The 72,089-nt window shown below is 41.6% G+C and overlaps 1 protein-coding gene across 3 annotated transcripts; it reads right to left on the bottom strand.

Annotated features, from left to right (window-relative positions):
• Positions 1–17,626: 17,626 nt before the first annotated feature.
• LOC100347451 (zinc finger protein 420) lies at positions 17,627–61,169 on the bottom strand. 3 transcript variants are annotated; one of them, XM_051829754.2, is made up of 7 exons: positions 60,901–61,169; positions 60,134–60,288; positions 57,601–57,634; positions 27,103–27,160; positions 25,313–25,439; positions 24,978–25,070; positions 17,627–22,730 (listed from the first exon to the last, which is right to left on the bottom strand). In XM_051829754.2, exons 5-7 carry the CDS (start codon positions 25,437–25,439, stop codon positions 20,863–20,865), a joined length of 2,088 nt encoding a protein of 695 aa, XP_051685714.1. In that variant the 5' UTR covers positions 27,103–27,160; positions 57,601–57,634; positions 60,134–60,288; positions 60,901–61,169; the 3' UTR covers positions 17,627–20,862. The 3 variants fall into 3 exon arrangements, with proteins under 3 accessions (XP_051685714.1, XP_051685715.1, XP_008249486.1); XM_051829755.2 differs by lacking the exon at positions 57,601–57,634 and having other exon boundaries at positions 60,111–60,288; XM_008251264.4 differs by lacking the exon at positions 57,601–57,634.
• Positions 61,170–72,089: the final 10,920 nt, after the last annotated feature.

The following is a 72,089-nucleotide window of genomic DNA, read 5'->3' as shown; positions in this document are numbered from 1 at the left end:
GCCTCAATGATCGGGGGTAGCCTGGTCTCTCTCAATAGCATCTGGTGGGCTGGCAGAGGATTGGTCTAAGCTGACTGTAGATGTTGGGTTATTGGAGGGTTTGCTGGTACAAACTCAAATGGAGTTGGGAGGCATTGAGCCTGAGAAGGTATAATTTCTTGTGGGCAGATCAGAGGATTGGTGGGTGTATGACAGCCCTGCCAGTACAGCAATGGATACTGAAATCTGAAAAGATGGCCACAGGACTTTATTCTCCACTGTGTTGCCCTGGAAAATCTTTGATGAGGATTTTGGCAAAGTCAGAATGAGAATTCTTGCATCCCAGAGCAAAAGAGGCCAAACCCAGCATGGCCTTGTCTGAAGGATGGACAGCCATGAGTTGATGTAGGGAAATTGATCTTGTTGTCCTAGATGCTTCATAAGCACTTGCAGACTACTTGAGCTATAGCGACACCTGTTCCTTCTGAGAACCAGTCAGTGTTGAAAGTGGGCCATTGAAACCTACAGAAATGTGGATAATGTGGGTCCTAAGTGTATTCTGGGTAAGCTTGAGTCCATAATCCTTTCCAAGACACTTTTTGAAATTTTTGAGCATGTTGTACACACAGTGGTCTTAGAAGGAGACCCACCCACTATGTAACCACCCTATGAAGGGAGACATAAGGCAAACAAATGAGAGGTGTCCCCAATAGAGACCAATCGGATGCCTGTCTGACCATTCCCTCCCTGTGAGGGCTAGACCCATCTTGAAATCTAAAATAAAGATTTTTAGGGAGTGATCAAGTCCCCCTTCTGCCTGCAGGGGCAGGCCTGTCTCAGACTCTCGTCTCCAGGGACTCTTAGATTGTCCGATGTTCCCAAATCTGATTGTCCCAAGCCTCGGGGTCCAAATTAGCTGTAGCAGTGATCCTCACCATTAGGAGGACTCCCACCCTGAAAGTCTTGGGAATGGTACTTAGTCATCCATCCAGCAGTGGTCACCTCTTACCCATTTGTTTCCTAAAACAATGGCACAAGGGGCTAGCATGGTCAGCTACCCAGTCAGGGAACCAGGTATTACAGACAATAGACAAAGGAAACCAAGCCACCCTTGAGACTTTTGGGAGGAAAGACACGCAGTTTATTATGTATGTGGATTTGACAGGACTCCTGTCACAAGTGTTAAGCCCTGACTCCCTAGCTCTCCTTTGCTTTTATACACACAGATCAGGAAATTACAGTAACAGGGTTATTTCATGAGGCACCTAAACATATAGAGATACCCATCTCAAGCATGTAGCTGGGCTTTCTGCAAAGCAGCCTTCTCTGGGAATTGCTGACACGTGTATGATTGAACAGCCAAGCAAAAAATGTTCCTAAAAATCCCCAAGCAGACAGTCCTTCTTGTCTGAGCTGAAAGGGAGGGGACCGGGGGCTGCAGCCTTAAGAATGGACATTATACCCAGTAAATGCTAACACTGTCAGAAAAAAAAATTAAAAACCTGTTATCACAATAAGCATTAGCAAGACACAACCCGTGTGGTCCAACGACATTGATGTTTGAGAAATGCAGCAACCTGCACCTAGCATTGACATGAGTGCTCCCACATATGTTCAAAATGGGGATATGCTATTCCCTCCCCTGACAATTGTCTGGGGGGTGTAGGTACTGGAGGCAGAGTTACGTAGTAAGACATAATTTTGTAAGGGATGTAATCCACCAGTTGTTATGGAATATGAACTGTCTTTAGTGTGCCCTAGGGAAATGGTGAGGTTTCATTATGTCTGTGTCCATGTGAAGGGGCCTGTTTCCCCATGAGTAAGGCAGATAGTGTGTGTGGAGGTAATGGCTGGTCCTCATGGTAAAGACCAGCAAATAAGGCCAAGCACTGGAGCCAGGCCTGTTTTGAGTTGTGGTCCATGCCATCCGCAAATTTTTGTGATCTGTCCATCTCTAAAATGTCTGTAACTACAGGTGATGTCAGCCTGTGGGTTGAAAAGGTATTACCTCGCATATATGTGATGACTCCCACTGAACAGGAGGGGAAATTCAACATGCTTACAGAGACACAGTGACAAGTCCAGGGTTGTGGAATTTATAAGTGTGGGAGCTGAGTGAGAGTTGTGACTTTTACCTGCTAAGCTTCAGAGGCTGGGAATTTGGAGCTGAGTTGGCTGTTCTAGCTCACAGGGTGGTTGTGAACACCTGGAAGGTCCTGTCTTGGGCCATCCTTCCTCACCTCCATCACCCTGCTTGTTTCCCATGTTTAGCTGTACTTTGATTTTTATGAACATCTGTATACAGCGCACAAAGGAATCCACCAATTCATTCCTTTGTTGCAGGGATTCCTGGGCCCAGATTTTGCCAATTAGGATAGAAAGTTGATGTGGGAGGGGCAGTTTTCATGTAGAGACTGGGTGAGCACAGAGATTCTGCAGGTGTCCTGTGGTCAGGAGGTTGGAGGAAGGTGATGTTAGATGCTCATGTCTGTTGTTTAGTGCCCTGGCTCTGCTATTATAAAGTCCCACAAACTGGGTAATTTGGCACAGCAAATCCTGTCACAGTGTAGAGGCCACAAGTCCACAACTAAGGTGTCAGAAGGGCCAGGTACTCTCCCAAAGATGTAGGATGGGGTCCTTCCTTCTTTCTACTTCTGGTGTCTGCTGGAAACCTGTAGAATTAGTTCCTTGTCTTCTAGATGCACAACTCTGGACTTGCCCTCTACCCTCACAAAGCTGCTTCTATGGGTCTGTCCAGTTCTCCCTGCTTTCTTTTAAATAGCAGTCCTTAGGCCATGATATCAAAGACCATACTCTTTTGAAGGTCACAATTCAACCCCTACTATGTGTATTGGGCATGATACATCTCCCAAAAGTCAGGTATTCAGATACCCCCGAGGGTACAAGGATGTGGCAGGAACTAAGCCCCCTGCTAGGTAGTGTGGGCTGTGGGAGGTTGAGGGGCTTAATCTCCTGGCTTGACCATCATGGAGCCCAAAGGACCTCCCATGCAGATACCCGGAGCTGCAATGAGCTGCTATGCACAAAGTTTTCACCATGAGGTTGCCAGGAGTTGAAGACACCTAACAGTAAACAGGACAGGAGCACAGTCATTTCATGGGTGACACACAAGAAAAAAAAAAAACAGGTGAAACTGCAGCATGGAGATGGGGTGGCAACTTGGCACTGGGCAGCCATAGGAGGAGGGTAGCTCATCAAAAAAAATGACATGGATGGCACAGAGCAGGTGTCAGATGAATGAACGGAAAGGAAGGCACACATGGAGAAGAAGAACAAAGGAGGCAGGCAGTTGCCACCTTCCCCGTCCCCCGCCCAGGGTCAAGTGTTTGTACTCTGGCTTGTGCTTGGCCTGCAAGCTGAGCTGGCCCCTTTAAACCTTTACAGGGTCCCTGCAGTTTATTACACCTTCAGGTTCCAGACCACACTCCTATTACTGCAAAGTGGCCCCACGTCCTTGGTTGGGTGCACACAAAAGGGATTGGTGGGGACAGGGAGTTGTCTGTGCAGTGGGTGGCCCTTGAGAGAGAGATCCTGCCCAAAAGGGTTCTGCGTCTAAGCCCACTGTACTGCACCTGGCAGGGGTCTGGCAGGGTCCTCTTAGACACCCAGTGGTGGGTGTCTAAGTCCTCCTACTAGGCATGAGGAGCTGGGTGGTCCCTCAGGCAATGGGCTCATGAGTACCTTATGAAATGGGGTGGAGGCCAGTGCCATGGCTCAATAAGCTAATCCTCCGCCTGTGGCGCTGGCACACGGGGTTCTAGTCCCTGTCGGGGCACCAGATTCTGTCCCGGTTGCTCCTCTTCCAGGCCAGCTCTCTGCTGTGGCCCGGGAAGGCAGTGGAGGATGGCCCAGGTCCTTGGGCCCTGCACCCACATGGGAGACCAGGATAAGCACCTGGCTCCTGGCTTCGGATCAGTGCAGCGTGCCGGCCACAGAGCGCTGGCCACAGCGGCCATTGGGGGGTGAACCAACGGAAAGGGAAGTCCTTTCTCTCTGTCTCTCTCTCTCACTGTCCACCCTGCCTGTCAAAAAAAAAAAAAAAGAAGAAGAAAGAAAGAAAGAGATAAAGAAAAAGAAATTGGATCGAGTGCCCAGCAATTGAGGACACCTGTTATTTTCACCTTCACTCCCAGCACTTCTAATTCCATAAGACTTCTTCTACTACCTCAGCCAATGAGCTCCTGGGAGTGATCCTGAGAATGCCTGGCCCATGCTGAGTGCCTGGTCCATGTCGCTCATCCTCACTCCTCTGTCAGGGGAGATGGTATGGAAAATTCATCAGCAGGGGATAGAACAGGCTAGGAGCTTAGGCATCTGGAAGCTCTGCCATCAGTGCCATGCTTGGTCGCCATTGCACATGGCGGTTCTCCTGAAGCCACTCCTAAGCCTTGGTCCAAGGTTGGGGACTAGGAGTGTCGTATTGAGACTCAGCCCCCATCCATGCTTTTCCTATGCGTGCCCTTGTGCTGCACAGTCTGGCACCACTGCCATGATTCCTTATGGTTGTTTATAGGTGGGTAAACTGAGGCCTTGGAAGGGAGACCCGCCCAACCTTGGTAGTGGCAGTTCTGGCAGGGGCACATTGCAGTGTGCAAGATGAGCCTGGGAAGGGCCAGCTGATGAGACTTGGGTCAAATTCCTTGCAACTATAGTAAACTTCCATTGGTCAGGGCTGGGCTGAATGGGGCTGGGCAGAACAACTCTGGATGCCCTGGAGGTAGTGGTTAAAAAGAGGGACTGGAGACATAAACAGAGCTAATGAGCTTGCTTTCTTATCCCTTTAACGGAGGCTTTGGACTCTGGCCTCTGCCTCTGCTCAAGTTATGGATTTTTTTTGACAGGCAGAGTGGACAGTGAGAGAGAGAAACAGAGAGAAAGGTCTTCCTTTGCTGTTGGTTCACCCTCCAATGGCCACCGCGGCCGGCACGCTGTGGCCAGTGCACCACGCTGACCTGATGGCAGGAGCCAGGTGCTTCTCTTGGTCTCCCATGGGTGCAGGGCCCAAGCACTTGGGCCATCTTCCACTGCACTCCCTGGCCACAGCAGAGAGCTGGCCTGGAAGAGGGGCAACCGGGACAGAATCTGGCACCCCAACTGGGACTAGAACCTGGTGTGCAAGCGCCGCAAGGCGGAGGATTATCCTATTGAGCCATGGCGCTGGCTAAGTTATGGATTTTAAGCCTCAAAAGGTCTTAGATGGGGTGGACCCTTGTTGGGGTAGAAGGTGAGCTTATGGACCCCGTGTCTCTACCTGAGTTAGCTAAGCTGGAACAAGGAGGTACAGAGGAGATGACAGAGTGAGCACTGTGACATCTACCTAGAAATGTTGAGCTACAGAAAAGGGGAGAGTTCCTATGGCAACCAGCAGTCCCCCAAAACACTTGGTGCAAGGAAGGTACAGGGCTAGGAACTGTGTGTGGACCTTGGTTTGCTGCTATTCTGCTCATGGTTAGTGAGACAAGAACCCACCCCTGAGGCAAAACCCAGGAGTCCCTGCTCCCTGGATCCTTCCTGAAAGAAACTAGAGTTTACACCCCTCCCCAGCACCCCACCCTGCTAGATACCTATCATCAGACCAGTCCCCTAGCGCTGGAGGCCATTTCCTGAATAACTCAGTGACAGTTGGAAGTAGTAGAATGACAGGGAATACCAGGTGAGAAGGCCCTACAGGTAGACCAGTGTCAGCCATGCTACCTGGTGCCATCCCTCACTGCAGCCACAGGCTCCCTGGGCCTGGACAATGAGGGAAGAGCAGGATAGGGTGGCTTGGGATGGGAGAAAACCTGGAACAATAGAGTGTGGTTCTGCCCAACTGTGAGAATAAGCAGCATATGACCCAAGCTTCTGGCTTCAAGTTTCCCCATTTGAAAATCATTTACCCCTGCCTATGTGTTTGCGACTCCAAGCATAAATATTGCCCTGTGGATTATGTCACTTACTAGGGTCTTGGGGCAGGAGGGTGAGGGTCAGGACCAGATGTTAGGTCCTTAGGTAAGGCAGGTGGTTTTGTGTGAATCCCAGATCTGCCCTGCTTCCTGAGTGTCCCCTTTGGGGACATTAAACCCCTCTAAGTCTCACTGTGCCCTCTGTGAGTTCCTGTATGGGCTACCTTAGTTTGTGGACACTGACCCTATGCCCTCAGCTGGTGACAGAGGACAGCTGGATGACAGATATCATTTGGGAAGGGTGAGGTGATGGAGCCCCTGAATATACAGGGAAGAGCGCAGATAGAGCCAGGCCCCCAGTTGGTGAGGGTGGAGGCCCTGGTACTCTCAGATGTTCCTTCTAGGAATGGAATAAAGTGGGATGTTGGCCAACCCTCCCCTCAGGAGGTGTTTTGAGGTGTTCTCCTGGGGAACCAGAGTCTGATCTGACCTTGATCCTTTACTCACTCTGTGAACTTGGCCATACCCTCACCCCCAGAGCCACATTTGCACCTGGTGTCTAACAGAGAGGGGTATGTCCACCTCCAAATTTCAGAAAGGCTCCCTCTGCCCTTTGCTGGGCTCATGTGTTCATATGAGGGGTGGCATCAAGGGTCTGATTGATCCTGATTCCACAACTTGACTCTAATCAGCACCTCCTATTTGGGCTGGGTGGGCAATGAGGATGTGATGAGGGTGACACAAAAGTTGTGCACTATGGTCCCCAGCACTGTGCACCATGTGGATCCCGACCACATTCATGCTGGATGCCTCACTGAGCATGCAGGTGCTTGGGGTGAGACCCCACCCTCAGCTGACCAGGGAGGTACAAAGGTACAAGGGAAAAGCCTCCAATAATCACTGTTTGGGCACTGACACCAAGGATACCTGCATCCCTACCCTTGGCACTAAGTTGTTCTCCTGGTCATTCCTAAGAGGAGTTGTGTATCCCATTCTAAGACTGGAGAGTATTGGGGCCTTCCCTCCTTCTGGGTGTTGATCCAGAATGATTCTCCTAGAGAGGATCCAGGTACCTTTCTAGAGGCCACCTGAGATGCCACATATGCCCATCAGGCCTTAGTGTGTGAAGGCAGTGCCTGTGCAGTGGAAAGAAAGGATTTTTGGCTGATAAGTGGCCCTGAGTCTGGAAACGCCCCTGCCTTTCTCACCTCAGCCTTCACTGGGGCTTCATCATGACCTCAGGTGTCTATCACAGGAGACTGGCTGGGGGGATGGTGTTGCAACCTTTATCTGTAAAGGTGTCAAGCTCAAGTTGGGAGAGTGACTGTGGGGCAAGGATTGACATTTGCATCCTTGGGGTTGTAGTGCCTGGGAAGTCTGAGCTACCTAGACATCAAGGGAGAGAAGGAAGTCTGGAGATGGATGGGGTGGGAGCCCTAGCTTGGCATTATGGGACTCCAGTAGGTTCTATAACTTCTCCATGCCTCCACAAACCATTCAGGGAGCCCTGTCTCGAATCCCTTCTTCCCTGAGGCTAAATTCTAGGTCTCTGACCTCCAATTGGTCAGGGTTTTAGTTTAAGGGTGAGGCAGCCCACCTGGCTTGAGACCTTGACTGGATTTCAACTTCTAAGACCCCTGTTCTCTGACACATCTTCCGCACTAGGATATTCATAGCCTTTTGTGTGCTCTTAGGAACTTGACAATAGAAACCAAATTCACACTCAGCTGAAGCAGTATGGTTCACTACTGGCATGGGTGAGGGGTAGGGAGAATGTATTAGCAGGGTCTCCTTCCTCCTGAAATCTTCCAGTAACAGTTCTGGGTGAGCAGCTCGTGTGCTAACACTGTTCTATATTCCATGTGCCTGTGCACCTGCAAGGAGGTCTCCATGGAGCTGACTTGCCTTTCCCAGGCCGGGGTCTGCATAAACAGCAGCACTAGAACTGGTGGGATGCTCTAGTACAAATTGCAAACTGGGAAGCAGAGGACAGATTGGCTAGCACTGACAAAACTAAAGTCTTTCACTCTACATGATAAAAACTTGGAGATGAATTCTCTCCTCTCACAGAGGGAGTCAGACTCTAGGGTAGTGGCAGGGAAGCAGCCAGACTGGAAAGACTTCCACTGCTCAACAGCAAGGGCATCAGTAGCTTCTGATACCACCTCTATCAGCATCAGTTGGAAAGGGATAAAAAGGCCCACAGGCCTGAGAGAAGGTGACCAGGGCCACTGCCACCTCAGTCCTGCAGAACCCCACAGGACAGAAGAGCCTGGGCAAGCCTACGGTTCTTCTGGCATTGGAGAAAATAAGCAGAGAATAGCACCAGCTGCAGTGAAATGTAAACTCCATGAGGGCAGGGGATTGGGAATCATGCTTTCCTGGTTCACTGCTGTGCTTTCAATACCTATGACACTGCAGGACAAAGAGAGGAGAGTCAACACTCATCTGCTGAAATAAAGAAATGAGCCATGGGGCTGGTGCTGAGGGATAGTGGGTGAAGCCGCTGCTTGTGGAGTTGGCATCTCATATGGGTGCTGCTTCAAGTCCCGGCTGCTCCACTTCCGATCCATCTCTCTGCTGTGGCCTGAGAAGGTAGTGGAGGATGGCCCAAGTGTGTGGACCTCTGCACCTGCATATGGGACCTGGAGGAAGCTACTGATTCCTAGCTTTGGTTTGGCCCTGATCTGGCCATTGCAGCCATCTGAGTAGTGGACCAGAGGTTGGAGGACCTCTCTCTCTCTGCCTCTGTCTCTCTGTAACTCTGCTTTTCAAATAAATGAATAAATCTTAAAAAAAAAAGTAAAAGAAAAGAAATGAGCCAGTAGGGTACCAAGGGCATTTACGCAGGACTGGTGCCAGCCTCTCTCTAGCCCAGACCTTAGAGAAGAGGAAGGCCACAATAGGTTCCAGAACACATAGGGAGGACCCTATTATCCAATGACTGGCAATCAGTATTAAACAATGAGGGAAACTGAGACAGGCTGATCAGCCAAGGGAAATTCTCATGTCAGATTAAGCACTCACATGTTCATTCAAAAGACATGCTGGACAACTAACAAAGGGAGATGGTCCAAGAAAAGAATAGATGAGTAAGTGGGAGCATAATGCACTAAGATACTTCACAGCCACAAAATGCTAAACTACTGAGACATGCAACATACATTAATCTCCCATGTGTTACATTATATAAAATAATTCAGACATAAAAAAGTACCTGGTATTCACATTAAAGCCAATGGCAGGGAAAACTAAGCCAAAGTAAGAGAAATCAGATCCATGGCTACCTAGTGGAGATGGCAAGATGGCTGGAAGACATTTTGACTGAGAAGAGGAACAGTGAATTTTCTGGGATGCTGGAAAGATTCTGATCTTGATCTGGGTAGTGGCTCCACAGGTGTGTGCTTGTATAAAAAATTTATCAAAATACACAAGCAACATTGTATATTTTATGAGCCTTACTATGCCTAAATCATGCTCAATTTAAAAAAATATGAAAACATTGATTCTAAAGAACCACACAATGTAAAAATAGTGACCTAAAAACATCTCACACAAAGGAAAATACTTTTAGGGGCAACAGCAATTCCTTCTTGGGGCTTAGTTGTCAAGATTCTCCTGCCTACACTCTTGACTTACAGGACAGATGGACCCAAGCAAATAGCTAAATCTTGGAAACATGAAGAATGTTCAAAATGCAAATGTGCATCTGCAGCTCAAGTCCTTGGCTTAGGTGGCTGTGCCTGGTGAGAGGCTGCATGCAATGTCTACCCCATGCCAGGTGAGCTCCTACATAAGCAGAGAAGGTTCACAGTCCAGCAATAGCTCTATCCAGTTCTGAAGCAGCATATCAGATTCTGCCACAGACCATACAACCAGACTTCCAGAGACTGTCCTGCAGAGACACAGACACACGATCCAATCTGTCTTTGTCACAAACCGGGAAGAGGACACAGGCATAAGATTCAACCTTCCTCACAAGCCAGAGACAGGTGAGCCAGCACAACACTAGGCTAAGGCAAAGGTCTCAGTGCATGCAGCACCCTACCAGCAAGAAAGAGGTGATTGGACTCTGATAGGTAGTCAAGGAGAGCTTTATCAGATGTGGGGTTCAGAACATAGACAGGAAAGCTTGCTTCTAAGAAGAACCATTCAGTCACCAGTCTTGTAGCAGGCCAAAGTGTGAGGTCTTCACTGCCTTAAGCTCTCAGAGTCTAAGCAGTCATGAAGAAGGTACCTTTGACTTTATTCACTGTTTTAACTGGGCACAATACCCACTCAACTGTTCCTATAATCACAACATGAATTAGACCATATGATGCCTTCCTGAGGGTGAGGAGATGAAGCTGCCACTGGAACCTCACCCTACAAATACTCTGAATAGGGTAAACCAGAGGCTCTCTCTTCCAGGGAGGAGCTGTGCTTGCTGACCACACCACAGAGCTTCACTCCCATTGCCTATGCAGGCACCAGGTCCTTCCAAAGGGCTACCACAAACTGGAGTTCTCAGGAAAGGAGGAAGGGTGAGATGCCTGTTGGCTTGCAGCTCCAGGACCCTATGGGAAAATGTGATGGGAATGAAGGATGGGAGTCAGGAGCCTACTCTGGCTCCACTTGAAGCCTTCCATCTTCTAGCCTGCAGACAAAAAATGGATAATGCCACACCAATTTTATAAAGCAAGGCTCCAGATGAGGGCAAGAGGGGGCTTTCCTATGTTTGTGAATAGGCTGGCCACAGGGACAACTTAGCTCCCAGGAGAAGGAGCAGGAGGGTATGTTACTCCTCTTAGATCAACTCAGTGCAAAGGACTGTCATGCTAATGAGGCCACTCCATCTCGGTGTGTCTGGCTGCACAGCATGACTGCCTCAGAGGTAATTCTTTCAGTAACGCATGCCTGGCTCTGCATGGGGCTTCAACCCACAATGAATGGCACTCTCATTACAGGTAAGCCTGTGATGTTGTAATCAGATGAGGGCCAGTATTCATTTCCTCTGTCTAGTTCTGGGGGACAGGAGGGAGGGAGAAGCAGCGGGGATTTATATTATGTGGCTTATATCAGCTGCTTTTAAAACATGACTCCATCGCTCGAGTTGTCTTCTTGGGGCTAACCCCCTGCTCCTGTACTGTGATAAGGGCTCTGGGGAAACTTCAGGGAGGGCGAATTTCAGGCTTTTGTCCTCACTGAGCTTAAACCACAACTCTAAGGCCCAGTATTTCTATTCAACCTCTAAACTTCCTCCCCTACTCTAGACACTGTGCACTGGTAGCCTGGGCTGAATCTGAGCCAATCTTTTGCATAAGGAGGCTCTGTGGCCAGCGGGCTGATACAGTAGTTTTATAGCTGTAGGACTGAGCCTGTCCTTACCTTTATGTGGCTCTTGTGCTTTCTGAACCAAGCATTACCACCACATTTCACATCGAAGGAGTCTACACTTGGGCTTGAACCAGTAACTATTGTCTTGATCAGATCCAATCCCACTCTGGCATAGGGAATTTCAGTTCTCAGACCATGCTACACTAGGGAAAAGGTATGTATAAGCCTAATGCAAAAACAATCTGAAAATCACATCACTATGGAGATCTGTTAAGCTGAGTCCACTCTTCATGGTGGGGAGATAGTGGGCAACACTATTCTTCCCTGCACCACTTCCTGGATTAATATCTCTTGGATCATAGGAGACTGAGCAGAGAGAATTGGAACTTCTAGGTAAAAGTCAAAACTTGGGCATTCAGTTGTCCAAATATCCCATGTACTCTACACAGACCTAGACAAAAAGACCACATTGCACCCTGGTAGTCCCTCAGGTGGTTGTAATCATGCAATGAGCATTCATACTAATAGAAAACACATAGGGTCCTACAAACTTCAGATATAATACTTGATAAACTTGACTTTCAATTGTGCTTATGCATGGGAGAAAATCATACTTGAGATTCTGCTCTCTTTCTGTTATTCACTAACAAAGCTGGCTCAACAATCAGAATATTTCTCTGCAAGCCTGCAGCACCCCTAGGGAGGCCAGAGCACATGTCTATCACCTGCATTCACTCCCTATCATCCATGCTTCATCCTGGCTCATGTGAGGACCATTTATCTACCCTTCCTTCTGTACACGGAAAGAAAGGTAGTTCAGTTTCACTTTGTGAAGCCCTATTTAGCCATGTGTCTAAACCATGCACACTGAATTACAGTGGGGGGAGGGGGAGAAACACTTGCAGTGACAGATAATTATCACAGAAAATGACAACCCAGTACTGGCAGGGAGTTCTGACTCTAGCATATCCCTTCAGCATATGGCTAAAGATAACATGGTTCAGTACTGGGACCAAGTGGCAGAACCATAGGCAAAGGTCAAGGCTCTTAGGAGCTTAGTGACATGAGGAGACACCCCATGTTCTTTCACACAGAAACCTAGGAGAGATGTCCAAAGTAACGTTCTCTGTGGTTTCCTTAAAAAAAAAAATGACCTAACATCCATTAGTTTATAAACCAGCAAGGAGAGGCACTGAGGTAGACCCAAATCATTCCCCCACAGTGTCCCCAGACCAACCATGTCCCCATATTGAAATAAGAGTCCAGACTTCCACAAATATCAGAACATGACCCAATAGTCAAGGGTGTCAAAGGACATCTTGAGGATAATGGAATGCAGCAAGGACATTCCCACAAGATCACATGTCCATGGGTCAAACAAGCAGATGATCAGACAACACCACAGTTTAAGTGTGTGGCTTCTAGAATCAGAAGGCTTGGGTTCAGATCCCTCCCTGCCAGTTTTCTCATTTGTTAAAAAGGGTTATAAAAGGACTTATTCCATATTATTGTGGTGAAGGTTAAGTATCATAATGAGTGTAAATGGCACAGCAGGGTTCATGATATGTAATGAGTACTCAATGAACATTAACCATCTTTACTCTCTGATGTTAACTCTTACAAAGGAGTCCTAGATTTTAGTCCTAGAGGCAAAGACTCTTAGAGGTAGCACATTATGCTGCTTCGAGGATGAAGCATCTCCTTCCCAGGCCATGTCTCCCAGCCCCCACCCTGGAAGGCCCAAAGCACAATGCTGACAGTGAGAATCAGAGGCTTCATGTCAGTGGTGCCTGAGTCTTCAAATTCTTCATATTGAGACTGGCAGAGCAAGATCTATGATTTCTTGTTGTGTCCTTTTGGCCTGTAAATTGAATAACTATGCTCCTTACCAATGCTCGTGTGAATCCTCTGCCATTCTTTCTAAGCAAGGATGTGATAGAAGCACTCCACTGCTTAGTGGTCATTTATTCCACATATATCCATTGAGGAACTATTGCATTTAGAGCCTTGCCCCATAGGTAAAATGGTGCTTGCAATTTAGTGAGAGAGAGAGAGAGACTATAGGCAACTAAAATACAATTTCACATATGACAAAGCACATATGCTCTAGGAAAACAAAGGAAGGGACCTGGAGAAAGATGTTAAGATGATCTGTTAGAAATTGGCCAGCTGAAGCATATGGCTGGGACAGCAGGAAATTTAGAGAGTATTGAGAAGTTAAAGTAGGCTGGCAAGCAATAAGATTGAGAGTCCCAATAGACAAGGAGGGTTATACCTTGAGGACAAGGGCAAGCCTTGAAGTGTGTGACATAATCAACAACTAAAGGGAGGCACTAGAGGTAGCAAGACTGAAGTCAAAGGGACAGATATAAATTTTTGTATTCATTCAAAAACATGACAAAATGTATGGGCAGAGGGGAATGAGTTAGAGAAACCTCTGGGAGGCAGAGTCACTAGTATTGGACAACTGATTAGCTATGGCTAGGAAAAGGATGACTCTCAGGTTTCTGACAGAGCAACTGAGTGGATGGGACCAGTCATTACTTGATAGGATGTTGGGGACAGGCAGTAGGCAGACAGACAATGTCTGAGTCTGTAGATATCTAGGTAGAGGTATAGAATAGTAGCTGGATGTTCAGGTGTGGAGTTCAGGGGACACAAAGAGTAGGTATCTTTTCTTTGTGGAGAGCTCTGCTGCCGTATCAGTTTCCACTTCTCCAATAAAAGTGAGCAGACATTAGCATATAGAGGATGGTCAAATCTCTGGAAAAGCAGGGATTGCCCTGGGAAGTGCAAATGTGTGAAATGAAAACACAGCAAAGAAAGAGATGAAAGAAATATCAAGAAATATTAACATTTATGGAACAAAACACCTAGAATGGCACTGGAGGGTCATGATTATCCTTTAGGGCTGTGGCAGATGGCAGATGGCAGATGGCAGGGGAAGCAACCAAGAAAGAAAAGAAAGAAAAAAGGGAAGGTACAACACAAGGTAAGAGAACGAATTCAAGAAGAACAAAGTCAGTTCTGTGTATTAGTACTAAGGATCCAGCCCTTCAGCCATCTGCCACAGCCCTAAAGGATAATCATGACCCTCCAGTGCCATTCTAGATGTTTTGTTCTACCACTGAATACTACAACTAAGACAACAATAGCATCACACTCTATCATCAAGGCCACTTGACTGCAGCCCTGACTGAACCCACAGTAAGTGCTACAGAATTCTTTTGCAACTTACTTAAGGAATACAAACTTCAGGCATTTCATAAATACAACTTAGTAATGCTTCCCCTCATAACCATCCTCTTACCCACACTCCCACCATTATTCTTCCTCGCTTTCCTATTACCATTCTTATTTTGACTAAAATCTATTTTCAATTAACTTAATATACATATGATTAACTCTATATTAAGTAAAAAGTTCAACAAATAGTATAAAAAAAGAAAACAGTTCCATATGCCTTGAGGCATTCCCTGAAATCAGGCCCTCCACTAGTCCACAAAGACTTAACCCAAAGATAAAAGCGACCACAGTGAAAAAAAAATGCCCCAACTAACCCCCCCCCAAAAGGAGAGAGAAGGAAGTGAATCAGTAAAATTAGAGATGAAAAATGAAATGTAACAACAGACATCACATAAATAAAAAGAATCCTCACAAATTACTACAAAGAGCTGTATGCCAAAAAACTGGGGAACCTAGAAGAAATGGATAGATTCCTGGACACATATAACCTACCTAAATTGAGCCATGAAGACATAGAAAATCTAAACAGACTAATTACTAAGACAGAAACTTAGTAATAATAATAATAAAAAAAACCTCTTCCTCAGCAGTCGAGACTAGGGCAGTTCAATGTCATTGTATCTCAAAATGTCAATTTCACTTCTATAGATTATCTTTTAGATGTTCTATCAGTTATCACAAATCAGGGAGAACATATGATATGTGTCACTTGGGGCCTGGCTTATTTCACTAAATGTGTTTTCTAGTTTCATCCATTTTGTTGCAAATGGCAGGACTTCACTTTTTTTTTTTTTACTGCTATGTAATTTTCCATGGTGTGTATATACCATAATTTCTTCATCCAGTCTTCAGTTCATTGACAAATCTATGACCTGATACCATCAAATTTTGGGCAAAAGACTTAAATAGGCAATTTTTAAAAGACTATTTATTTACTTGAGAGGTAATGTTACCAGACAGTGATATGGAGTGACAGAGAGAGAGGTCTTCCATTCACTGGTTCACTCCCCAAATGGCTGCAATGGCCAGAGCTGAACCAATCCAAAGCCAGGAGCCAGGAACTTCCTCCAGGTCTCCCATGAGGGTGCAGGGGTCCAAGCACTTGGGCCATCTTCTACTGCTTTCCCAGGCAATAGCAGAGAGCTAGATCAGAAGAGGAGCAACTGGGACTCAAACCGACACCCATATGGATAGAGGTACTGCAGGTGGAGGATTAACCTACTATGCGACAGCACTGGCCCCAAAAAGGCATTTTTCAAAAGAGGAAATTTAAGTAACCAATAGACACATGGGAAAATGCTCAGAATCACTAGCCATCAGGGAAATACGAGTCAAAACCACAATGAGGTTTCATCACACCCCCATTAGAATGGCTTTCATACAGAAATCAACAACAAATGCTGGCAGGGATATGGAGAAAAATGTACACTAATCCACCTTTGGTGGGAATGTAAACTCATATAACCACTGTAGAATACAGTTTGGAGATACCTCAGAAATCTGAATTTAGACCTGCCATATAACCCAGCCATCCTGCTCCTGGGAATTTAACCAAGGGAAATGACATCAGCATTTGAGAGTGATCTGTATCCCCATTTAAATTGCGACTCAGTGGTCAATTAGGTAATCTAGAAGAGTGAAATTTACACTTTGGGATGTGATCATTTTTAGGAGCTCCTTGATGGTTGGACAATTTTTTTTTATTCTTCACACTATTTGTTGAACCCTTTATTTAGTGTAGGGTTAATCTTATAAACTGAAAATGATCTTTTTAAAAATAAGTACGGGTATATGTCAGGAGGAAGAAAAGTGTGGGGATGGGCTGGAGGGAGGGCAAGTTAGAAAATATCACTACATTCCTGAATCTGTACATATGAAGTACATGAAGTTTATATACTTCAAAATTTTTTTAAAAACAGAAACTTATTTATCTCTTTTTTATTATAATCATAAATTATTTTATGCACATAGAGATTAGAGTAGGGCATAAGCCTACACTGGTATTGAGGCCACTCAAATATCCTAAATGTTCTAGTCTAAAACTCATGGGAAGATATAAAGGGTTAAATTGTAGTACACATTTTTAAATGATTATTCAATATCTAGTCTATGGATTTATTGTCATTCATTGCCATTTATGAAAATCCAGGGTTGAACCCAACCAAAGTGTCTTCTCTCTTGGGTCCTCACTGCTGAGCCACTGTATACCTGCCTATAAGGCAGACACAAAAGAAACCATGGACAGATCCTTTACCCTAAGTGGAATAAGAATAGATTACAATCTAGCGTTTCTAATTTTGAAGGCAGAGACCCTCAGAAGCAGAAAAAGAACTGCTATTTACTGGTCTAATTCTTAAAGGCTCACAACAGCTGGACCAGGATAGCTTAAGACCAGAAGGCAAAAACCCAATCTGCTTTTCCCATTTGAATGGCAAGATCCAGATATTTAAACTATCATTTGCTACCTCCCAATATGTGCATTATCAGAAAGCTAGAATCAGAGATGATATCAAATATAGGTTTTCAGACTGGGGTGTGGACATCTCAAGTGCATGAATAAGCACTGTATCAAAGACCTTTCTGCAAATCAACTAACTTTAAACCTGAATCCATAATATAATGCTTGTCCACAGTGTTCTATCCCCTCAGTCTTGCAACCACCTGTGTTCCTACTGAGTAGCTATATGTATGACCTGTTCTTAATTGCCAGGTACTTTTTGCTATAACAAACCTACCAAGCTCTTTCATTCATCTGGATTGAGTATGCCAGCCTCTCTTAAAGCTCACTCAAGTTAACAGGGAAGTTAACAGGGTTAATAAAAAGATCAGACACAATATCCAGTGATACACAATGACTTCAGATTCCAAATCTCAAATTAGCCAACAGAAATTTATTGGCTCTATAGAATTCAAAGTGATATGGAGGCCAGCTGGCTCACATTAGCCACTGACTCAGCAGAAATTCATAAAGGAAAACAAGATTCCAATCTGGTAAATGTACCTGTTGCAAGAGATTATGCCATCATCAGTTAGCAATGTAATCAGTGCCTCACTCAACAGAACCCATAATTCATGTAGGAATCAAACACCAAAACTAAAATTCAGAGGAATTAGGGGATTTCTAAAAATAACTGCCCTGTCACTCAGGATTATTTTTAAATAAAATATATGCCAATGAGTTTTAGAAGAAAGGAATTTATTTAGTAATTACAAACATTGGAAAAGCAGAAAGAACACTCCATCTAGACTTAAAAAATGGCTCTTAAAGGCACACCACATTCCAATAATGATAAGGTAATAATTGCTCAACTCCATGAAATTGTCAACAGATACACCATGCATTTTCTATTAAATTTCTGATTGAGATTTGATTTGATGAACACTTGTAACAAGCCAAGGGGACTTGAACAAAGACAATGTGCTATTGCCAACAGGTAGTAATGGAGGTGGAAGGAATGACTTGCAGGATTGTCCTCTGGATGGGAAATAAAAGAACTATTGCAGCTAGATGATCATCACAGCATTTCTAGTCCAGTCGCTATGGAACCTGGATAAACTGTTCATCCTGAGTATATCCTGAGGTCTGAGATGAATGTAAATGTAAATGAGATGATGAAAATCCAAAAAGGTCTGTGAAAACTGGGAAGGGATGAAAACATACATTTTCAACAAACTGAGAGTCTGGTAGAAGTAAGGAGTAATACAACCAAAAAGATTATAACAAAATAAATCATTGTAAAGTTACATTAACACAAAAGTGTACTACATTTGAGTCACCACTTCTGTTGCAATGGGTACCACCCAGATTTCATTCCAAGTTCTTGTCTCTGGGCAAGAAGGAAGTGAAGGAAGAAAAGTAGGAAAAGGGGATAATGAATGAAAGATTTTAAAAGGGATTGTATGCTCATTAATAAAGAAAAATTCAGGAGATGAGTGTTACAACTCATGGGATTTTTTAAATTTTTTTTTTTTTTTTTTACAGAGTTACAGTGAAAGAGAGACAGAAAGATCTTCTTTCCATTGGTTCACCCCCCAAAGGGCCACTATAACCAGAACTATGCTGATCTGAAGCCAGGAGCCAGGTGCTTCCTGCTGGTCTCCTATGCAGGGGCAGGGGCCCAAGGACTTGGGCCATCCTCCACTGCCTTCCCAGGCCACAACAGAGAGCTGGACTGGAAGAGGAGCAACTAGGACCAGAAGCCGGGGCCCATCTGGGATTCTGTGGCTGCAGGCAGAGGATTAACCAAGTGAGCCACGGCGCTGGCCCCAACTCATAGGATTTGAGGTAGTCTATGGAACGAGAATAATGTGCTGGACAACACCTATTTGAATATTCAAATTGATCTCACATAGTGTACTCTAATCCAGATAGTGTACTCTTAACACAGATGAGCTGGAAATCCTCATGAGTATATAGATCACCATAAGCTCATTCCCTTTAGCTAGACACAACACCCACCATCCACTGCTGGAGTACAGTATTATGGCTGGAATATATGCTAATTGACATGCCTGTGGTTACATCACCAGTATGCACAATAATGTGGAGAAAGAACACTGGGTGGACAAAATTGCTATACAACAAATAACTTTGTAATTGATGAAGATGGGATACCAAATAACTGCTGTACTAACTGTTGTAATTTTTGGATATTTCTTTGCAAAATTTATATATGTAAGTACAGTTCATATACTTGGTCCCACTCACAATAATGGGAAACCAAAAACATAGGTTGTGTAAAGGAAGAACGGTTAACAAGACTCTGTCACAATTCATCATGTGAATTGTCTAATACTTCCTGAGGTGTGATTCCACCAAGAGTTCTTCCAGACACATTATATTTAAGGGACTTCTCTAATCTTGTTAAATTTTGCAAAAGTTCACCTTACAATAAAGGTTTTTCCAACCACATTACAATGACAGGATTTTTCCTAAGTGTGAGCTTTCAGTTACCCACTGAGATGACTTATGATACAAAAACTTTTCGATGAATACATGTTTTCTAAGTTCTGAGTCTCTTCATGTGAGCTGATGACTGATTTATGGAAGAGGAATTTCATGTTCATTAAATTGATTTATTTTCTTTATGAATTCCCTGGCATCTGCTGATGTCTAATTGCTGACTAAAGGTTTTCTCAAATTTACTGCATTTGAAGGATATAAGCTATTGTGAATTCTGTATCTATGCAGGCCTTAATTACAGGAAAATACTTTTCCACATTCATTACAATCTTAAGAAACGCATTATGTGAATTCTTTGATGACTGATTTCTGACAAATGGCTTTTTTTCACATTATAATATTTATAACCTTTCTCCCTTCCATGGGTCCCTGTTGTTTGGGGTATGATTTCAAGGGAACGGCTTTGTCACACTAAGTACACTGATTTTGGGAAAAAGCACTTCACATTCATTATATTCTTAAACTCTCTTCCTTGTTTGACTCCCATAATGTGTTGAGGCACTGTTTTTGACAAAAGGCTTTCCAACATTCATTACATTCATAACACTTCTGCCTTGTGAATTTTCTGATGTTACAAGGAGCTTTCCAATACTCATTACATTCATAAGGTTTCTCTGCCATATGAATTCTTTGATTTCTTATAAGCTCTGATTTCTGGATAAAGGCTTTTCCACATGCATTACATTCAAAGGGTTTTTTTCAAATATGAATTTGATTATCTCAAATGAGGGTTAAATTATGGCTGAAGGTGTTCCAAATCATTACATTTATAATGTTTATTCTTATGTTTGATAATGATTTGCACCAAGAGTTGTCCACATTTGTTCAATTCAAAACATTCTCCCCTGTGTGAATTTTGATGTTTGCTGAGATTTAATTTGCACAAAGAGGCTTTTCCAGTCTTTACATAAATGAGGTTTCTCCCCTGTATGAATTCTCTGATGTATGTTGTGTATCATTGCCACAGGCTTTGCCACAGTTGTTATATTCATGAAGTCTATCTCCTGTGTGAATTCTCTGGTGTCTTATGAGGTGTGATTTATAGCAAAAGGTGTTTCAACAGTCATTACATTCATAAGGTTTCACTGCTGTGTGAATTGTGTGATGTTTGATGAGGTCTGACTTAAGGCCAAAGGCTTTCCTATAGTTATTACATTCATAAGGTTTCTCCCCAGTGTGAATTCTTTGATGCATTCTGAGTTGTGAATTATGGGCAAAGGCCACAGTCATTACATTCATAAGGTTTCTCCCTGTGTAAACTGATGTTTGCTGAGGTCTGATTTGCCCAAAAGGGCTTTTATGATGTTTCTCCCCTGTGTGAATTCTCTGATCCATTCTGAGTTGTGACTTGTGGTGCAAGGTTTTTCCAGTCGCTACATTCATAATGTTTCTATTTTGTGTGAATTCTGTTTTCTGAGATCTGATTTGCACAAAACATCTTTTCCATAGCATTCATAAGATTTCTCCTCTGTGTGAAGTCTGATGTTTAATGAGGACTGACTTATGGCCAAAGGATTTTCCGCAGTCACTACATTCATAAGGTTTCTCCCCTGTGTGCATTCTCTGATGTCTAATGAGTTTTGATTTATAAAAAAAGATTTTTCCACAGTCACTGCATTCATAAAGTTTCTCCCCCATGTGAATTCTCTGATGTTTGGTGAACTCTGATTTATGGCCAAAAGCTTTTCCACATTCATTACATTCATAAGGTTTGTCCCCTGTGTGAATTCTCTGATGTTTGTTGAGGTCTGATTTGCTATAAAAGGCTTTCCCACATTCATTACATTCATAGGGTTTCTCCCCAGTGTGAATTCTCTGATGTTGAATGAGGACTGACTTATGGCCAAAGGCTTTTCCACACTCAGCACATTCGTAAGGTTTCTCCCCTGTATGAATTCTCTGGTGCTTCTTGAGGTCTGATTTGGAAAAAAAGGCTTTTCTACAGTCATTACATTCATGAGGTTTCTCCCCTGTGTGAATTCTCTGGTGTTTGTTGAGGTCTGATTTGCACAAAAAGGCTTTTCCGCAGTCATTACATTCATGAGATTTCTCCCCTGCGTGAATTCTCTGATGTTGAATGAGGCCTGACTTATGGCCAAAGGCTTTTCCACAGACACCACATTCATAAGGTTTCTCCCCTGTGTGCATTCTCTGATGTTTTATGAGATGTGATTTATACCAAAAGGCTTTTCCACAGACATTACATTCATGAGGTTTCTCCTCAGTGTGAATTCTCTGATGTCTAATGAGTTGTGCTGTATAATAAAAGGCTTTTCCACAGTCATTGCATTCATAAGGCTTCTCCCCCATGTGAATTCTCTGATGTTTGGTAAGGTCTGATTTATGGCCAAAAGCTTTTCCACATTCATCACATTCATAAGGTTTCTCCCCTGTGTGAATTCTCTGATGTTGGCTGAGATATGATTTGCAAAAAAAGGCTTTCCCACAGTCATTACATACATAAGGTTTTTCCCCTGTGTGAATTTTCTGATGTTTAATGAGGACTGACTTATGGCCAAAGGCTTTTCCACAGTCACTACATTCATAAGGTTTCTCTCCTGTGTGAATTCTCTGATGTCTAATGAGTCGTGATTTACAGTAAAAGGCTTTTCCACAGTCATTACATTCATGAGATTTCTCCCCAGTGTGAATTCTCTGATGTTTATTGAGACCTGACTTATGTCCAAAGGCTTTTCCACAGTCACCACATTCATAAGGTTTCTCTCCTGTGTGAATTCTCTGATGTATTATGAGATGTGATTTATACCAAAAGGCTCTTCCACAGACATTACATTCATGAGCTTTCTCCTCTGTGTGAATTCTCTGATGTCTAATGAGTTGTGATTTATGGTAAAAGGTTTTTTGACAATCATTGCATTCATAAGATTTCTCCTCCAGGTGAATTCTCTGATGTTTAATGAGGTCTACATTATGGTGAAAAACATCTCCACAGTCATTATTTTCAGCAATTTTCTCCCTTATGTGAATTTTCTGATGTGTTATAGGGTATGATTGCTGGAAAAAGGCTTTTCCATACTCATTACATTCATGAGGCATCTTCCAAGTGTGAATTTTCTGATGTCTAATGAGATTTGAATTCTGATAAGTGGTTTCTCCACATTCATTATACACATTCATTCCTGAATAGTTTCCCTTTTGCATAATCAGTCTTGGAATAGGGCTAGAAGTTAAATTAGGTTGTTTTCTTAATTCAACTCCCTTGGGAGCAAATGTCTTCTTATTTTTCATAACATCCTGATTCAGATTTTTGTCCCGACTTTCCTGGTTGGTCCCAATCAGGTCATCCCTTTTCATGGCAACTGTAATGAGAAAAACAAACAAACAAACAAACAAAAAACACTATGTTGGTGCTGGCACTGTTGTGTAGGTTAATCCTCTGCCTGTGGCACAGGCATCCCATATGGGCACCGGTTCTAGTCCCAGATGTGCCTCTTCCAATCCAGCTCTCTGCTATGGCCTTCAAAAGCAGGAGAAGATGCCCCAAGCACTTGGGACCCTGCAGCCATGTGGGAGACCTGGAAGAACTCCTGGCTCCTGGCTTTAGATCAGCTTGGCTCAGGGCACTGCACCATACATTGTGGGAATGAACCAGCAGATGGAAGACCTTTCTCCCTGTCTCTCCCTCTCACTGTCTGTAACTCTAACACTCAAATAAATACAATCTTTTTAAAAAAATAACCATTTCATTGAATCACATATAAATGTTTCTCTTGGCATATTCATGTGATGGGAATGAAGTTACTTCTTACCTAGTGGCATAAGATTTTAACAAAATCAGTACTTATTTATAAGCATTATATGATTTTTCTCATAATTAAATTGTACCAACAGATTCTCCAATGTTCAATCATGATCCTGTTTATTACTTGAATTTTTTTCAAGTACGTAGAATGGCTTTTGTGGTAAGATGTGTTAAATCACTGTTTAGGATGCCTGCATCTCAAAACAACGCCAGTTTGAGCCCTGGCTACTCTGCTTCCAATATAGGTGTCTGCTTATGTCACCTGGGAGGCAGCAAATGATGGTTCATGTGTTTTGGATCCTGAGATACACCAGAGAAGGCATTCACTCATTGCCTAACAACCAGTTTTTTCCCTGTCCCTTTTTTTCATTTAATTTTCATTAAAAATTGTATGTTTTGTGCATCTCTGATATTTCAACCATAAATATTGGAAAGTTTTACTGGATCATTTATTTGCAGATAAAGAATGATATGTGTCTGTACTCTAAAATCTTTTTCCTTAATGTGATCCTGTTTAATCTATGGTTGTCTTATGTTCAGTCTTCCCAGGGAAACAGCATTGGTAGGATATTCAAATAAAAAATTCTGCTTTTATCTGCACTCTATGACAGCTTCCCAATATTCACAGGGAAATCTAACATCTTCAGTGTCTCAGAACTACAACAGATACAAAAACATCCCAACATACCATCTTGGGTATACACTCCCAATCAGTTTAAAGCATTTGTTTTTGCAACACAGGGTATGTTCAGCTTCTTTGAAAAGTGTTTTCTATGTCATCCTTATATCATCAGTGCTGGTTATCTCCTCTCAATTCATTCTATAAACATTTTTTTGTGATAATTTGAGTTTCTGAAGGCTTTTGATCAGTTTTCCCTTATTTTCACAGAAAACTTCATTTCCTATGCATTTCTTATCTTTTTGTTTTTGTTGTTATTTCAACAACACTAAAATAATTCATACTTCAAATTCAAAGAAATCTAAGCACTTCTACAAAAAACCACAATGTTACTTGATCTTGGGACTCAGAATCCCAGACTTTCTTGGTGGTTCTAGGATCACTTATTTTCATGTTCTTATAAGTTCATGCTTAGTTTCATGATTTTTTAAACAATTATTTATTTGAAAGGTAGAGTTACAGAAAGAAGTAGACAGAGAAAGAGAGAGAAGTCTTTCATCTGCTGGTTTGCACCCCAAATAGCCACAATAACCAAGGCTGGGTCAGGCAGAAGCCAGGAGCCAAGAGTTTCTTCTAGGTCTCCCATGCGGGTGCAGTCTCGATGACTTGGACCATCCTCCACTGATTTCCCAGGCACATTAGCAGAGAGCTGGATGGAAAGAGGAGCAGTTGGTACTTGAACCAGTGCCCATATGGGATGCTGGCAATGCAGGGTGGGGCTGGCCAAAACCATGAGTGGGAACACAAATTAAACGATGAGTAAGAAACAAGTTTCTATAAATTGTTCAACTAACTAGCACTGAATGAACTAATAGGTGCATGAAGGAAAAGGTATGAAAGTGTAGAGAAGGAAAAGATAATTTGAGGAATGTATCTAACTTAGAAAAACACCTTAGTAACGTGATAAAAGGATTGGAATTTTTTTTTAAATCAAAGAATACCTTCAACAAGAACAAAAGAGTTAGATAGATCCTGGTATCCCTAGATATCTAGAATGCTTGCATCTAATGCACAAAACCAGTTGTCATCAGGAGTAAAATTTGGAAAAAATCCATGGAAAGAACACCACAGCATCTACTGCTCTTTTTCTGCCTTGGCCTCCCTGCCCATTATGTGCAGACTGACCTGGAAAACTCTGATTCAGGAATTCTTCCACCATCCATGGCTCTGCTCCTTGCTCCAACTTGAAGATCAAGTCAGGTTTGGTCATGCAGTGCCCTATTAATGGAAACAATGTAAGACTTTATGAAATCACTATCTTGGGTTATTTAAAGGACTACAGCCTCATCCACGTGCTATGCAACAAATGTACCAATTTGAATCCTTTCCAAGATGGCAGACAATCAGCTTATTCATGGGCTCAAATTCTATACCTGCCAATCAATAAACTATAAAGTGTTCATTTATTTGTCAAGCACCAAGAAAATATTACCACTGAGCATATGATGGGTGTCACTCACCCAAGGAGAACAGGCTGCTGTAGGTCTCCAGCATCACATCCCTGTACAGGGTTTTCTGAGCTTGGTTCATGTTCTGCCATTCCTCCCAGGTAAAGTACACAGCAAGGTCTTCAAATGCTATCATCATCTGTAATAGAACACTTCTGGTCAACGTATCAACTCTGTCACAAAACAAACACTGCCCGTTTTGTATCTTCTATGTGAGTGTGAAGGAAGAAGGAAGGATGTGATTTCATGTTAGATCTGTTGAACATTTGGAAAGCCACAGAAGCATTCAACAAGAAGTAAAATCTATGGTCTAAAGGATATGAAAAATGCCCAAGCTAGAGAGAAATAGAAGTTCCAGGTCACAAGGGGCCACATCTGTTGAGGGGGCTTAAAGAAGGACAATATTGACTCTTGAATGAGCAATGTTAAGGACAAGATTGTAGAAGTACTCAGGGAAGAACACAAGAAACCATCAGTGAAGCAATGATGGGAATGAACAGAGAAGAATTTCCAGGAAAACAGGCACAATCACTTGAAATATGGCAAAGAAAAAATATTTTAAATGAGATGGCAGGGTTTTAGCTCAGTGTTTATGATGCCAGCTAAGATACCCTACTTCTACCACAGATTGCCTAGGTTGGATTTCCAGTGCCAGCTCCAGCTAAGGCAGACCTGGAGAAGTGATGCTGATGCCACCAATAAGAGAAACCTAGACTTCATTCCTGACTCTGGGCTTCAATCCTGCCCACTTATGCTTGGTATGCTTATTTGGGAATTAATAACTGCATGGGAGCTGTCTCTCTGAGTTCATCAACTTCTTTCACTATCATGCTCATATATTTTTAAATAAAAGAGAAGATTCAAGTAAGACAAAGAATGAAAAATAGCTTTTGGCTTTGTCTATGAATACTCAATTGATAAAAATTTGAAGAACTGAAATAACATTACACCAAATTAAAGTTAAAACAATGGAATTATTTACCCAAAACCAGAACCTGGGAAAGTCTGCAGTACAATCTGCATTTGTGACTGAGAGAAATGCCTACAGATTTAAGAACTTGCAATAGGCACCAGCATTATGGTGCAGCAGGTTAAGACTCCATGCACATTGCTGGCATTCTGTGTGAACAGAGGATTTGAATCCTTGCTGCTCCACTTCCATTCTAGCTCAACCCTAATATGCCATTTGGGGAATGAACCAGTATGTATAAGATATCTCTTTCTGTCTCCATGTCTCTCCAAATCTCTGTAATTTTGCCTTTCAAATAAATAAGTAAACCTTAAAAAAATAAAAGAACCTGCAGTAGATTCTTTTCCCCACACATTCCTGATCCTAACCCTGAATCAAGTTCAGCTCCACAAAACTATTAAGGACTACATTACTCTAACAATTCAAAAACAAACTTAGCTGATTTGTGTTTTAGTACTAGACAAGTCTTAACCTTGTAGAATGCTAAGCGTTTATTTCAGGGTAGCACTAAAACACTGCTCACTGCATCATGTATATGACAATACTATTTCAAATATCATGACCCCAAAAATTTAGCATACTGTACTCTAAGTTTCAACTCAAAACATGTAACAAATATATATTTTGCCATGGCAACAGAAAGACAAGAACAAACTGCATTACCTTGGATGAGAGCAATGTTTCATAATCATGCCAAACTTATCATTCATCGTGTTTCTGTATATTCCCTGAAAATATATTTTTGTCTATTCTTCCAGTTCAATTAATAAACTATTACAAATATAAAAGGAAAACTGGCAACAAGCTGGAGAATAATCAAGAAACCACTTACAGGTAATGTATTAATTTTCTCTGCTCTTGGAAATATGTGGAGGTGCCCAGACTCATACCTGGAAGAGAAGATGAATAGAAGGGATTAAAAGAAATCTTTTCTGGTTTGCTGCTACATTGAAGTATGAAAGAAAAAAAGAATATGATAATAATGAAAAAAAGTAATAAATAATATATTAACCGAGAAAACATCAGCTTCACTATGGAAGAATAAACCTTTAAACATGGAAATATATAGGAAAGGCACCAGAGATTAAAAAAAAAAAAAGTTATCACTGGTTTAAGAAAGCAGTGTCGGGCCGGCGCCACGGCTCACTAGGCTAATCCTCTGCCTTGCGACGCCGGCACACTGGGTTCTAGTCCCAGTCGGGGAGCCGGATTCTGTCCCAGTTGCCCCTCTTCCAGGCCAGCTCTCTGCTGTGGCCAGGGAGTGCAGTGGAGGATGGCCCAAGTCCTTGGGCCCTGCACCCCATGGGAGACCAGGATAAGTACCTGGCTCCTGCCATCGGATCAGCGCGGTGCGCCGGCCACAGCGCCGGCCTCGGTGGCCATTGGATGGTGAACCAACGGCAAAAGGAAGACCTTTCTCTCTCTCTCTCTCTCTCACTGTCCACTCTGCCTGTCAAAAAAATTAAAAAAAATAAAAAATAAAAAGAAAGCATTGTCTACAAATATGTAAAATGATAACAGTAAAAAAAATAAAAATTTAAGGGTGATTGTTCAAATAAATGAGACTATCAAAGAGATAAACATTATGTTGCCACTAAAATTTATACTAAAGTAAGTTATTTTGGATTCACTATTTCTCTCTTAATGCAAAGTACCACATAGGATTCCATATTTGTATGTACACTTAGAACACTTATTTTTTTAGACCTGAATTCTATAGAAAGTATGTGACTTTGGCCAGCGCCGCAGCTCAACAGGCTAATCCTCCACCTGCAGCACTGGCACACCAGGTTCTAGTCCCGGTTGGGGCACAGGATTCTAGCCCAGTTGTCCCTCTTCCAGACCAGCTCTCTGCTGTGGCCCAGGAGTGCAGTGGAGGATGGCCCAAGTCCTTTGGCCCTGCACCCACATGGGAGACCAAGAGAAGCACCTGGCTCCTGGCTTTGGATCAGCGCGGTACGCTGGCTGCAGCACGCCGGCCACAGTGGCCATTGGGGGGTGAACCAACGGCAAAGGAAGACCTTTCTCTCTGTCTCTCTCTCTCACTGTCCACTCTGCCTGTCAAAAATAAATAAATAAATAAAATAAAAAAGAAAGTATGTGACTTATAGTTTCACATTCTTGGACAAAATTGCACTGGAACAACAAAAAAAAAAAAAAATATATATATATATATATATATATATATATAAAATGTATATTTAATATAGTACACTTTTCAAGTAATGATTCCAAATAGCACCATTCCCTGTATCCATCCCTTCACACAAGACCCTGGATTTCACTTGCTTTACCACATGAGGTATTAGTAAATGTGACAGAAATGTAAAATATGTAGTATGTAAAGTATTTCCCTTCTCAGATATTCCTTATTTGACACAGTTATCTTCTAGAAAACCATGGCGTCTGCCTGTTGAAGAAATAGAATCTAGCCAAAACTTGCCACAAATCACCAGACATTTAAGTGAAGCCATCTCTAAGGCATGGCCTAAATCAGTGCATCAGATGACTAATCCCTCATTTCTGATCCCAGACTGATCATAAGAACTGCCCCGCTGAGCCTATCCTATAATACTGAGTCAGAATTACAAATCAAATGGCTATTTGTTAAGCCATTGTGCTTTATGATTTGTCCTACATCAAATGCTGATACATACTGGTGAGTAAGGGAGAAGCTTGAATTATATGCAAAATACAATTAACACAACTTCAAAATCTCATGTAGAAGTTTCCATAAAATAGGGCCAGCATTGTCCCATAGCATGCAAAGCTGCCACCTGCAATGAAAGCACCCCATATAGGTACTGGTTCATGTTCTGTTTTTGATCCAGCTGCTGCTAGTAAATGCTACCAATGTGGGAGACCCAGATAAAGCTCTTGGATCCTGATTTCAGCCTGTTCCAGCCCTGACCATTACAGCCATATGGGGAGTTAACCAGCATATGGAAAGATCACTCTGTGTCTCTCCCTCTCTATATGTATATTTTCAAATCTCCAATTTCTTGATGTAGGCACCTATTGCTATAAACTTCCTCTTAACACTGCTTTTGCTATATCCCATAAGTTTTGATATGTTGTGTTGTCATGTTCATTTCTTTCCAGAAATTTATTCAGAGTTACACAGAGAAGGAGAGGCAGAGAGGGAGACAGAGAGGTCTTCCATCCACTGGTTCACTCTCTAGTTGGCCGCAATGGCCAGAACTGTGCAGATCTGAAGCCAAGAGCCAGGAGCTTCTCCCAGGTCTCCCACATGGGCGCAGGAGTCCAAGGACTTGAGACATCTGCTGCTGCTTTCCCAGGGCACAGCAAAGAGACCGATCAGAAGTGGGACAGCTAATACTTGAAGCAGCACCCACACGGCATGCCGGCACTGCAGGTGGTAGCTTCACCTGCTATGCCACAGGGCTGGCCCCATGGTAAATCTTTTTTTCTTTCAGAAAGGAATCTTGTTCTGATCTGTTGATACACTTTTAGCTCACCTCACCTTCTCAAAGGAGACCAGTGCCAGGGTGCTTGCCCCAGTGGGTATAATATTCATCCACACTGCTATAAGAACCACACTAAGTATCTCTGCTGTCCTTGGTGTAAGCCCAAATTTCACAGCAATGACCCTCTCGAGGGAATCAGGGTGCCCTGAGCATGTAGAGCCTTCCACATTACTGCCCAAAGTCCCAGCCACATCCTGAGCCCTCCCACACACCCAGTGTTTTCACAGTCTCAGCACACAAGCCTTTCACAGTCACAATCACCCAGCCCCTTGTCAATTCTCCCAGCCAGAATCAGGAATCCCTGCATGACTGATTGCTGGGTGCACAGACACCAGCTGGATCAACAGTTATATATGTCCAAAATGTCACTGGCCATCTACTGGTTTGTTACAGGATGCTGGTTTAAGGGTGGTCAGTAAGTGAAATGAGCCCCCCCCCCCCCGCTTTTTTTCCTCTGTAGTTTGGTAGTACACTGGCCCCCACAAGGCTCCAAGCTGGATTCCCACTAGGCTCTTCCTGCAGCTTTATTGCCAGTGGCTTAGGCTGTTGCAGACTGGTCTTACCTCACTCCAGAGCTGGTGCTCAATATTCTTTGCATACACAATGTCATGGGGGAGAAAGAACTTTTAAGATTAGTCCCATTCTCAAAAGCTCCAAAAAGAATGAAATACATTGGAATAAATTTAACCAAGATGTTAAAAATCTCTATGATGCAAATTATAAAACATTCACAAAAGAAATAGAAGATATTAAAAAATGCAAAAATCTTCCAAGTTCATAGATTGGAAGAATCAACATCATCAAAATGCCCATACTACCAAAAGCAATTTACAGATTCGGTGCAATCCCAATCAAAATATCAATGACATTCTTTGCAGATCTAGAAAAAATGATGCTAAAATTGATATGGAAACACAATAGACCCTGAATAGCTAAAACAATATTATACAACAAAAACAAAGCCAGATGCATCGCAATACCTGATTTGAAGACATACTAAAGGGCAGTTGTAATCAAAATAACGTGGTACTGGCACAAAAACAGATGTGTAGACCAATGGAACACAACAGAAACTCCAGAAATCAATCTATGCATCTACAACCAACTTGTCCTTGACAAAGGAGCTAAAATCAGTCCCTGGAGCAAGGACAGTCTCTCTACCAAACAGTACTGGGGAATCTGGGTCATGTGCATAAGTATGAAACTGGACTCCTACCTTATACCTTACACAAATCCACTAAAAATGGATCAAAGACCTAAATCTACAACTTGATACCAACAAATCACGAGAGAACATTGGGGAAACTATGCAAGACACTGGCATAGGCAAAGACTTCTTAGAAAAGACCTCAGAAGCACAGGCACTCAGAACCAAAATGAACAAATGGGATTACATCAACCTCAGAAGCAAAGTAAAGAGGCAACTGATAGAATGGGATAAAATATTTGTAAAGTACACACCTGATGAAGGGTTAATATCCAGAATCTATAAAGAGCTCAAGAAATTTAACAAACAGTACAGTTATGAAATAGGCAAAGTATCCGAACACGCATTTTTCAAGAGAGAAAATTCAAATGGCCAACAGACACTTGCGAAAATGCTTAGGATCACTAGCCATCAGGAAAATGAAATCAAAACCACAATAAGGTTTCACCTCATTCCAGTTAGAATGGCTCTTGTACAGAAATCAACAAATGACAAACGCTGGAGAGGATGTATGGAAAAAGGTACACTGATCCACTGTTGATACAAATGTAAACTGATGCAACCACTGTGGAACACAGTATGGAGATACATCTGAAATCTGAATATAAACCTACCAAATGATCCAGCCATCTCAGTCCTTGGAATTTACCCAAACCAACAAGAAATCAGTATATGAAAGAGTTAACTGTACCCCCATGTTCACTGCAGCACAATTCACAATGGCAAAGATATAGAATCAACATAGATGTCCATCAACTGTTGACTGGATAAAGAAATTATGGCATATATACACTATGGAGAATCACTCAGCTGTTAAAAAAATGAAATCCTGTCTTTTGCAATGAAATGGATGCAACTGGAAATCATTATGCTGAGTGAAATAAGCCAGTCCCAAAAAGACAGATATCATATATTTCTCCTGATCTGAGGTAACAATATAATGCCTGAAATGTAATGTATTGGAATGAAATAGAAATTTTGAGAATCGATGATTGTTTATAGCCCAAGTATATTGACTTCTGCCAACCACGTGGGAGAACCAGATGAAGCTCCTTGCTTCATCCTGGCCCACTCTATGCATAGCAGACATTTTGGGGAGTGAACCAACAGATGGAAGATCACTGACTGTAAAAATATGCTTTTCAATGAATAAATATTTTTAAAGATTTATTTATTTATTTGAAAGGCAGAGTTACACAGAGATATCATCCATCCTCTGTTTCACTCCCAAATAGCTGCAATGGCAAAGCTAAGCCAATTTGAAGCCAGGATCCAGGAGTTTCTTCTGGGACTCCCACATGGGTAGAGAAGCTCAAGGCCTTGAGCCATCTTCTGCATGGATCTTACATTTAGGTGAAAGGAACTCAAGAATTTGAGCCATCATCCACTGCTTCCCAGGGATATTAAACAAGAAACTGAGTTGGAAGTACAGCAACCAAAACTCAGATTAGCACTGCAATACAGAATGTAGGCATCAGATGTGATGGCTAACAGAATGGAAAAACCTAGATGAAATCAACAGATTCCTGGACACATACAGTAAACCAAAAATGACTCATGAAGACACACAGAAAACCTAAACAAACCAAAAACCAAGGCAGAGACTAAATCAGCAACACACACCCTCCTAAAAAGCCCAGAACCAGATAGCTTCACTGCTGAATTCTACCAAACTTTTGATGAAATAATTCTAATTCTCATCAAGCTATTCAAAATAATTGAAAGGGAAGGATACTTCCAAAGTCCTTCTATTAGGCCAGCATCACCTTAATTCCTAAACCAATAAAGATACAATAGAGAAAAGAGAACTATAGAGCTCTGATAAACAGAGATGCAAAAATCCTCAACAAAATACTAGCTAATAAAATCCAACAACATATCAGGAAGATCATTCACCAGATCAAGTGAGATTTATCCCTGGTATCTAGGTATGGTTTAATATATGCAAATCAATAAATGTGATATATCACAGTAACAAAATGAAGAATAAAAACCACATGATTATCTCAATAGATGCAAAGGAAGCATTTGATAAAATACAACATGCTTCATTATAAAAACCTTAAGCCAATTAGGTTTAGAAGGAACATTCCTTAACACAATCAAGGCAATATATGACAAATCTACAACCAACATCCTATTTAGTGGGAAAACTTGGAAGGATTTCCACTAAGATATCAAACTAGATGAAGTTCCTCATTCTCTCTTTTTATTTTTTGACATGCAGAGTGAATAGTGAGAGAGATAGAGACAGAGAGAAAGGTCTTCCTTTACCGTTGATTCACCCTCCAAAGGCTGCTGCAGCCGGTGCGCTGCGCCGATCCAAAGCCAGGAGCCAGGTACTTCTCCTGGTCCCCCATGCAGGTACAGGGTCCAAGGACTTGGGCCATCCTCCACTGCCTTCCCGGGCCACACAGAGAGCTGGCTTGGAAGAGGGGCAACCAGGCCAGAATCCGGTACCCCGACTGGGACTAGAACCCGGTGTGCCGGCGCCGCAGGTGGAGGATTAGCCTATTGAGCCGCAGTGCCGGCCTAAGTTGCTCACTCTCATCACTGCTATTCAATATAGTTCTAAAAGTTTTAGCCACAGCAATAATACAAGAAAAATAAATCAAAGGAATACAAATTAAAAAGGAGAAAGTGTAATAATCCCTGTTTGCAGATGACATGATCATGATCCTCTATATTGGGAAACCAAAAGACTCCACTAAGAGACTACTGAAACTCAAAAGAGTTTGGTAAAGTTGCAAGATATAAAAATCAACATACAAAAATCAGTAACCTTTATATACAGAAAAAAACGCCATGGCTGAGAAAGAACTTATCAGATCTGTACCATTCACAATAGATACAAAATTCTGTATGACTTTGGAATAAATTTTACAAGGCTGTGAAAGATCTCTATAAGCAAAATTACAAGTCATTAAAGAAATATAATACATACAAAAAGGAAAAACTTACACGTTCATAAATTGGACGAACTAATATCATTAAAATGCCTGTGCTACCTAAAGCAATATTTTTAATTTTTAATTTAATTTTTAAAAATTAATTTATTTGAGAAGCAGAGTTAGAAACAGAGAGAGGGAGAGACAGAGAGAGATGTCTTCCATCCTGACATTCCCCAAATGGCTGGAGCTGGGATGATCTGAACTCAGGAGCCAAGAGCTTCCTCCAGGTCTCCCATATGGGTGCAGGGGCCCAAGCACTTGGCCCATCTTCCACTGCCTTCCCAGGCCATTAGCAGAGATTTGGATCAAAAGAATAGCCAGGATGCAAAACAGCACCTATATGAGATGCCAATGCCGCAAGCCAAGGCTCAACATATTACACCACAGGGCCAGCCCCCCAAAAGCAGTTTACAGATTTAATGTGATCCCAATCAAAATACCAACAACATTCTTCTCGAGCTAGTGAAAAATGATGCTCAAATTTGCATGAAATGCTAAAGCAATCAAACAACAAAAACAAAGCTGGAGGCAACACAATTCCAGCAATTAAGATCTACTTCAAGGTAATTATAATCAAAATAGCCTGGTACTGGCACCAAAAAGACATACAGACCTATGAAACAGAATAGAATCCCCAGAAATTAATCCATGCATCTATAACCAACTAGTTTGTGGTAAAAAAACTAAAAGCAATCCCTGAAGAAAGGACAGTCTTTTCAAAAATGGTGCTGGGAAAATTTGATCTTCACATGTAGTTGTAAGGTAGATCCCTACTTGCAACTTATACAAAAATCAACTATAATTGGATCAATCATCTATGTGAGACCAATCAATCTATGTGAGACCATCAAATTACTAGAGAAGAACATCAGGGAAACTCTCCAAGACACTGGCATAGGCAAAGGCTTTTGGGAAAAGACACAGTGAAGCACAGGCAATAAAAACAAAAATGGTCAAAAGAGATTACATCAAGCTAAGAAGCTTCTGAACTGCAAAGTAAACACTCAACAAAAGAAGCAACTGACATAATGGAAGAAAATATTTGCAAACTATACAATTGAAAAAGTATTAATATCCAGCATCTCTAATAAGGTCAAGACACTCAAAAACAATAAAACAAAGAATCCCATCAAGAAATGGGCAACAGGCATTTTTCCTGTTATATTAAGAGGCACTTTTAATAGGCATTTTTCCAAGGATGAAATTTAAATAGCCAATAGACACCTGAAAATATATTCAGGATCACTAGCCATCAGAGAAATGCTAACAGAAACCACAATGAGCTTTTACCTCACCCCAGTAAGAATGGCTATCATACAGAAACCAAAAATCAGGGCAGGCACTGTGGCATAGCAGGTAAAGCTATTGCCTGCAGTGCTGGCATCCCATATGAGTGCTGGTTTGAGTTCAGGCTGCAACACTTCTGATCCAGCTCCCTGATAATGTGCCTGGAAAAACTACAGATAACCCAAGTCTTGTGCCCCTGTACCCACTTGGGAGATCCAGAGTATGCTCCTGGTTCCTGGCTGCTGGCTTCAGATTGGCCTGGCATCAGTTATTGCAGCCATTTGGGGAGTGAACCAGCAGATGGAAGACCCTCTCTGCCTCTGTATTCCTTCTCTGTAACTCCCCCTTACAAATAATTAAATCTTTTTTTAAAAAAATCAACAAACAATAAAGGCTGGTGAGGATGTGGGGGAAAAGGTGCCCTAATCCACTGCTGGTGGGAATGTAAACTAGTGCAGCCATCATGACAGACAGTATGGAGATTTCTTAGAAATCTGAAAACAGATATAGCATATGATCCTGCCATCCCACTCCTGGGAATTTATCCAAAAGAAATGAAATCAATTTATGAAAAGAATTATCTGTACCCTAATGTTTACTGCAGCTCAAGTCACCATAGCTAAGATATGGAATTAACTCAGATGTCCATCAACTGGTGACTGGATAAAGAAAATGAGGTGTATACAAACAGTGTGGAATACTATTCAGCCATCAATGAGAATGAAATCTTGTCTTTTGCAACAAAATGGATGCAACTAGAAACCATTATGTTTAGTGAAAGAAGCCAGTCCCCAAAATACAAATATCATACGTTTTCTCTGATTTATGGTAATTAATATACAGAGAACAAAAAAGTAATACATATGAGTGAAACTGACATCCTAATATTTGGTTATTGTTCATAGCCCTTGTCTATGCTTCTGAGGAACACTGATTTCTCTGCTTATTACTTGTTGAATTCTTTATTTGGTAGAGAGTTAAAGCTTATGATTATAAAATGAACTAAAAGCTTCCTATTAAAATTAAGAGAATAATCAAGAAAAGAAGGAGTGAGTGTGGGATTATGAGCAGGAGGAAGGATAGGGTAGGAAGCATCATTTAGATCTTAAATCCAAATACATGGGGGCGGAGCCAAGATGGCGGAATAGTGAGGGCGCGCATCGATAGTCCGGGAAAATTCAGTTTAATGAAAGCGGAGTTATGGTAGCCTCAGAAAAAGGATCAGCAAAAAATTGCAGAGGAAACTCTTCCGGAGCTATTTGCTGTGACTCAAAGGACCTATTGGGAGAGCAGGGTCGCCCACCACGCGGAAGCTGAACCGCGGGAGCCGCAGAGTCTGAGCGCCAGTGCGGGAAGGGCAGTCTATGTGACAAAGAAACCAGCGGGGAGAGGAGAGATGCCCAGGGCTCCGAGTCCACACATCGGCGCTGGAAGCAGAGGTGAGTTTAGTAACCGGAGACATTGGCGGGGAAACGGCGGACAGAATTTTAGAGGGACGCGGGTTTTGAAGCGGGAAAGTCCAACAGACTACAGGAGAGAAGGAAAAATAAATAAATAAATAGGTGGGGGCATACTGGTACAGACAAGTTCCACTCTCTGCCAACCTTGCAAAGGCAAGCAAGAGACAAAGAGCTGGGATATACATAATAAAAGGGGAGAGTTAAGACTACAATTCAGTAGCCTAGGCAACCCAGTGGGAGTCCGCAGGACTCTTTGGGTAGAAGCCAGCAAAGCTAAATACCATCCATTCTGCTCAGCCTTGCAGTATTACTTACCTCCTGAACAAAAAATAAAATAAAATAAAATAAAATAAAATAAAATAAATAAATGAGTAAATAAATAAAGAGAGATTTACCACGCATAACCTGAGGGTGTCACCTTTGCACACCTGTAACCCTGAAGAACCAAGCAGAGCTCTCAGGCCACACCCATCTCAAGCCTCCAAGGCTCCTCCATCAGCAGGCAGTACACTTAACAGGGACATAGTATAATTAAAAAAAAAACAAAAAACAAAAAACACTTCACAGTGAGGGAAACAGAATTAACCATGCCAAGCAATAAACACAGAAATCGAGGGAACAAGATCAACGATGACATTATATGATGCCTCCAAATAAACAAAACACCCCAAGCCAAGATTATGAAGATGATGAGATAGAAGAAATGCAAGATACGGATTTCAAAAAATTTATGATAAGAACATTTAGAAGTTTTCAAAAGCAAATCATTGAACTACAGAAATCCTTATTGGACAGGATTGAGAATCTCTCGTGAAAATGAAATTTTAAGGAAGAATCAAAATGAAACGCAGAAACTAGTAGAGCAGGAAAGTGTGATAGTGAAGAGAAATCAAAATGAAATGAAGAGCTCAATAGATCAAATGACAAACACATTAGAGAGCCTTAAAAACAGAATGGGTGAAGCAGAAGAGAGAATATCAGACTTAGAAGACAGAGAACAGGAAAGCATAGTCAAACCAAAGAAAAGAAGAGGAAATTAGAAATCTAAAAAATATTGTTGGGAATCTACGGGATACCATTAAAAAACCAACATTCGGGTTCTAGCAGTTCCTGAAGGCATGGAGAGGGAGAAAGGATTAGAAGGCCTTTTTAGTGAGATACTAGCAGAGAACTTTCCAGGTCTGGAGAAGGACAGAGACATCCTAGTACAGGAAGCTCATAGAAACCCCAGTAAACATGACCAAAAGAGATCCTCACCACGACACGTGGTAATTAAACTTACCACAATGAAACATAAAGAAAAGATCCTAAAATGTGCAAGAGAGAAACGTCAGATTACTCTCAGAGGATCTCCAATCAGACTCACAGCAGACTTCTCATCAGAAACACTACAGGCTAGGAGGGAATGGCGAGACATAGCACAGGTGCTAAGAGAGAGAAATTGCCAGCCCAGAATATTATATCCTGCCAAGCTCTCATTTGTGAATGAAGGTGAAATAAAGAACTTTCATAGCAAACAGAAATTAAAAACTTTGTGGCCACTCGTCCGGCCCTCAAAAGATACTTAAAGATGTGCTACACTCAGAAACACAGAAACACGGCCATCAATATGAAAGAAGGGAAAGGAAGAACACCTACCAGTAAAAGAGCATGGGAAGCTCAAAGCATATACTAGAAAATATCTCCGGGAAAATGGCAGGGCAAAGTCACTACGTATCAATAGTCACATTAAACGTGAATGGCCTGAACTGTCCAGTTAAAAGACACAGACTGGCTGACTGGCTTAAGGAACAACACACAACTATTTGTTGCCTACAAGAAACACATCTCTCTAACAAAGATGCATGCAGTCTGAAAGTGAAAGGTTGGAAAAAGATATTCCATGCCAACAAAAACCAAAAAAAAAAAAACAGGGGTAGCCATATTAATATCAGACAAAATAAACTTTAATACAAAAACTGTTAAGAGAGACAAACAGGGGCACTATATAATGATTAAGGGTTCAATTCAACAGGAAGATATAACAATTATCAATGTATATGCACCTAATTACAGGGCACCGGTCTATTTAAAAGATATGTTAAAGGACTTGAAGGGAGACTTAGATTCCAATACAATAGTACTGGGGGACTTCAATACTCCACTCTCAGAAATAGATAGATCATCCAGACAGAAGATCAACAAGGAAACAGCAGATTTAATCGACACTATTGCCCAAATGGATCTAACAGATATCTACAGAACTTTCAACCCTACATCTAAAGACTTTACATTCTTCTCAGCAGTGCATGGAACCTTCTCTAGGATTGATCACATACTAGGTCATAAAGCAAGTCTCAGCAAATTTAAAAGAATTAGAATCATACCATGCAGCTTCTCAGACCACAGCGGAATGAAGCTGGGAATCAGCAACTTAGGAAACCCCAGAAAGTATGCAAACACATGGAGACTGAACAACATGCTCCTGAATGAACACTGGGTCATTCAAGAAATCAAAAGAGAAATCAGAAACTTTCTGGAAGTAAATGAGGATAACAACACAACATATCAAAACTTATGGGATACGGCAAAAGCAGTATTGAGAGGCAAGTTTATAGCAATAGGGGCCTATATCAAGAAATTGGAAAGGCACCAAATAAATGAGCTTTCAGCGCATCTCAAGGACCTAGAAAATTTGCAGCAAACCAGACCCAAATCTAGTAGGAGAAGAGAAATAATTAAAATCAGAGAAGAAATTAACAGGATTGAATCCAAAAAAAAAATTACAAAAAATCAGCCAAGCGAAGAGCTGGTTTTTTGAAAAAATAAACAAAATTGACACCCCATTGGCCCAACTAACTAAAAAAAGAAAAGACCCAAATCAATAAAATCAGAGATGAAAAAGGAAACATAACAACAGACACCACAGAAATAAAAAGAATCATCAGAAATTACTACAAGGACTTTTATGCCAGCAAACAAGAAAATCTATCAGAAATGGATAGATTCCTGGGCACATGCAATCTACCTAAATTGAACCATGAATACATAGAAAACCTAAATAGACCCATAAATGAAACAGAAATTGAAACCGTAATAAAGGACCCCCCAACAAAGAAAAGCCCAGGACCAGATGGATTCATTGCTGAATTCTACCAGACATTTAAAGAAGAACTAATTCCATTTCTTCTCAAACTATTCAGAACAATCGAAAAAGATGGAATCCTCCCAAATTCTTTCTATGAAGCCAGCATCACCTTAATCCCTAAGCCAGAGAAAGATGCAGCAATGAAAGAAAATTATAGACCAATATCCCTGATGAACACAGACGCAAAAATCCTCAATAAAATTCTCGCCAACAGAATACAACAACACATCAGGAAAATCATCCACCCAGACCAAGTGGGATTTATCCCTGGTATGCAGGGATGGTTCAACATTCGCAAATCAATCAATGTGATTCACCACATTAACAGACTGCAGAAGAAAAACCATATGATTATCTCAATAGATGCCGAGAAAGCATTCGATAAGATTCAACACCCTTTCATGATGAAAACTCTAAGCAAATTGGGTATTGAAGGAACATTCCTCAATATAATCAAGCAATTTATAAAAAACCCACGGCCAGCATCCTATTGAATGGGGAAAAGTTGGAAGCATTTCCACTGAGATCTGGCACCAGACAGGGATGCCCACTCTCACCACTTCTATTTAACATAGTTCTGGAAGTTTTAGCCAGAGTCATCAGACAAGAAAAAGAAATCAAAGGAATACAAATTGAGAAGGAAGAAGTCAAACTATCCCTCTTTGCAGACGATATGATTCTTTACTTAGGGGATCCAAAGAACTCTACTAAGAGACTACTGGAACTCATAGAGGAGTTTGGCAAAGTGGCAGGATATAAAATCAATGCACAAAAATCAACAGCCTTTGTATACACAAGCAATGCCATGGCTGAGAAAGAACTGCTAAGATCAATCCCATTCACAATAGCTACAAAAACAATCAAATTCCTTGGAATAAACTTAACCAAGGATGTTCAAGATCTCTACGATGAAAATTACAAAACCTTAAAGAAAGAAATAGAAGAGGATACCAAAAAATGGAAAAATCTTCCATGCTCATGGATTGGAAGAATCAATATCATCAAAATGTCCATTCTCCCAAAAGCAATTTATAGATTCGATGCAATCCCAATCAAGATACCGAAGACCTTCTTCTCAGATCTAGAAAAAATGATGCTGAAATTTATATGGAGGCACAAGACACCTCGAATAGCTAAAGCAATTTTGTACAACAAAAACAAAGCCGGAGGTATCAGAATACCAGATTTCAGGACATACTACAGGGTAGTTATAATCAAAACAGCATGGTACTGGTACAGAAACAGATGGATAGACCAATGGAACAGAATTGAAACACCAGAAATCAACCCAAACATCTACAGCCAACTTATATTTGATCAAGGATCTAAAACCAATTCCTGGAGCAAGGACAGTCTATTCAATAAATGGTGCTGGGAAAACTGGATTTCCACGTGCAGAATCATGAAGCAAGACCCCTACCTTACACCTTACACAAAAATCCACTCAACGTGGATTGAAGACCTAAATCTACAACCTGACACCATCAAGTTACTAGAGAACATTGGAGAAACCCTTCAAGATATTGGCACAGGCAAAGAATTTCTGGAAAAGACCCGGGAGGCACAGGCAGTCAAAGCCAAAATCAACTATTGGGATTGCATCAAATTGAGAAGTTTCTGTACTGCAAAAGAAACAGTCAGGAGAGTGAAGAGACAACCGACAGAATGGGAAAAAATATTTGCAAACTATGCAACAGATAAAGGGTTAATAACCAGAATCTACAAAGAGATCAAGAAACTCCACAAAAACCAACAACCCACTTAAGAGATGGGCCAAGGACCTCAGTAGACAATTTTCAAAAGAGGAAATCCAAATGGCCAACAGGCACATGAAAAAATTTTCAAGGTCAGTAGCAATCAAGGAAATGCAAATCAAAACCTCAATGAGGTTTCACCTCACCCCGGTTAGAATGGCTCACATACAGAAATCTACCAACAACAGATGCTGGCGAGGATGTGGGGAAAAAGGGACACTAACCCACTGTTGGTGGGAATGCAAACTGGTCAAGCCACTATGGAAGTCAGTCTGGAGATTCCTCAGAAACCTGAAGATAACCCTACCATTCAACCCAGCCATCCCACTCCTTGGGATTTACCCAAAGGAATTTAAATTGGCAAACAAAAAAGCGGTCTGCACCCTAATGTTTATCGCAGCACAATTCACAATAGCCAAGACCTGGAACCAACCTAAATGCCCATCAACGGTAGACTGGATAAAGAAATTATGGGATATGTACTCTTTAGAATACTATACCGCAGTAAGAAACAACGAAATCCAGTCATTTGCAACAAAATGGAGGAATCTGGAACACATCATGCTGAGTGAAATAAGCCAGTCCCAAAGGGACAAATACCATATGTTCTCCCTGATCGGTGGTGACAACTGACTGAACACCAAAAAGGAAACCTGGTGAAGTGAAATGGACACTATGGGAAACGGTGACTTGATCAGCATAGCCCTGACTGTTAATGAACAACTTAATACATTATCCCTCTTAGTAGTTTTTTTTGTCTGCTCTACTTAATATGACTGGTTTAATTCTGTAATTAATACACAGTTATTCTTAAGTGTTGAAATTTAACTGAAATGTGATCCCTGTTAAACATAAGAGTGGGAATAAGAGAGGGAAGAGATGTACAATTTGGGACATGCTCAAGCTGACTTGCCCCAAATGGTAGAGTTAGAAACATACCAGGGGACTCTAATTCAATCCCATCAAGGTGGCATGTACCAATGCCCTCTCACTAGTCCAAGTGATCAATTTCAGTTCACAATTGATCGTAATGAAAGGACTAAGAGTCAAAGGGAGCACATAAACAAGTCTAGTAGCTGCTAATACTAACCGATAGAATAAATAAAGGGGAGAGTGATCCAACATGGGAAGCGAGATACTCAGCAGACTCATAGAATGGCGGATGTCCTAAACAGCACTCTGGCTTCAGAATCAGCCCTAAAGACATTCGGATCTGGCTGAAAAGCCCATGAGAGTATTTCAGGCATGGAAAGCCAAAACACTCAGGCAAAAAAAAAAAAAAAAAAAAAAAAACCTAAATGAAAGATCTCTGTGAGTGAGATCCCAGTGGAAAGAACAGGTCTTCAAAGAAGGAGGTACCTTTCTCTGAAGGGAGGAGAGAACCTCCACTTTGACTATGACCTTGTCTAAACAAGATAAGAGTCGGAGAACTCAAGGGGCTTCCATAGCCTTGGAAACTCATGACTGGAGCATGGGGAGATTACTGAGGCCATAAACAAGAGTGTCCATTTGTAAAGTCAACAACAGGAGTCACTGTGCACTTACTTCTCATGTAGGATCTTTGTCCTTAGTGTGCTGTACACTGAGACTTAATGCTATAACGAGTACTCAAACAGTATATTTCACTCTGTGTTTCTATGGGGATGCAAACTGTTGAAATCTTTACTTAATGTATACTAAACTGATCTTCTGTTAAAAAAAAAGAAGAAATTATCAATTCCCAACTTGACTCTCACTGGAATTAAACATGACAATAGGTTTGATCTGATTTCATCATCATTTAAAAAATCATCTATTATTTTTCACTTTATGTTTCTGTGTGGGAGCAAACTGTTGAAATCTTTACTTAATGTATGCTAAACTAATCTTCGTATATAAAGAGAATCGAAACTGAATCTTGATGTGAATGGAAGGGGAGAGGGAGTGGGAGAGGGGAGGGTTGCAGGTGGGAGGGACGTTATGGGGGGGTAGCCATTGTAATCCATAAGCTGTACTTTGGAAATTTATATTCATTAAATAAAAGTTTAAAAAAAATCCATATACATGAATTACATGAAATTTGTTAACCATATATAAATTCTAAAAATATAAAATTAATACTAGAAAAAAAGAGCTGAGATGTCTTTACTGATTCCTCACTAACAAAATTGTTTGTCTGCACTTGTGTCTGACCATGTTTGGTTATATTTATTTATTCTATAAGTATATACTTTAAAAAGAGACATAAAATTGTCATCATTCCTAACAAACCCATCCTGAATCTGTCATTCTTATCTATTCAGTTTCTACTATGTTATTAATTTCTCATGAATTTATATCCACATCATCTTAAAAATATGCAATGTACCCTAGACAAGGGAAGTCATAATTAAGTGGATTTGAGTTTGGAGCAGTACAATATAAAGTATTACTTACAATCTGAATTAATTAAATGTATTATTTTCAAAATATGTGAGGAATCATATAATTTTCCTAAATAAAAATGATATAAACATACCTTATAATTTATCCATTAGGAATGTCTATACAATTCATTATTTTTCAATTATGTGTAAATATTACCACTCTCAATAACAGTATGTTTTTATCCATTCATAAAGCTGGGAAGTGGGCATTTGGCTGAGTTGTTAAGATGCTGCTAGACACCCACATTCCACAATGCCTGGATTTGAGTGCCTGCTCCACTCCTGATTCAACTTCAGTTTCCTGCAGAAGCCACACTCTGCAAAACATCACCTGGGAAGCAATGGCTCAGGAAGGTGGAAGTCTTTAAACATGTTGGAGACTGGGATTATTTTTTAAATAACATTACTTATTTAAAAAACAGAGAGAGAGAGAAATAGAGAGAGAGGGAGAGGGAGAAAGAAATATCTCTATCCCCAATCTTCCAATCTAAAGTCACCACAAATGTGGTCTCTTTCTGTAGCTGTTAAGTACTGTAAGTGCCTGTCAAAGAGCTGAAAAACCCACAATAACTCACTCTATCATTAATTTAGTATATAATTATGAGAAAATCAAAAGTATTTATTAAAAGTTCTGCTTCACAGTAAAAGATGGCACAAGTACTTGGGCCCCTGCACCCACATGAGAGACCTGGAAGAAGCTCTGGAATCCTGGCTTCGAATCGGCACAGCTCTGGCTGTTGCAGCCATCTGGGGAGTGAACCAGTGGATGGAAGACTGCTCTCTGTCTCTTTCTCTCTCTGTGACTCTGCCTAAATAAAATCTTTAAAAGAAAAAAATAGTTCTGCTTTGCACCAGATTTATGATTTTCAGAATTAATCTTTCCTAAGTGAAATGTAGTCCTGTGCTAGATTTGAGTGTCGAAATTTTTTTTCTTTTTGTTTTCTAAAGATCTGTTTATTTATTTGAGAGGCAGTTACAGACAAAGAGAGGGAGAGAGTGAGAAAAAGGTCTTATATCCACTGGTTCACTCCCCAAATGGCCCCATTGCTGGAGGTGGGCCAATCCAAAGCCAAGAGCCAGGAGCCTCCTCCGGTCAAGCTCTACAACTATGGAAATAAATTTCTGTGACTTAAATCATATAATCTACGGTATTTTGTTTGCTAATTAATTCATCCTCATTTCTGCCAGCATTTCCTTGCAGTCACCTAGAATGTGCCCACAGTTATCTAACTAAAAACTATGACATCAGATGGCCAAACATCTACAAACACAGAAAGATGTCAGATAAACAACCTACTATCATTCTCAAGGACCTAGAAAAAACAAGAATGAGTCAAATCCAAGGGCAGTAGAAAAAAGTAATAAAAAATCACAGCAGAAATAAATAAAGAAGAATCTTAAGCAATATTAACATTAACAGAATGAAGAGCTGATTCTTTGAAAAAATAATTCCCTACTTAGACTAAGAAAAACAAGAAATGATCCAAATGAATGAAATCAAAGAAAAGAGAAGAAACAATATCTATTCAAACAGGAAAGTAAGAACTCAAATTTATATTTTTATTTGCAGGTAACTTGGTTCTATATGGAGAGAAACTTAAGAACATTATCAAGAGAATTCTGGAACTGATAAATGAATTTAAAATTTAAAATTGACAACACAAAATTTAAAAAAAAAAATCAGTAGCACTTTTGTACATAATAGTTAACTCAGTAGGAGATAAAGTATAAGAACAAACATATGTACAATTGTTACAAGAAAATACCTTGCAGTAAATTTAACCCAGGAAACAAGAGCCTTCTACAATAAAATCACAAAACATTGATAAAAGAAATTAAATATATAAAAATTGGAAGAATGTCTCAGTTTCCTAGATTGAAACAATTTGTATGATTGAAGTTTTTATATTGTCCAATGTAATCTGCATCAAAACATGAATGAAATTCTTCACAGAGGGAATAGCACTGTAGCACATGGGTTAGGCTGTCACCTACAATACTGGTATTCTATATCTGAACAATTGTTTGAGTCCTGATAGCTCTGTTTTTTATCCAACTCCTTGCTATCATGCATGGGAAACAGGAGATGAGCCAAGTGCCTGGGTCCCTGCCACCAATGTGGGAGATCTAGATGGTGTTCCAGACTCTGGATTTGACCTGGTTCAGCCCCAGCCATTGTTGCCACTCTGAAAGTGAACCAGCAAATGAGAAAGTTCTTTCACTCTCTGTCACTCTGCCTTTTAAATAAATAAATCATTTTTAAAAGAAAATAAATTCTTCACAGAACTAGAAAAAACAAACCTGAAGTTCATTTGAAATCAGAAAACCCCCACATAGTCAAAGCAATCTTGAACATAATAAACCTGAAGGCACCACAATATTTGATTTCAAGATATATTGTAGAAGCAGTGTAAGCACTGGCATAAAAACAGAAAATGGAACAGAATAGACAGCCCAGAAACAAACCCACATTTCCACAGGCAATTCATCTTTAAGAAAGGAACCATAATACCCTGGAGAAAGAAGAATCTCTTTGGCAAATAATCCAAAGGAAACTGATTATCCATATGTAGAAGACTGAAAATATACCTCTGCATCTTACACTATGTAAAAGTCAACTCATGGTAAATTAAAAATCCAAATATAAGACCAAAACCAAGCAAACATAGGGAAAATTGTAAAACATTGGCATAGAAAACAGTTTTGGGTAAGATTCCAAAAGCACAAGTAGCAAAAATCATAACAGACAAATTTCAGTATATCAAACTAAGATACTTCTTCACAAAAGTAATCAACAGAATGAAGATACAATGAATACAATGGCAGAAAACATTTGAAAACTGTGAATATGACAAACAATTGATATCCAGAATATATATAGAACTGGAAAAACTCCAAAACAATAAACAAAAAGTAGTTATGAAACTGGCAAGGATCTAAATAGCCATGTCTCAGAAGAAGAAACATAAATGGTCAAACATGAATACACTGTCACTAACCATTAGGTAAATGTAAATCAAAATACAGTATCAGCCTCCAACACCTGTGCAAGAATGCAATTCTCAGGTTTTTGCACAACGGGGTTTATAGTACCCTGTTCACCTTTGGAGATCAGACTCTACATGGGGGTAAAGAAAACGTTACTCTTTTCCTAATGGGCTTGTTAGAATCTTGACCAGCACCTGTTATTCTTTACCATAATCTTTTGGGTCTCATTACTTTCCTTCTGCTAAACTCCTATTTAGTCTCTTCTCTATGGCTTACAAAAAATAGTATATCTTCTATATACTGAGGATACTTTTTTATTTTGTTTTATTTCTTCTGTCTCTTATTAAGTTCCTCCAAGGAATTACCCTCAAAAGATTCATTCATCTATGCAGTCTGCAGTTTTCATGAGCTACTACAAGCCAAGTGGTATGTTAACGGCAAGGCATAGGCCAGGAATTGAACAATTAAAGCAGAGCTGGGAGTTAAGAGCCACTGACAAAGATGAAGATGGAGAAATAGGCAGAAGTGAGATGAGAAAGTCATGTGACTTAGGTGAAGGTATGACAATGAAGCAAGGTGACAGCTATTGAGTTTTACTTTCCGCTTGTGAATGAACTGAAGTTGAGAGTAAGAGTGCAAGCCATGTTAGATAATTATTATAATTCCACTTATGTAGGAGACAGCAGATATAAGGAAGGTAGGCCCAGGGAGGTGGCAGATGGAATGAAGAGATTTGAAAAACATCCAAGGAATAGAACTGGCCATCCATGGATAATTAAAAGACAAAAAGGGTAGAACTGATGATTCCCAAATATTTGCCTTGAATAGGAGGCTGGATGTTGGTGACATATTTTGAAATAGGTTTTCCAAAGGAATCAAGTTTATTTTTAATTTTCCCCATATTGATTCTGAGGAACCTGTGAAGGTCACACTTGCATATATGAATTCTATACTTAGGAGACATGTAAATTCGTTTAATATAATATAACGTATGAGGTCATGAGGAGTAGATGAGATTACCCAGGCACTACACATATTTGTGAAGCATGAAGACAAGCATTGCAATGATAAATATTTGAGCAATATGGGTATTTAGTTTTAGGCAGAAAAGAATGCAAATGAATTCAAAAGGAGTAATCAGAAGTGCTGGGGAAAGCTTAACCCACTGTGCCAGAACCCTGGCCCTGATATTGACGTATCATTATTAACTAAAGTCTATATTTGATCTGCATTTTCTTAGTTATTATATGATATCCTTTTTCAGTTCTAGTAACTAAGTTATCATTTTAAAATCAAAATATAAATCTTTTAATTATAAAAATAATGCATAAGGACAGCATTGTGGTTCTGAAGGTTATGCTACTGCTTGCAAGGCCAGCATCCCAGGGCAGAAAGCCTGATATGAGTCCTGGCTGCTCTTCTGTTTTCCAGCTTCCTGGTAATTTACATGGGAAATCAGAAGATTAGACTAAGTGTTTGGATCCCCACCGTTTATGTGAGAAACTCCAAAGGGGTTTCCGGTCCCTGGCCTTATCCTGCCCCAACCTACATGTTGCAGTCATCTGGGGAATGAACCAGTACATGGGAGAACCCTGTGTGTGTGTGTGTGTGTGTGTGTGTGAGTGTCTTCTTTATCTCCCCGCTCTCTCCTTCTCTCTGAGGCTCTTCTAAGAATGTATCTTCAGCAATAATGTTGTACATATTAACTATTAAATACTGAAGAACATAAAATAAAAGCATTACTCCTTTCTTTTTATAATAGTCATACTTGCGAGAACAAACTACTCTTGAAATTTTCATAGATTCTCTCCTGAAACTTCCATATGCATATATATAAAGGTACTTTGGTGCATCATGAAAAACTGGATTTAAATAATTAAGTTTGCGTTGAGGGGCTGGCGCCATGGGTCACTTGGTTAATCCTGTCTGCAGCGCTGGCACCCCATATGGGCACCGGGTTCTAGTCCCAGTTGCTCCTCTTCCAGTCCAGCTCTCTGCTGTGGCCTGGGAAGGCAGTGGAGGATGGCCCAGTTACTTCGGCTCCTGCACCTGCATGGGGAGACCAGAAGGAAGCACCTGGCTCCTAAGTTCGGATCGGTGTTCTCCGGCCGTAGCGGCCATTTGGGGAGTGAAGCAACGGAAAGAAGACCTTTCTCTCTGTCTCTCTCTCTTGCTAACTTTATCAGTCAAACAAACAAACAAAAATTTTTTTTTAAAAAGTTTGCTTTGCTATAACAAATTTTGAAGTCCATGTATACTAGAAGGCTTAAAAATGTTTGTACAGGGTGTGTATTATTAAAAAAAATTTTGAAAGAATTTCTTTTTTTTAAGATTTATGTATTTCTTTGAAAGGCAGAGTTAGAGAGAAGCAGAGGCAGAGAGAGAGGTCTTCCATCTGCTGGTTCACTCCCCAAATGACTGCAATGGCTGCAGCTGAGCGATCTGAAGCCAGGAGTCAGGAGCTTCTTCTGGGTTTCCCACATGTGTGCAGGGACCCTAGCACTTGGGCCATCTTCTGCTTTCCCAGGTCACAGCAGAGAGCTGGATTGGAAGTGGAGCAGCCAGATCTTGAACCAGCGCCCATATGGGATGCTGGTACCGCAGGCAGCAGCTTCACCCACTATTCTAGCTCCTTGAATGAATTTCAATTTTTGCACCAAAATGTCATCTATTAACTGTTTTCCATGAACCTTTTGAAATGCCTTCATGAAAATATATATGCATGGGGCTGACCAAAGTCCTTGGCTCCTACACCCATGTGGCAGATGGAGGATACTCACATGCTTGGACTCTTGCACCCATTTGGGAAACATGGATGAAGTTCCTGGCTCCTGGCTTCAATCTATCCCAGCCTTGGCTATTTTAGTAATTTGGGGAGTGAACCAGCAGATGGAAGATCTCTCTCTCTCTCTCTGCCTCTACCTCCATATATAACTCTGCAATTCAAATAAATAAATAAATATTTTTTAAATTACAGAGTATTTTATTGAGCAATTTTAGATGTTGTATAAGCAAAAATCTGTAACCAATTAATTATTTTTACAAAAGTAAGGCTAGTTTTAACTGTTTTTCTGTGAATGTAAGAATTTGTTCTTAAAAAAAATGAGGCTTTTATAGAACAAGATGTATCTAAACTTTATAAAATGTTATTTTTCATACAAAATATATATGAATATGCTTAAACATAAATAATTTATTATGTAAGTTTATGTTTCTACTCATATGCACTTGTGAAAAGGATCTACAATTTATCCACAAAATAATTTAGAATTTCCCAATAGTATCTAACTTAAATTATCAGTAAAACATTCTAAGACATCTTTTGTTTGTGTATGATTTAATCAGTCCCTCAAACTAGCATTCACCATGCCAAAGGTTTTTTTTTTGTTTTTTTTTGTTTGTTTGTTTGTTTGTTTGTTTTTGACAGGCAGAGTGGACAGTGAGAGAGAGAGACAGAGAGAAAGGTGTTCCTCTGCCGTTGGTTGACCCTCCAATGGTCACGGCGGCCAGCACACTGCAGCCGGCGCACTGCGCTGATCCGAATGCAGGAGCCAGGTGCTTCTCCTGGTTTCCCATGTGGGTGCAGGGCCCAAGGACGTGGGCCATCCTCCACTGCACTCCTGGGCCACAGCAGGGAGCTGGCCTGGAAGAGGAGCAACCGGGATAGAATCCGGCACCCCGACCTGGACTAGAACCCGGTGTGCCAGCGCTGCAGGTGGAGGATTAGCCTATTGAGCCGTGGCGCCGGCCCATCCCAAAGGTTATTAAAAGTTTTGAAAGGGAGACAAACTTATTTCCAGGAGAAATAAGTCAACCCTGAAGAGGCTACTTTTTTTTTTCCATAGAGCCCAACACCAGCCTTGGTAATCACCTGTGATGCCAGGTAGATGGGTAAGAAAGCCAACTGGAATCATCTACTAGGAGACAAGATACTTTACCCAAATCATGATATTTCACTCTACAGAAAAATGCAAACTGAATCAAAAAGAACTCCAGTCGCTCAATCCCCTGGTTTAAGCAAAGGGCATACTCGCATTACTCCACATCTGCAGGCCTCTTTCTGCTATGCTCTCCTGTGGACTATCTGCATAGGGATACAGAGGGTGAAGAGGAGGCTGCAGCAGGAAAAATGGTGTTTCAATTATAAAACAGATTTTTAATGACCTCAAGTTCAGTCATTTAAGAAGAGACACACATGAAGCCATGCTCATCTCTTTCTCAACAAAATTTTAATACTAACTGCATATTTAGGAGTTTATTATTGCATTTAATTACACCACTTCTCTATATCTTAAAAGCATATCTATATGAAGAAAACTGAAAAGTGAGTCAAGTATAAAAGAAACTATGTTAGAAATCATTCCTAAATTAAAAAAAAAATAAACCCTAAAATATAAATAGGCAATTTTGGCAAGCTGCACAAATAACATGTGTCCTATTACTTTGTGCTTTTGAATACTTTCTAAGATTTTTTCTGGCCTTCCCCTCCTCCCTTGTCCCTCACACCCTTTCTAAATCACTGCCCTCTCTGTCCCTGCAGCTCTCTCCCTTTGGAATCATTCTTGCAGACTGCCACTCAGTCATTATTTCAAAATGATTTTGTAGAGAGAGCCTAAATGGCCTTCTCACTGTCTGTGATGCTGGCATCCCATATTGTGCATGAGTTCATGTCCCAGCTGCTCCACCTCTGATCCAACTCCTTAATGTGCCTGGGAAAGCTACAAAGGATGGCCACTGCTCTCACATAGGAAAATTTGGAAGGAGATACTGGCTCCTGACTTTAATCTAGTTCAGCCTCAGCTGTTGTGGCCATTAGGGGTGTGAATCAGTGGGTAAATGTTTTATGCCTCCCCCTCTCTCTCTAACTCTTTCAAATAAATAAATATTTTTAATTTTTTTAATTTAACAAATGGCCCTAAATATTCTGACTCATCTTGATATATGACAGGAGCCAAGAAATCTGCTGCTGCCTGTGTAGTGCCTCCTCAATCCTTTCTGATAGAAAACAAACACTATTTCTCTTGCTAACCAAGCACTCAAATCCAAAAGATCCAATGCCACTCAGTACAACTCCATTCAAGGCTGCTCCAGCACTGAAGAAAAGAAAAGGAGTGAGGGGCCCAAACCCTGAGTGGCTACAGGGTGCCAGTCCCATCCTCACTTTGCACCAGAATTTCTGGTTAGAGATGCTAACAAAGGCAACTCCAGATACTGGAGTGGTAGAGTCTCAATCATAACAGCCTCCCTGTGTGTGCAACAGAAGAACACAGAGCATTCCATAGGGGAGGAATACATTGAACAAAAAGGAAAGGATATGAATGTATATAGCTAAGAATTTCCCCACCTTGCTGATCACAATCTCAAGAATGTCCAGCCCAGAATTCTATTTCTCTTTGGAAAACAGACTCCATATTTTCTCCACCTAGGTATATTCTTATGTGAGGAATTCATCTCCTTGTGGGAGATGGTACCACCACAAATTCCAAATCAGGCAAAAAGCAGATTCTCAGAGGTGAATGGACAACCACATCTATGAATTCTGACTTGAAAAACAAGTTTCCTCCTGTTCTAGGAGTCTGACACAGGTTTGGGCTAAAATGAGAATCATGGAGACCAGATGGGTCTCTTAGGTGAGAAGAAAAGAAGCTTGATCTTCAATTGTTACTTTGTAGTATATTAGTTTCAAGAGGATTTCATTTTCCACTTGTATTTCAAGAAAAAAAAAAAAAAAGGTAGAATCAGTTTGAGGGGCCAGCATTGTGGCACAGCAGATTAAGCCTCCGCCTACAGTGCCGGCATCTCATATGGCCACCAGTTCAAGTCCTGGCTGCTCCACTTCTGATCCAACTATCTTCTATGGCCTGGGAAAGCAGTAAAAGTTGGCCTAACAGTGGAGGATGGCCCAAATGCTTGGGCCCCTGCACCCGCATGGGAGACCAGGAAGAAGCACCTGGCTCCTGGCTTCAGATAGGCACAGTGCCAGCCATAGAGGCCATTTGGGGAGTGAATCAATGGAAGGATGACCTTTCTCTCTGAATCTCTTTTCTCTCACTGTCTAACTCTACCTGTCAAAAAAAAAAAAAAAAAAAAAAAAAAAAAAAACCTGCTCCCACATGGGAGACTCAGAAGAAGCTCCAAGCTCCTGGCTTTGGATCTACACTGCTCTGGCCCTTGCAGCCATTTAGGGAGTGAACCAGTGGAAAGACCTCACTCTCTGCCTCTGCCTCTCTCTGCCTTTCAAATAAATAAATATTTTCAAAAAGGGGGGGGGGGGGTCTTTCTGCCTCTGCCTTTCTCTGTAACTCTTTCAAATAAATAATCTGTTTTTAAAAATAAATAAATTTCCGACCCATGCCCCTCACTCCACGGCCTCGTGCACCTGGCCTGGAAGGGGAGGAGCACTGGGGGCTGTGCCACAGCCTGCCCTGCACCCGCCCCTCAGAGCCCAGGAAGGACCGGGCACTGGGCAGTGGAGGGTGCGTGGGCAGCAGGCTTGTGGCAGAAGCCCCCGGCCCTCCCACCAGAGTGGCTGGGCCGAGAGGGAGGCTGGGACCCCTCGCAGGGCTCTGGTCAGAGACTACAGGGGCCCTTGGGGAGGCGCTTCAGGGCTGGGGGAAGGCCTGGCCCGAGTGGGCAGTAAAAAAAAAAAAAAAGAAAAAAAAAAAAAAAAGAAAAAAAAAAAAGAATAAAAAAATTTGTATGAATCTTAAAAAAAAAATCTGTTCCAGCCTAGCACATGGCAGCTTTAGCCAGTGAAGACATTATAGCTACCTACTCAAAAATGACAACCAAAATAAACTCAACAGATGAGAATCAAAATAAAAACAGAACAGTCCAACATAAGGCCAACATCTGTTCAGCAGATATTATCAAGATCGTGACAGACAAGTCAACAGGAGAATAAAGGTTGGGGTGGCTTTGTGGCACAATGGATTAAGCCACCACCAAATAAAATGCTGGCATTTACTATGAGTGTCCATTTTTTTTTAAAAGATTTATTTACTTATTTGTTTGAAAGTCAGACTTATGGGGGCCTACACTGTGGCACAGCTGGTTAAGGCCCTGGACTGCAGGACTAGCATCCCATCTGGGTACCAGTTTGGGTCTTGGTTGCCAGCTCCCTGCTAATATACCTGGGAAAATCGGAGAGGATGGCCCAAGTCCATGGGCCCCTGCATCCATGTGGGAGACCCAGAAGAAGCTACTGGCTCCTGGCTTCAGATCAGCTCAGCTCCAGTCACTGTGGCCACTTGGGGAGTGAGCCAGTGAATGGAAGACCTCTCTTTCTCTGTCTCTACCTCTCACAGTAACTCTACCTCTCACAGTAAAAAAAAATAATAATAATAATTAAAAAAAAAAAAAAAGAAGTCAGAGTTATGGAGAGGAGGGAGACACAGACGGAATAGCATTGTAGAGTAGCATTTCATGTCCTGGCTCTCCACTTCTGATCCAGCTCCCTGCAAATGGCCTCAGAAAAGCAGAAAATGGTCCAAGTACTTGGGTTCTTGCCACCCATATGGGAAGCCTGGATGAAGCTCCTAACTCCTGGCTTGTGCCTGGTCCAGCCCTGGCAATTGCAGCCATCTAGGGAATAGAACAGCAGATGGACTATCTCTCTCATCCTCTTCCTTTCTCTCCATATCTCTGTTTGCAAATCAATAAATAAATCCTAAAAGAGAGAGAGAGATCTTTCATCTGAGATGGCTGCAATGCCCAGAGCTGGGCCAGATAGAAACCAGGAGGCAAGAGCTTCATCTGGGTCTCCCATGTGGATTGCAGGGGCCCAAACACTTGAGCCATCCTCTGCTGCTTTTCTCAGGCCATTAACAGAGAGCCAGATCAGAAGTGGAGCAACTGGAACATGAACTGGTGCCCATATGGGAAGCTGGCACTGCAGGCAGTGGCGTTTCCCATTGTGCCACAATGACAGCCCCATGAGTGCCAGTTTGAGTCACAGTTGTTCCACTTCTGATCCAGTTCCCTACTAACGCAACTGGGGAGGCAGAAGCAGATGGCACAAGTACTTGGACCCCTGCACCCACATGGGAGACTTGGATGGACTTCCAGACTCCAGTCTTTGGCCTGGGCCAGTCCTGTTGATTATGGCCTCTTGAGGAGTGAACCAGCAGATGCAAGATCCCCATTCTTCTCCCCAGTCTCTTTCTCTGTAACCCTGCCTTTAAAATAAAATTTTTTAATCTTAAAAAAAAAAAAAATAAAGGCAACAGGTGAAAAGAGGAGCCACAGTCAAGTAACAGAGCAAGGCTACAGTTGTGCTGTCCCTCAACAGCCTTCTGCCTTAAGAGGGAATTCTCCAGCTTACAGACACTGACAGAAAAGACACACTCAGAACATGTTTCAAAATAAATGATAAGAAGTATAGAAGGCAAGTTGATTTTATGATGACTTTTATTGAAAATGTACACTGAGTTTAGATGGATGTCTTTTAGTGTGGCAAGGTTAATCCAATGCCTAAGTCAGAGACAGACTGAGGAAGATATGTTGACAGGGGAGAGTTGCAATGTCTCCATTGCTCTTCTAGCATAATAAAGAGAAGGAAAAAGCGTACTCATGTTCATGGTTATAAAAAGGCTGAAGCACAAAAATTCTAGAAGGGGGAGCAAAGTTCAGATATGGTTTTCTTAAGAAAATAAAGAGCAAGAATCTGAAATATGAAGTAGTCACACAGAACAATTGTGTCTAGCACTCAAAGTGAGCCCCAGGATAAGCACCCATCAAATCTGTTAAGTGCCAAGAGAAGTCAGTTTTCCAATCTTGCAGTCACAATGAAAACATAATTACTTAGGGGCCAGCACTGTGGTATAGCGGGTAAAGCTGCCTGCAATGCCAGCATCCCATATGGGCCCTGGTTCAAGTCCTGGAAACTTTACTTCCAATCCAGCTCTCTGTTATGGCCTGAGAAAGCAGAAGATGGCCCAAGTCCTTGGGCCCCTGCACCCACATGGGAGACCCAGAAGAAGTTCCTGGTTCCTGGCTTCAGATCAGCCCCGCTCTGGCCATTGCAGCCATCTGGGGAGTGAACCAACGGATGGAAAATCCCTCACTCTCTCTGCTTCTCCTTCTCTCTCTGTTTAACTCTTTCAAATAAATACACAAATCTTAAAAAAAAAAAAAAAAAAAAAAAAAAAAGCCACATAATTACTTGAAGTACTTTATGGTGACTGATAACATCTTTGTCCTTCTCTGAAAAATAGCTTGAAGTGGAAAAGGGCTGACAGCTGTGAAAATAGAATCACATGCTGGATGTGAACCAATGGAAAAGCTGGGAAATAATACCAAGAACAGAGAAGCATAATGAGAAAAGCAATGAAATGAGGGATGATGAGTTTCCTCAGCCCTTCTCTCCATCAAATTCCCTAGAAAGCTACACTTGCTGATACAGTGGCATTCACTACACTGCTAGAGGGTTGGAAAGTAGGACAAGTTGTCCACCTTGAAGATGTCCCATGTGAGCCCATCAGAACCTTTCTATGACCAGTGTCACACAAGAAGCAGTCTTCCCAGGAAGAGAGGCCAAGTGGCATCTTGGATGAAGAGCAATCATCTCCTTTGTAGACCAGCAGAAGCAGCCAAGAGAAAAAGCGGGAGACAAAGAGGAGGAAAAAAATGGAATCTCCAATGGTGGAGACTCCGTCTTTCTGGCTTACAGATGGTCAGGTGAGAGCACCACAGGCCTTTGGAATAGTGGGCAGCAGCAGTACACCATGGTCACTCAGAGAAATCAAAAGACAACTTCCTGTGGTCTACTCATAGCTGACTTTTCACTTTTCAGGAGAAATTCACCTGAGTCAAGCAAAGAAAAAGACTTACCAAATCCTTCAATACATTATTTCCTGGGAAATACATTATCCCCATTGCAGCCAGCTGAGATGGAAGATCTATCTCTTTTATAAGATTTATTTATTTGGCCGGCGCCGTGGCTCACTAGGCTAATCCTCCACCTTGCAGCGCCGGCACACCGGGTTCTAGTCCCGGTCGGGGCACCGGATTCTGTCCCGGTTGCCCCTCTTCCAGGCCAGCTCTCTGCTGTGGCCAGGGAATGCAGGGGAGGATGTCCCAAGTACTTGGGCCCTGCACCCCAGGGGAGACCAGGATAAGTACCTGGCTCCTGCCATCGGATCAGCACGGTGCGCCGGCTGTAGTGCGCCGGCAGCGGCAGCCATTGGAGGGTGAACCAACGGCAAAGGAAGACCTTTCTCTCTGTCTCTCTCTCTCACTGTCCACTCTGCCTGTCAAAAAAATAAAAAAAGATTTATTTATTTATTTGCAAGGCAGAGATACAGAGAGAATGGGAGAGAGTGAGAGAGAGATTTGCCATTACTGATCTGGCAAAACCAAGTCACCCAATAGAGCATGTGGGGGTTCTATATTTTTAAGCAGCACTACTCATGGCAAATTTGATATTCAGAAACCAATTTTGAGCTATGCAATTCCCCAAATATGTATCCTCTCTTCATCTCCCCCAACAAGGACCAGACACTGGAGAATCCCTACATCATGCACATCTAGAAAAGAACATTTGCATATGAGTTAGTACCAACTGTACACATGGATACCTCATGCACACTGGCCATAGACATGCATTTCAAGAAACAGGTTCTCTGTGAGCCAACAGCAGCAGCATTATTTTTGATGCACATACCTCTCTCGTCACACAGGATTCCAATTTCAATGTTCTGAGAAGGAATAAAGCCATTTTATCAACATGCCTGGCATCTCTGACAGTATTTAGAAACACAATAGGTATCTGACATGTGTTGCCTAGAAGTGTCTGGCTTCCACAGGATTTTGGTAATTGTAGCTATTCATCCACTTTTTTTTTTTTTTTAGGATTTATTTATTTATTTGAGAGGCAGATTTAAAGAGAAAGGGAGAGACAGAGAAAGAGGTCTTCCATCCACTGTTTCACTCCCCAAATGGCTCAACAGCTAGAGCTGGGCTGATCTGAAGCCAGGAGCTTCCTCGGGGTCTCCCACATGTGTGCAGGGGCCTAAGCACTTGGGCTATTTTCCACTTCCCAGGCCATTAGCAGAGAGTTGGATCACAAGAAGAGCAGCAGCGACAGGAACCGGTGCCCATATGGGATGCCAAAGCCACAGGCAGAGGCTTAACCTACTAGGGCAAAGCATCAGCTCCTATTCATTCACTCATAAACAGATTAGTAAATTGCATTGGATTTGCCATTAACACTTTGCAGGGGTGGGAAAGTTTTTCTGTCAAGCTCATTTGGATATTTATATCATTCATGGACAGTACTTGTAGATTGATCATCCACTCCCACTTGCAGTTCCCTTGGCTGGGCCAGAACAAACGATTTCATTGACCTTACAGGGACCACAGGCTGGATGTTCCCCACCCATGATTTAGAGCAAAATTTTAACTAAAGTTCTGACTTATTTTGTTTCGCTTATTGGCCCAGTAAGAGCTGATGTCCAATAAAGGCCTGTGGAACCAATTGGAGTTAGACGAAACTTCTTTCAGTTTCCCTTGTGAATTTAGATTGAACATTTTTCATAGCCACTGGTTACACTTAAAAATGTACTATTGATGGGCTAGTATTGTGGCACACTGAGTTATGCTACCACCTGCAATGCCAGATCCCATATGAACACCAGTTCAAGTCCCAGCTGCTCCACTCAAACCCAGTTTCCTACTAATATGCCTGTGAAAGGCAGCAAAAAACGGCCCAACACTTGAGTCCCTGCCACCCACATGGGAGCCCCAAATGGAGTTCTAGGCTGTTGGCTTCTGTCTGGCCCTGCTCTGGCCACTGCAGCCATTTGGGGGCTAAAATAGACCTTTCCCTCCCTCCCTCTCTCTCTCTGTCACTCTGCTTTTCAAATACACAAAATAAATCTTTTTTAAAAAGTATTTTAAATAAGAGATGGAAGAAAGCTTATTTATCAAAGCAAGGATAACATGAGATAAATACTAGGACTCATTAACTTCAAAAATATAAAAAGAAATTTAATGAAAGTCAAAATATAACCAAAATCATTTTCTACTACAGATTATAACCTTTATATTGAGTCACATCAGAAAAAACTTACCCCTCCTCCTTTGAAAAAAATGCACCTTGGGGCTGGCATTGTGGGTTAAGTAGCCACTTTCAATGCTGGCATCCCACACAGGCACTGGTTCAAGACCGGTCTGTTCCATTTCCAATCCAGCTCCCTGCTAATGCACCTGGGACAGCAGCAGAGGATGGCCCAAGTGCTTAGGCCACTGCATCCAAGTTGGAAACTAGGAAGAAGTTCCTAGCTCCTGGCTTCAGCCTGGCCCACCCCAGGCCATTGTGGCCATTTGAGGAGTGAACCAATGGATAGAAAACCTGTCTCTCCCTCTTTCTCTCTCTGTAACTCTGCCTTTCAAGTAAATTAAAAAACAAAAAAACCTATACAATGTAGTATTTTGGCTATTCCCTCACACAGAGAAACCTTTGATAAACTGTAGAAGACTGTCTTACAGTCATTTCATGGGTGTGAAGCAGTTCTTCCCACCAGAAATACGTACTGTCCATTCACAAGCACTGTGATAGACAAGGTCAAAAACAACACACTGGGGTTGAGAGGAGAAATGCTGTCACTATAATACCCTCTATCCAGGAATCACTTTCTATTTAACTTCCTAAATAACCTCATTATGCTAAATGAGTTTCATAAGTTAGTAATCTGTGACAACACCACTCTAACAGAACATGTGAATCACTTAAACAGTTATTCATGTGAAAACTTCATTATACTGAAAGTTAATCTATAGCAATAGTTTTCAAGGCCACATTTATTACTGTACCTTGTGGGCATCTCTGTGGGGGCGAGGGGCACTCATTTCTTTTTTCTTTCTTACTCCTCCTCACATTAACAATTTGTACAAAGGCTTCCACAGACCATAGTCATTATGAAAATCTATAACTAAAATCCTCCCATGTTAAAAATGTCTTGGACTTAAACACAGAACCTAGAATAAGAAAAGTAACTGGCCCTCTTAATTAACACAGTATGGACTGTAAGATAATCAGCTTGGTGGAGCACTGGGAGACTATAAAGAACTAGGAAGAGAAAAATTGTTATTTTCTGTATTTATGTTTTCATAGTTTTCCACTTTATGTAAATCCAAATTAAAATAGCTCATTATTGATTCACACAGACTCACTTTGACTCACACAGTAGTCTCACCTAGCAAAGGCATCAGCAGCAGGCAGTAACAGTTGACATCCTTGCTAGCAGAAGAAAAGGGCTGAAGACAGAAATCGTCTTCAAAAAGAAAAATCATCAGCAAAAGAAATCATCAGCTACGTTTCCATGGCCTCAAGCTCGAAATTGAAAAAAGTCTGTAAATTAAACACAGAAGAGGGATCAATCCACAGAGCTACTGTGCACCCTTCACGCTGGTCCCTCTGGGAAAGTTGGACAAACGCACAGGGACCCAGCTGCCCGATGTGTCCGCGGGGATCCCGCGGGGCCGGCGAGGGTCAGGATGCGGGCAGGGGGCAGATCCTAGTTTGATCCTCCTTCCCCGCCCCTCTGCCGCCTCGGGCTCCCGGCTGAACGCCACCGAGCCCCACGCGGACGGAACCGCCGCGGAATGCTGCAGGAGGCCCGGCCAGACAGCATCCCGCGGCCACGCAGTGAGAACCCGGGTCATTTAAATATAGAGAAGGCGGTCTCACCGGTTCACTGTGCTCCCGCCTGCAGCTTGTGCAGTGCCCACACATGGTGACCTCGCTCTTGTAACCACTAACTACAGCACAGTGAGGAGCGTTTGAGCGAGGTAGCACGCGGGACCGGCCGTGGAAAACACGACACCCCAGGGCCCAGCCCTGACTGCGCCCGAGGACGCCGCCAGGGTCACCGACAGGCAAGGACCCACGGCTGGGAGCCGCCAGCCGCCCTCGCCCCCGACCCTCTCCCTCACGCATCCGCGCCCCTTCCCGTTCTCGTACCTGCCGTGGAGCAAAGCGGAGAGCGGGGGACAGGGAAAGTCCGCGGCACGTGGGACCCACGGGCGCCAGACGCAGACGCACAGAAGCAGCGGTTGTTCGAAAACTGTCTGCGTTCCACTTGCGGGGCAAGACGGGCGGCGCGTGGGGGAGACGGAGCACCCGGGTCTCTGAGCGCCCACTCAGGACAAAGTGAACTTCCTCCGTTCCCAGCCCCGAGCACACAGGCAAGCACGCGCACGCGGTCGCACAGGCATTCGGCGCACGGAAGACGTCAGAGCGCCCGGCGCCTCTGGGAAATGGAGTCCAGGCCGGGGCGTTCCTAGAAAAACCAGCTGGCCCGGACTGAGGGCTTCAGTGTGGGGTGGGTGGAGACAGAGGAAACCAGATGGCGTTTGCTTTCGTGTATGTCCCTCCTTCCCTTCCTTCCCACCGCCAAATCTGAAAGAGCCATTGGTGTTCTTCCTTTCTTGAACCAAAATCTTGAAAAGTGACACCCACTGCTGCTAATTGGGCCCAACATCACGGTTCTTTCATAAGCTGTCTTCTCTCAAAAAATCTTACTGGCTGCCTTGTTCCTGGAAAGCTGCTCAAATAATAAATGACTATGAATTCAATGTAGCTTTTAGCAGAGTTTTGCATCCAGATTTGAAAATACAATTTTTATTTGTGTTTTACTTGTCTTTATTGTTCTTTTAAAATCATTTTCCACCATCCTCTAATACACCAAGTACACAAGCAAACAGGGAAACTGGATACAGAACTAACGTCGCCGAGTAGCTTCTAGGAGCCAGGTTAAGGGACTAAATGCCTTACATTGTATCATTTATACCTTAGGTAAGTTCTGGAAATAGTATTATCAATTTTCAAAGAGGAAACTTAGGTGGAAAGAGTTTAGAATTGAATTTACACATGGAAATATGGTTAAAAAGCCTAAGTTAAAGGCCAACCAAAATGAAATACTGGTTTTAGAAATCTTTATTTTGTCTTTGGGCTCAATTTCTAAAACCCCGGATTTCTCATTTGGAAAAAAAAAAGTGAAAGAGAAGAAGAGTATCTACAATGATAATCTGCATTGTGGAGAACCATATAGGATTATAACTTGCCTAAAAAAGGAAAGAGATTCAAAGTTGCTATTATTCCATGGCTATTTTTTCTTATGTTTAATGTCAAGAAACCACATATTTTTTGCATTTTTAGGTATAATGTGTGTTGTTTGATTTTTTAAGTTTTTAAGTAGAAACACAAATGGATAGCTGGACTTCTATGTGATTACTTCTGTCATTTATAATTCATGGAATTAGAGTTTCTGGATTAGGAATGCTAAAATCGGAGCCAGCACTGTGGCACAGTGGGTTAAAGCCCTGGCCTGAAGCACCGGCATCCCATATGGGCATGGGTTCTAATCCCAGCTGCTCCTTTTCCAATCCAGCTCTCTGCTATAACCTGGGAAAGCAGTGCAAAATGGCCCAAGTCCTTGGGCCCCTACACCCACATGGGAGTCCCAGAAGAGGCTCCTGGCTCCTGGCTTCAGATTGGCAGAGCTCCAGCCATTGTGGCCATCTGTGGAGTGAACCAGCAGATGGAAGACCTCTCTCTCTCTCTGCCTCTACCTCTCTGTGTAACTCTGTCTTTCAAATACATAAAATAAATCCTTAAAAAAAAGGAATGCTTAAATCTATCCATTCATTTCACACTAGTATTTACTATTTCAGGCAATATTCTTTAGATGGATTGCTCTTTCTTACCAGATTGAAAACTTTATGAGAGCAAGAAGCATGTTCGTTTTGACATTAAAACTCAGCATCTTGACAATCAGTCTTAGTTGAATGAATAAGTGAGGATATAAAAAAATAAACAAATACAATTTCTGATCCCCAAAACTATCTACTAGAAGAGACAATGAAATAGAAACCTGTTTGATGACTGCCACAATTAGGTAAATAAATAATTTGTTTTCTGGGACAAGTTTGATAATAAAAGGGACATATTACCAACTGCACAGGTTTGAAATGTATAAACAGGAACAATCCAAAGCCAAGGAGGTTAAATATTCACTCTAGCTATGAAGGCATTTCATTCATTTATTTAGTAAGCATTTATTGAGCATTCTTTTGTGTGTATTGAAAGAACTACCAGCCACTTGATTTCCCTAGAAATTGGAGTAAGAGGTACTGAGCAACCATATACATATACAGGCTGGGGGGAAGGGGGGCTGAACTACAAAAAACTTTGGACACAAGGGTAAGGAAAACAAAAAGCAGGGAGATCAATTAAAAATATGCTAAATGTAATTTTGTAGGACCTGAACCAAGGTATGGTGGCAGTGGGAATGAAGAAGAGACCAGACACTACAGTGAGATCTAAAAGGTAGAAACAACAGGATTTCAATGCTTCACCATGGTAGATGAAGGCAGCAGGGAACTCATGTGTAATTTTTTTTTTATTATTTAAAGGACATGGTATTTTCAGTACATTAATATTCATCAGTAATAAAGGACTACCTATCTCCAATCAACTTATAAAATCCCCATAAATCCAGGAAACAATCTCATAGATAGTATCTATAAGCTCTATGTCAATCATCAAGCCAAACATTTTTAACTGTTACCATACACAATGGTTCTTGTCATGATGTAGTTACTTAGAAGCTAGAAGACATAATCAGTGTCTCTAAGAACAATCTGAATTAAAAAGTTAAATTCAAAAACCCACAAAATTGTATAATTCAAAGCTGAATTTAGAATACCTCACGAATGCATGTGTCCACCAAACTTAGGTACTCAAAACACAATGAAGCAAGAAACAAGAAAAAAATTTCCAAAATAGTCAAAATACACATAGGCTATCAAATTACACATAGAAAATTTCTTGGCTTGCTCATTTTCCTTTATGACCAGTTGTGCTCTAAGACCTTTCACCTCATGCAGTAGTACTCCTAAAATCATGGAGTATCAGCAGAGAGGCATGTGCACTATGATCCGGAAGTGTTTACTTGGAGGAGATAACTGGGGGCAGCTGTGGCAGCTATTGTATTGTGGATACCTTGCTTGTGTCTGGCTCTAGGGTTATGATTATCCTGCAGGGCTACACCATTGGGCTGCATAAACCTATTGTTGTGGGAGCAGTTTCGATAGTAATCAGGAGAGAAAGAAGAGAACCTCAGCACTGGGCACTTGGGAGACTGGGAGGAAAAGGACACATTCAAAAGAAACTGGACTCATTTCTTTTTTTAATGCGTTCTTTTTATTTAAATTTATTTGCTTAAAAGACATTTACAGACAGAGAAAGAAAGGAGAGAAAGACCTTTCATCTACTAGTTCACTCCCTAAAAGGCCACAATAGCTAGGATTGGGCCAAGTCAAAGCCAGAAGCCAGCCATCCAGGTCTCCCACATGGATGGTAAGAGCTAAAACATTTGTTCCAACCTCCACTGCCTTCCCAGGTACATTAGAAGGGAGCTGGATCAGAAGTGGTGTAGTCAGGACTCAAACTGGTACCCATATGAGATGCTGGCACTGTGAGCTGTCTCAACCAACTGTGTCTCAATATCAGACATTGGGCTCATTTCTTGTGGTTGATTTTCCAGGGCCTATCTTTGCAAAAGTAATATATTAGGGGACAGTCCTATGGTACAGCATGTAAAGCCACTGCATGTGGTGTTGGCATCCCATACAGGAGCCAACTCATGATCTTGCTGTCCTGCCTCCCATCCAGCTCCCTGCTGATGTGCCTGAGAATGTAGCAGAGGATGGCCCAAGTACCTTGGTCCCTGAAACCATGCAGGAAACCCAAAAGTGGCTCCTACCTCCGGACTTCAGATCACCCCCACTCTGCTCATTGCAGCCATCTGGGGAGTAAGTCAGCAGATGGAAGATCTCTCTCTCTCTCTCTCTCTCTTCCTTAGTCTAAAAATTTTTTTAAAAAATAGAAAAAGACAAGTAACAGATGATCTATAGCAGGGAGAGTTCAGGGGATACAAAAAGATCAGTTCTACATCAGTAAACACATTAAAAAAATAAAAGTAGCATATTTTACCTATACCAGACACCACAACCACTTTACTCTTCCTTTTATTCTCTATCCTATTCTTCATTCAATAAGCAGTTTGCCACTGGGGCATTGGAGTCAGGACTTCCAAGGCCTAGGAAGATAGGATCTGGATAAAGAGAAACCTTGGAGAAAGAAACTACAGGTGAAAGGGAATATCATTTTAGGAGCTGCCCAGACCATACTTTTTCTGCTTCTTGTTCCTGTTGGTGTTGTAGAGTCATCTCTATGTTTTCAAACTGCTAGTTTCTCTGGCATTATGGATGTGCCTGGTTGGTGGGTTAGGAATTAGATGATATAAGTTCTCCCAGTTTGGGAATAAAGTATTTATAAATTAATAAACCATAATATTTCTCTTACAGATATAGGTTTCAGTCACTAAGTAAACCTTAGTGGGTGATGAGACTAAAACTCCACACATATCTACTGCACATGAACCTGAACTCTCATCATCATGTGGTACTTCCGTTATGGCATTTACTGCCTCCTGCTTTATTAACACCTGCTTATGTATGGATGTTTCTAAGCTTGAAATGAGTTTACTCAGTGAAATGAGTAAACTCAGATAATTAAGGATCTTTGTTATCTTCCATTGAAGATATTCTCATCCATATTCCTGAAAGTAAAGCCTCATCTGTATCTCAATTTGGTCCATTGTGGCCATTTTGCATCACTCTCTCTCGAGGATATTTACTTATTTATTTAATTATTCATTCAAATGCTTATGGAATAATGTAGTCCATATTTTAAAGACCTTTATCACCAATTTCATTCTAAGATTTAGCATCAAGGCCTAAATCCAGATCTAGGCCAAGTTAGTTCATGCAATTTACCAGGATCTGGGCCTGATTAAAGATTTCTCCAGGGACCAATGTTGTGGCATAGTGGGTTAAGTCATTGCCTGAAAAACTGGCATCCCATATGGGTGCCAATTTGAGTCCTGGCTTCTCCACTTCCTATCAAGTTCCCTGTTAATGCACCTGTGAAAGCAGCTGAAGATGGCCCAAATTCTTGGGTCTCTGCCACCATGTGAGAATACTGAAAGAATCTCCTGCCTCCTGGCTTTGGCCTGGGCCAACCCTGGCATTGCAGCCATTTGGTGAGTGAACCAGAGGGTGGATGGACCCTGTTTCTTTGTCTTTTCCTCTCTTTCTCTCTCTGTAACTCTGTGTTTCAATTAAATAAAATAAATCTTTTTTTTTGACAAGCAGAATTAAACAGTGAGAGAGAGAGACAGAGAGAAAGGTCTTCCTTTTTCCATTGGTTCACCCCCCAAGTGGCTGCTATGGCCGGCACGCTGCACCGATCTGAAGCCAGGAGCCAGGTGCTTCTCCTGATCTCCTATGCAGGTTCAGGGCCCAAGCACTTGGGCCATCCTCCACTGCACTCCCGGGCCACAACAGAGAGCTGGACTGGAAGAGGAGCAACTGGGACAGAATCTGGCGCCCCAACCGGGACTAGAACCCGGTATGCCGGTGCCGCAGATGGAGGATTAACCTAGTGAGCTGCGGCGCCAGCAAAATAAATCATTTTTAAAAATGCCATTTCAGGACTACATTGTGGTGTAGCAGATTAAACCACCACTGGCAATGCCAGCATCACATATGGCACTGATTCAAGCCCTAGCAGCTCCACTTCTAAATCAGTTAGTTCCCTGCAAATGTGCCTGGGAAAGCAATGGAGGATGGCCCAAGTCCTTGGGCCCTTGTGCCCATGTGGGAAACAGAGGAAGTTCCTGGCTCCTGACTTCAAATTGGCCCAGTTCTGGCCATTGCAGCCATTTGGGAAATGAACCAGCAGATGGAAGACCCCTCTCTCTCTGCCTCTGCCTCTCTGTAACTGAATTTCAAATAAATAAATAAATAAATCTTTAAAAAAATACCTACCTAGTTATTGTGACTTCTTTAACATAAAAAGTAGCAGTAGCTCTTAATGAACATTTTCATGTGCCTGTTCAGGAGATGTTCTAAAGACATCCTACTTGAGAGCACAGCCAAAAGTTGGGCATCCAACAGACCCCTGGAAAGAGCCTCCTAACTCTAAGCTGCAAGCCCCATGATGTGGCTTGCACTGTTCCTATATCAAAGTTCCCCCTTGAAGCGGATTTCAACACATTCTATCCTGTGAGATATGAGAAGCTTGAGCTTTTGCAGTTTCCAAGCCACAACTCCAGAAAACAGACATTTCATGAACAAAACTCATAGAAGTGCTCTACTGCCAATCTTTCTACATATACCATTAAGATTACTCCCTCATCAATTTCTTTGGCTAGCAGGAAACTTCAAATTGCCTAATGCTTATTATAAATCACAAATTATAATCTCCACTTTGGCAGATTTTGTGTAGAAAAACACTTGAAATTTAAAATAAAAAGCTATAATAAAAATTGGAAGATTTTAAAAAGGATTCTCCCCATAGGGAAAACAAATTAAAAATGGCCTGTAATTTGTTCTTTACTTAATACACATTGTTAAATTTGGCTGTAAGGTAATGACCATATAGAAATAAATTGTGGTAAATGTATGTAGAATTTATAGTCTAGACTCATTGGAATACAAAAAAATTTCAAAGATATTTTCCTGTGGGTCAGTTGCTTATCAAATTAAAATAAAAATTTGAAGATACTGATTTAAAAGAGTGGAAAAAATAAGAAAAGTCTATATTGTTGCACACCTTGACATTTATGGAACAGCTGGGAATACATTGCAGTATATTTGTCCATTAATGATATTACTCTGATAATTATTATTAAAAATCCATTCCACATATATATAGAGAGAGAAATATTTTTTTTCTTGCATGCTTGCATTCAGCAAGAATATATAGGCATACGTATGACAGTCAGGCTTGTTTGCCGGATCCTTCTTCCAACTGGGCACAGCCATTTTGGAAGACCGCATAAAGATTCTTAAGAAATTTGAAAATAAATATACCATAATATCCACCCATCTGACTCCTGGGAATTTACCTAAATGAAATGAAATCAACATATGAAGGAGTTATCTGCACCCCCATGTTTATTATAGCTCAATTTACAATAGCTGTCCATCAACTGATGACTGGATAAAGAAAATGTGATATATATACACTATGACTATACTAGTTTACATTCCCACTGACAGTGGATTAGGGTACATTTTTCCCACATCCTTACCAACATTTATTGTTTACTGATTTCTGTATGATAGTCATTCTAACTGGGGTAAGGCAAAACCTCATTGTGGCTTTTATTTACATCTCCCTGATGGCTAGTGGTACTGATCATCTTTTCATGTGTCTGTTGGTCATTTGAATTTCCTCCTTTGAAAAATCCCTGTTCAAGTCCTTTGCCCATTTCTTAACTGGATTGTTTGTTTTCTTGTTGTTCAGTTTCTTGAGCTCTTTATAGATTCTGGATGTTATCCCTTATCAGTTGCATAGTTTGCAAATATTTTCTCCCATTCTGTCATTTGCTTCTTCGCTTTGTTTGGTCTTTTTTTCAATGCAGAAGTTTCTAATCTTGGTGCAATCACATTTGCTTATTTATGCTTCTATTTTCTGTGCCTCTGGGTTCTTTTCCAAGAAGTCTTTGCCTATGCCAATGTCTTCCAGAGTTTCCCCAAAGTTTTCTTTTAGTAATTTGATGGTATCAGATCATAGATTTAGATCCTTAATTCTGTGTGTGCACAGAACCCTCTGCAATGACCCACCCCAGACACTCAGTGATATCTGAGCCTATGAAGCCAAGCACAGTGATCACCCAGAGACCCAACTATACTCCACACCCTATTGTGAAGTCACAGTATCCCACAGTCATAGTGAGAGGACTCCCACAGTTCCAGGGAGTAGGGGACCTACTCTAAGCCCCACAAGGCTGCTCTGTCCATGGAGAGAGCTGAGGCATTTCCAGAGCCAACTGCCTGTCAGTGATCTGTCTTGGCAGTTTGAGTACAGGTGCCAGTGGTATGGAGGAAGGGGAGCACCTTACAGGCTTAAGTGGGCATCCTGCTCCCTGCCAACTCTGCAGGCCAGACTCAAAGTCAGTGGGGACCACGGATTTATTTCTCATATAAAATTCCCTAGTCACATACATGCAAGCCATGGCAGCCTGTACTCTTCTTTTAAGATGGCACATCCTCCCTGCTATTTGCTGAGAGCCCTTGTGGGGCTGATGAGAAGCAGGCATTGTGCTCCTACTTCACAGATTTTGGTGGGCACCCTGCCCACTCCGAGTGCTCCAGGCCACATGCAATGTCCATGTGGTCTGCAAGGTTCTCTCTCAGGCTATATCACCAGTGACACTGGCTGCTGCAGTCTCTTCTCATTTCCCTTTAAGAAGATTGCATCTCCTGATGCCAACTCTGATACTGGCAGGAGTGGAGCAGAAGAGCGCTGCCTAACTTTTTGCTACTGAATGTGGTGCTGAGGAGGAGTGGGGGTGGGGAAGAAGCAGGTCAGCTTCCTTGCTCCAAACCTGGCAGATGCTCAGAACTCAGCCAGTTCCCCAAGCTGAACTAAAAGTCAGCAGATGACTGTGGAATTCCCACTAGGCTGAAAATGCAAGCAATGCAGTGTGCAGAGTGCACAACAATTTCTTCCTACTTTGTTGTGGTGTGATGGCAGCTCACAGCTGGCTACTGGCTAGAACGTTGTCCCTGTCCCATGGGATCTTGGCTGTTTTTTTTTTTCAATTCTTTGCCAAAAACTTCAGTCAGGTCCCTGGAAACATGGTCCTCCCTTTGTTCTTTTCATATCCCCAAGCATCTGAAGCTGGTGTGGCTATATCCTATTTAGCTATCTTGGATTCTCTCCATTTTCATTTGTATATTTTGACTCTTTTTTTCTTATTCAACTTAGCTAAAGGGTTTTTAATTTCATTTATCTTTTTAAAAGAACGAGCTTCTTATTTGTTTTTGTATTTTTTTATTTTATGTCACTTATTTGTGCTCTGAGGTTTTATTATTTCTTTCCTTCTACCAATTATAGATTTGATTTGTTCTTATTTTTTTAGTTCCTTGAGATACAGTAATAAATTCTTTATTTTACATTATTTGTTGTTGCATATGTTAATAAAAATTTTCCTCTTAGTACTGCCTTTGCTGTGTCCCCTAGGGTTTGATATGTTGTATTCCCATTTTTATTCATTTCATGACATTTTTTATTTTCCTCTTTGATTTCTTTTTTGATTCATTTTTGTTCTGTAATAGTTTTTTCTTGACTTGTAGTTTTATGTTGTTACTACAAAAAGTAAATGAGGTCCTGCAGGTTTAGCACTCAACAAAGTAGGTTTTAGTTGACATGAGCTCCCATCCCCCTTACCCATGTGTCTCTCTGCCACATGACAGGGCAATATAGGTTACAACAGTGGCTTGTCACAATAGTGTCCATTCTCTGACATAATGCTGTTATCCATATGAAGAACTCAATGAGTGTCTGTGTGTAGAAGTGAATTGATTGCTTTTGATGACTTGGTCTCCTTCCTCAAGTATCCCTTCAGTCATTCCTCTTTCTCCCCCAACAATGAATGAGCACCTGTCTTCTGCAACCAAAAGGATGCAACTGGAAACTATTTTACTCAGTGAACTAAGCCAGTCCCCAAAAGAATATATCACATGTTTTACCTGATTTGCTGCAATTAATTAGCACAAAAATGTAAAGTAGTTGAGTGAACTTGTCATTTTGATATTTGATTGTTTAGAGCCTTTGTCTATACTCTTGAGAAACAGTGGTTTTTCTAATTACTAATTATTGAACTCCTTATTTGGTGGTATGTTAAGATTGTAATTATAAGTTTAAAGTGTGTCATTGTAAAATTAAAAGAAAAAATTAAAAAAGAGAATGGAGATGGGAGCATGGGTGAGAGGGAGGACAGCTGGGAAGTACTATTATACTCTTTTTTTAATATTGATTTTATTTATTTGGTAGGCAGAGTTACAGAAAGGCAGAGGTAGAGAAAGAGAGATAGAAGTCTTCATCTGCTGGTTCACTATCCAAATGGCAGCAATGGCCACAGCTGTGCCAATCCAAAGCCAGGAGCCAGGAGCTTCCTCTGGGTCTCCCACATGGGTGCAGGGGCCCAAGGACATGGACCATCTTCCACTGCTTTCTCAGGCCATAGTAGAGAGCTGGGTTGGAAGTGGAGCAGCCAAGACCTGAACCAGGGCCCATATAGGATGCTGGCACTGCAGGCAGTGACTTTACCCACTATGCCATAGCACTGGCTCCTATTACACTCTTAAATCTTTATATGTGAAATTTGTTCACTTTATATAAATAAAAAGTTATTTTAAAAAACCCATCACTTCTTGGCCTTTTGGCTAAGATCAAATGTAAAAAACCCAATAGAATGGGATAAAATATTTGCAAACTCTACATCTGATTAAGAACTGAAAAGCAGAATATATATGAACTGCCAAAACTGTACAACACCAACAAATACAGTGAAAAATTGTGAAAGAATCTGAGTAGACATCTCTCCAAAGAAGAAATATTAATGGCCAACGGATACATGAGAAAATGTGCAATATCACTAATAATTACCAAATGTAAATCAAAATATACTAGGTATGACCTCACTCCAAAAAACAAATGCTGATGGGATATGAAAAAAAGGAAAAATCAATACAGTTAATGAGAATGCAAATAAATCTGAGCATTATGGAGACAAGTATGGTCAGTCCTTAAATAAACCTAAAAAATATGAAGCTATCCAACCTCTGTGTATCTATCAGAAGGGGATAACATCAGCATGTCACATAGATATCTATCCTCTTGTGTTGACTACATCATTAGTCACAGTAGCCAACCTAAGTGTCCATCACTGGGTTAAGGGTTAACAGAACATTATTCAGTGATGGAAAAAAGAATAAAATATTGGGCAAGTGCTGTGGCATAGTGGGTAAAGCCGACATCTGCAGTGCTGGCATCCCATATGGGCGCCGGTTCGAATCCCTGCTGCTCCACTTCTGATCCAGCTCTCGGCTGTGGCCTGGGAAAGCAGTAGAAGATGGCCCAAGCCCTTGGGCCCCTACACCCATGTGGAAAAACTAGAAGAAGCTCCTGGCTCCGAGTTTTGGATCAGGGCAGTGTCAGCCATTGTGGCCACCTGGGGAGTGAACCAGCGGATGGAAGATCTCTCTCTCTCTCTCTCTCTCTCTGCCTCT

Source organism: Oryctolagus cuniculus, chromosome 20, assembly GCF_964237555.1.
Source record: "Oryctolagus cuniculus chromosome 20, mOryCun1.1, whole genome shotgun sequence".
Lineage (NCBI taxonomy): Eukaryota > Metazoa > Chordata > Mammalia > Lagomorpha > Leporidae > Oryctolagus > Oryctolagus cuniculus.
This window is presented reverse-complemented; position numbering and strand designations above follow the sequence as displayed.

What these genes read in the sequence shown, in the direction of transcription:
- LOC100347451 (XM_051829755.2), bottom strand. Translation starts at nt 25,439, where the DNA reads ATGATGATAGCATTTGAAGACCTTGCTGTGTACTTTACCTGGGAGGAA. An exon ending in CAGCAGCCTGTTCTCCTTGG is followed by an intron (nt 25,071 to 25,312) that starts GTGAGTGACACC and finishes TTCCATTAATAG; the next exon opens with GGCACTGCATGACCAAACCT. An exon ending in CCTGAATCAGAGTTTTCCAG is followed by an intron (nt 22,731 to 24,977) that starts GTCAGTCTGCAC and finishes TTCTCATTACAG; the next exon opens with TTGCCATGAAAAGGGATGAC.